This window comes from Epargyreus clarus, unplaced genomic scaffold (assembly GCF_041222505.1).
Source record: "Epargyreus clarus isolate Ecla_fem2 unplaced genomic scaffold, WU_Ecla_fem_2.2 ptg000013l, whole genome shotgun sequence".
NCBI classification, from domain to species: Eukaryota; Metazoa; Arthropoda; class Insecta; order Lepidoptera; family Hesperiidae; genus Epargyreus; species Epargyreus clarus.
Window position 1 is genome coordinate 3,992,770 of NW_027332221.1, and position 65,391 is coordinate 4,058,160.

The window sequence follows — 65,391 nt, forward strand, 5'->3', positions numbered from 1 at the left end:
GCCTTCACATATTCTAATTGTATCTTCGATAGTCGACGCACCGCTTATGTAATCGTCAACATAAAAATCGCGTTGAATTGACCGCTTCACGTCACTATCGGAAGTACTACATGCTAAAGAAACTAAACATTTAGTGGCCAAGTATGGCGCTGAAGCTGTACCGAAGCTCAAAGTATTTAAAGTATAGGTTTTTAAAGGATGTGATGAATCATACCTAAATATTATTTGTTGAAGGGAGCGTTGAGACGGGTTCAGTTCAATCGCTCTGTACATTTTTTCGATGTCCCCGGTGATGACGTATTTGTGCTGTCGAAAACGTAACAAAATGGAATAAAGGTCCTCCTGTACAACTGGTCCGACCATTTGAATGTCGTTAAGTGACACACCTGTATCGGAAGCTGCCGAAGCATCAAAAACGGTTCGAAGCTTCGTAGTAAGACTCGACTCGCGAAGCACGCCATGGTGAGGAAGAAAATAATTAATTTTATATTTAAGACTGCCAGACGAAGACTCTTTATTTTCAGTCATATGACCTAAGCTTTCATACTCGCCCATGAACTCCATGTACCTGTCTTTAAAAACAGGTTCTCGCAAAAACTTATGCTCCAAGGAGAGGAAACGAAATTTAGCTCGTTGAAACGAATCGCCTAAGACCGAAGGGTCCTCCTTCAGCGGCATTGTTACAACGAAACGGCCATCGTCTTTGCGAGTAGTCGTTTCTAAGAAGCTCTGCTCACAGGCACGTTCCTCAGAAGATAAAGAGTGCTTGGCTGCTATGGTGTCCAATTCCCAGAAACGAGTTAAGTCTGGATTGGTTTCCTCGTTTACAAAATTGCAAACTGCAGGAGAAGACGGTGACTTAAGGCGGGGTACATACCCAGACACCAACCAACCCAATTTCGTTTCATATAGTTTAGGTTGATTTTTACCTAAATCGATGGAATTGTTACATAAGACTGACCAAAATACATCGGCCCCTACTAAGATGTCAATTTCTGACGGGACATTAAAAGAAGGGTCAGCTAGACTTATTCCCATTGGAAGAGGAATATGGTCTATGTCAATAAATGAAACCGGCAATGCTTTAGTTATTTGCGGTAAAATAAGACAATCAATAGTCATGCTATAGTCATTATAGAACGACTTTATAGTAAGGCTGCAAGACTGTGTAATAGATGAAGTATTATTGTTGATACCTGTTACTGTGGAGCTCGTAGTACGCCGCGACAAACCCAGCTTACCACAGAGTGATTGAGTAACGAAGTTAGCCGTGCTGCCATTATCGAGTAACAGCCGAGCCGAGCGCACGTCGTTCGCGCCGGCGACCACCTTCACGAGCGCTGTGGACAGCAAAATGTGCGCAGGAGTAGTATACTGTTGCACATTCTTTGAATTTGCAAAATTACTAACGGAAGGCATAGGCGGCTCAGAATGCACTATAGGCTCATGTATGTGTAATAATGTATTGTGCCTTTTTTTGCAATATTTACACGGTACAAGGTTACATTTATTTTCTAAGTGCCCTGGACGTAAACAATTAAGACAGACCTTTGAATCTTTGGCCTTTTGTATACGACTTTCTATAGGTAGGGCTCTGAATGTGTCACAGGCAAAAAGATAATGATTTTGATTACAAATTGGGCACGCTATTGATTTTTTATGAAATTTATTTAATGATTTATTTAAATTGTTATTATTTGTTGCTATTAAGAGATTGGTATTTGATTTATGAGACTCGGATTTATACGTTTTACCTTTACTTTCTTGCAATGTTTCTAATAAGTCCGCCCTGTTATTGAGAAATGTAATAAATGTTGTTAAAGAAGGTGGCATCTCGAGAGTATTTCTGTGTTCCTCCCAAACCCTGTGAGTAACACTGTCAAGTTTTTCTGCCATCATGTGGATAATTAATGTATCCCAATATTGAGTCGGTTGGTCTAAAGTTGAAAGTGCGCGAAGGTTTTTATTAGTAACATCTATAAGGCGACGAATACCAAAACATGACTCACTACGCATATGCTCAACATTAAAAAGTTCCCTGACGTGATTATTAACGAGTAATCTTTTATTGTCATATCGGTCGCATAATAATTTATACGCGGCCTCATAATTATCGGCTTTAAAATCTAAATTGTCGATGACCAACAATGCACTACCTTTAAGAGATGCGCGCAGATAATGTAATTTACTGATATTATCCATGTCTGATCTCGAGTGAATTAAAGAAACAAATGTATCCCTAAACTCTAACCAGTGTTGATAGTGACCGTGAAAAACGGGTAAATCTATTTTAGGCAATCTAACGCAATTGGATTTAAGACCACCTGCACATGCGTCCTCGAAGCCCGACACGGAGCCGTCCCGCGCCGCCTCGGTGGAGCAGCTGGGACGCGCGCCCAGCAGGCTGCGCGCCTCTGCCACGAGTTGGTGATATTGCGTCTCAAATTCCTCTCGCTCATTGTTCTCGTCGTCAGACGATTCGGACATCACATCGATTGCATCCTGTAATTGATCATATTCTGCGTATAAGGCATCGAATTTATTAAAGCGGCTTTCTAAATCTAAGAGTTGTACGGTAGTAGGCCGGGCTATTGTTTTAAATTCATCAAGATATTTATCAAAAATAGTCATCTTGCCCTTCATACAACTACGCTTTCTAATAAGCGATTTCAATTCGGAAGCCATTGCAAAAAAGGGTCAAATTAAATAAAAGGTGCGTATGAAAAAATGGAATGCAGCGCTCGAAGCGATAACAAAGAAAAAGATGCGTTAGCGATAAGTACTTGCAAACACGTGCCACATGTTCCGTTGTTCGGGCGCTAAAAAACAAATTGTGCGCTAATGCAAGCTTTATGGCTATAATATTTTAGGCAATGAAATTAACATTTATGGTTTTAAATGTGAAATAATGGAAAAGAAGTAAGAAATTGAGTAAAAGTGAAGAAATGGTTTGTCTCGCAGAAATAAGCTGGCTGATTATTATTTTTATAATAAATTGTTATAAATAAAATTGGAACGACTCACGAATGACCAATCCACCAAACAGTAAAACGTGGCTTAATCCTTTGTCTTAAGTGGCGATCGCTTGGAATATTCCACGGGTCCAAAGTCCGTTGCACGTGGACGACTTGTTTTCTCGAGCGTAGGTGTGCGGTTGCTAAGCGAAGTATCCTCGATGACACGATGATAATGAAGAGTGCCTCGAAGCTCCTCCACAGCTGAAGACCACAACTAAAGTGCTTCGAGATTTGAAGTTGCACTGACCGTTAAATCCGCGTTAATTAAGACGGCGAATCCTGAAGGACCAATGTTAGGGTCCTGGGACTTAAATGAGAGAGTGGACTGTATTTTGCTGGTTTAATAGGCCTCTTAATTACATTAGGGTTTCCCGGTCAAACAATATTTAAATAGAAATCGTCCGTGGCCGTCGGAGGTCGCAAGCGTGAGTGATGTTCGGCTCGTACCACCACCGCACCGCCCGCGCCGATGACGTTGCCCGCCTCCTCCGCCCGCGCGTCTCTTCCCGTGCGTGTTACGTAGGTATCTTGACATATAGGAAAGAACAATAACATTATATATTAACTCACACACACATGCACGTAAATAAAATATCAATACATTTATACATATTTCCCTACATTTCATTTTAGAACTTTTATTTCATTCATTAATTGAGGATACTACTTGTTATTATCATTTACTTATGTAGGCTATTATTGTACAATACAATGAGACCATATAATTTCTAATATAATTATCACAAAGCGTAGTCTACTTAATTTATATTTTAACTTACCTATAGATTGTGGCTCATAGACAGGGAGGCAGGGTTCCATTGTTCGACGTGGTACTAGTATGAACTGGCAGCTCATCATGTTATCGTCGATACTGTAGGTACGAGTACATCTGGCTCGATTTGTTTCCTGGAAATAATGATAGGTAGTGTTCCATGACGCCTTGTATAATTTTTCGTTACACACAAATTTTAAATTTACCGTTAATAATAAAATGGAGGTACTTACCGTGATACCTGAGTGTCTCACGTGTCAGAAATATACAGTAAATTGTATTAATACGGCACCATTAGCAAGCACGCGGACAGCCGTCCGATCAACATTACGCCACGGGGTTAACTGAAAATCAGAGCCAAGACGCAGTCTACCTGCTCATGGCATTCTCTGAGTTTGTCCCCATTCACGTTTGTTGCAGCACATAGAAGTTTAGTTATGTATTGTATTTTTATTTTTTATTTTTTTTACTCTTACATTTTTATAAGGATTCTGTCTTATTTATATACTTATACATATTGTCTTATTTTTTTAGTAACTAGTCTTATAACCGTGTTTTTTTTTTAATTGTTTTGTCTATTTGCAATTGTACTGTGTGTTGCAATATGCTTGAATAAAGTATTTTCTTTCTTTCTTCTTTCTATGTGCTGCACCAGGATCTGCCGCTCGGGCTGCCATGCTGGGCATTCCTCGAGTGTGTGCTGCGCAGAATCCTGGGCATGTCCACAATGGTGGCACTGTGCTGAGGCCTCCCTACCTATTCTGTGCAGGTACTCACCGAAGCAGCCATGTCCGGTGAGTACCTGTGTCAGCCGGTAGGTGACGCGTGTCTTCCTGTGCAACCATGCTCGGAAGCTGGGCAGAATTGCACTTACCGCGCGCTGGCGCGCACCCCGTGGCTCTTGGAGCCGATCACGCCAGCGCCTTAGGGCGCGCCAGCCGGCTCTCGTGCGAAGCACTTCGACCGTCTCTTCGTTGGGAGGTTGGGCCGTCTGGCGGAGACCGCGGATCTTAAAAAAGATCTCTGCGGTCATATCCGCCAGAATGTCCAGGGGCGGAAACCGCGCTAGGACTGTGGCCGCCTCATACGATATCGTCCGGTATCCTCGTGCGACTCTGATCGCGATCAAACGCTGCGCGGCATTCAATTTGGCCGCGAGGCGCTGGCAGCCCGATAGGCTATTAGACCATACGTACGGGCATACCGTAGAGCGCGGCAGAGCGCATGACGCCTGCGTAGAGGCGGCGGACTTCCTCCCTTGGTCCCCCGAGATTTGGCAGCAGTTTGTGCAAAGCAACCGATACCCTGTGAATCCGGGGGACCAGACGGTCGAAGTGCTCGTCAAAACGCCAGCGACCGTCCAGCACCAACCCAAGGTAATTGAGATGTCTGCCCACTTCGATAACCGCATCACCCACCCGCACTGACATGCAGGGTGGATCCGTGTTCCGCCTTCGACGGTGGAACCATAAGTCCTCAGTCTAATTCGGCGCTATGCAAAGGCCTATCCCGCGTATTTTTGCGACAACTCGCGCCACCCCTAATTGGGCCAGCCTCGCCGTCCGCTCAAAAGAGTCACCCTCAGCCAGCACAAGAGTGTCTTCGGCATAGCATACGACGCTCACACCAGGAGGGAGCTTCGTCCGCAGTACGACATCGTATGCGAGATTCCACAGGAGTGGCCCCAAGACCGACCCCTGCGGAACCCCGCACACGACACGCCTCTCCTTGACACTCCCGTAACGGCCCGGATAGCTAATAATCCGGTTTGACAGATAGGCCGTCAGTACGTCACGCAAATAGGGAGGCACCTGATGATATACGAGGGCTTCCCTTATTGCTTTCCAGGTCAGAGTGTTGAATGCGTTGACTATGTCAAGGCTAATAGCCAAAAAATTAAAAAAAAAAAATACAACCGACTTCTATGTCACTACAAAGTAAAAAATAATTGAAATAAATGTTGGTTTGGTACATATTTCTGAAGTCGGCGCTCATATTAGACACGCTGTTTACATCGTTATCCAACGATGCTGCGCGCTATATATTGAGCGCCGACTAACCTTTTTTTTTTTTTTTTTTTCTCGTGGGGAAACCCATCATGGGTTCCTCTCAGCCGCGGGGGCAGCGGGGAGGATATGCCGGACTCCTACCGGCTAAAACCCCACGGTGTTCCTCTGTACGCCCATTGACGGGACTGCGGGTACGCTAAAAGCATTCGTCCGCGGTCCCGACGGCGCCTGCCCACAACCGGGCCCATCTCTGTGTGGGATGAAGCTGGAGCTACTCCATCCCGTCATCTTTGAGGTGCGTGCGGGAACACCGCGCCCGCCACCTCGAGGCTTAATGTTATTTTGACGTAGGACGCCCCCGTGTCCTACGCCAAAGCCTCCGTTATGGGGGTAGGAGATGGGCGTGGGGAACCCTTCTCTTACGCCCGGTTTTCCGGCTGCGGATAGGGAGGTCTGAGGATTTCTCTCTCTCTCTCTCCGCAGCCTCCTTCTGCGAGATGACTCCCTCGCAGAAGGATTTAACCACTTTCCAAGACCTGTCGCTCCCGACCATTGCTTTTACCACGGCGGAGAACGAGAGGTCTAGCCCCACTGCTGCGATGAGTACACGGCGCTGCCTAGCCCATGCAGGACATTCCTCCAATGTGTGCTGCGCCGTGTCCACGTCGCAGCTACAATGGTGGCATCGGGTGGTTGGCTCTCTTCCGGCTATGCGGCACAGGTACTTCCCGAAACACCCATGACCCGAGAGCACCTGCACCAGCCGGAAGGTCAGTGACCCATGCCGCCTGTCCATCCAATCTTCTAACACTGGACGAACAGCCTCCACAGTCCTGAGGCCAGCCGTGGGTTCGGCCAGCCTTTCCTTCCACTTTTCAGTCATGGACTGCAGAGCGTGGAACTTCCGCTCTTCTTCTTCCTTGGGCGTGGGGCGTTCCTGCCGGAGCCGAAGGTCTGTGCGCCACCGATACATTACGGCACAGACTTCCGCCTCCAGATCCCATGGGGGACACTCCGCCAATAAGCACGCCGCCTCAAAGGAGATGGTGCGGTATCCACGGATGACCCCGACGGCCATCACCCTCTGCGGTCTTTTTAGCAGAGTGATGTTCTGCCTTGTCAGGGCCTCCGCCCATACGGGTGACCCGTATAGGGTCATGGACCGCACCACTCCTAAGTATAGGCGGCGGCTGCTCGCACTCGGCCCCACGAGATTGGGCAGCAGCCGCTTTAGCGCAGCTGCTGCGCCCATTAACCGGGGAGCCAGGCGAGTATAGTGCTCGCGGAAGTTCCAGCGGCTGTCGAGGATGAGTCCCAGGTACCTCATTTTTGACTCAACCTCGACGCGGGTTCCACCAATGAGTATGTGGGACCCCGGCGGCGGCGCTCTCCTCGGCCCGTGAAAACACAGGGCCTAGGTTTTGGCGCTCGCCAGCCGGAGTCCCAACATCTCTATTCTGCCAACCACCAGTGCCACCGCTTCAGTGGCAAGACGGGCAGCCTCCTCGTAGTTATTCCCCCGGGCCGTGACAAGTGTGTCCGCGTAACAGGTCACAGTAGCCCCTGGGGGCTACTGTGACCTGTTACGCGGTGTTGTTTGTGTGCGGTGGTGGTTGTGTTGGGGGTACCCCTGGGGGTAGATCACCCCGCAGCACCCAGTCGTATCCGATGTTCCACAGAAGCGGGCCAAGAACCGACCCCTGTGGAACACCGCACGTCATCTGACGACTGAGCGTGTGTCCTCCGTACCTAACCTAACCTAACCTAACTAAATAGTCAATGATGAACTGGCTTTGCAATTTCGTTAGAACCTACACCAAATATCTTCAAACACAACTCAATTATTCCCATCGGTTGAGGAGTAACATATTTTGTCACCGAGCCACCTTATCAACCCTTTAAATAGTCAATGATGAACTGGCTTTGCAATTTCATTAGAACCTACACCAAATATCTTCAAACACAACTCAATTATTCCCATCGGTTGAGGAGTTACATATTTTGACTCCGAGCCACATTATCAGACCCTTAAATAGTCAATGATAAACTGGTTTTGCAATTTCATTAGAACCTACACTAAATATCTTCAAACAAAATACAATTATACCCATCGGTTGAGGAGTTACATATTTTGTCTCCGAGCCACATTATCAGACCCTTAAATAGTCAATGATGAACTGGCTTTGTAATTTCATTAGAACTTACACCAAATATCTTCAAACACAACTCAATTATTCCCATCGGTTGAGGAGTTATATATTTTGTCTCTGAGCCACATTATCAGACCCTTAAATAGTCAATGATAAACTGGTTTGCAATTTCATTAGAACCTACACCAAATATCTTCAAACAAAACTCAATTATACACATCGGTTGAGGAGTTACATATTTTGTCTCCAGAACCCGCTCTGATTCTTATCATATTTAAATGGGACCAACTTATAGCAATTATACACACACGAAATTAAAGGCATTAAAATAGGTTCATAAACGGCGAAGTTATGGCTGTTATATTTACGTGGGTGGAGGAGTTCCTCTCATTTTCTCCAGAACCCATCGATGGATCCTAACCATATTTAAATGGGACCAACTTCCAGCTCGTCTCTATACAATAAAAAAAGAATTATTGAAATCGGTGCACTAACGGAGGAGTAATTCGTGTACATACATAAAAAAAAAAGATACCGGCCGAATTGATAACCACCTCCTTTTTGAAGTCGGTTAAAAACCACTCCGCCACTGGATATTGCCTGCTCTGTCACTGCGCGAACACGGAGTATAACATCGACAGTCGAGCGTTCCTTTCGGAAGCCGTACTGACTGTCGAATAGATCGGGACCACTGCACGCCAAATGTCTGCTGATACGAGCGGAAATAATCCGCTCGAAAAGCTTTCCCAACTCGTTCAGCAGTACGAAAGCGGCCCTATTTCGCGTTATTTTGATGTGCTCAGTGAAGTTCAACCTACTGTCTAATGTGACACCTAGGTATTTAGCGGATTTTGTTCCTGTAGTCTCGGAAATAGAATAGGGCTACGGTATCCCCTGCCTGTCGTAAGAGGCGACTAAAAGGGGGCTTCCGTGGTTGCGAGTGGCAAGAGTGGGAGCTCGAACCGTCCAGCAAGCAACACCGGGAAGGACGACGGTATGTGTGGTCGCATACCGTCGTAAACACCAGATGGTGTGGGAGGAGCCAAAAGTGCTCCCCCAGGGTAGAGCCCGACTAGAATAGGGCTACGGTATCCCCTGCCTGTCGTAAGAGTTAGCAAACGGCATAGTTTTCCAAATACTAGTTCATACGGTGTGTATTCAGTTTCCGTATGCACTGTAGTATTGTAACCGAAACACCAGTAAGGGTAACCAGGTGCTACAGTTTTGAGGTTCATTACCTGTTTGAATGCGAAGAAATGACATTAAATTTTTGTGACTATTTTCTAAAGACCCAATGGTTTGATGATGATATGCGGTTGAACTTACCTGTTGTATGTCGAGAATTTTACAAACCTCTTTCATGACGGTTGATACGAATTCGGTGCCACGATCTGATATTATTTGGCGAGGAATTCCGTATCGCAAAATAAAATTATTAATAAATGCTGATGCCACTGAAATAGTATCCTTATTCCTAAGTGGATATGCTTCCACATACTTACTTAGATCACACTGTAGTGTGAGTATATATGCATTACTATCACTATCCTTACATAAGGGCCCTACTAAATCTAAATAAATTCTATCAAAAACGGAATATCCCGTATCTGTGATACTCATGGGTTCCTTTATATATTTATTAAAGTGTTTTTGTCTTAAACACTTGTCACATCGACTAACATAGTTAGTGACATCTTTAACTAATCCCGGCCAAAAAAATCTCTTTTGTATATTATTCACCATGCGTATTATGCCGGCATGTCCGCTGGTCGGCAACAGGTGATAGTCATTTAATATAATACGCTTAGCCTCGTGATTAGTTATCCTTTGTACACCATTTAAAATAAGTAAACGTCCGGACCAATTTGGTGTCTCATTTATCGTACGAGTTAACTCTTTTATTAATTCAATATTATTTTTATTTTGAATAACATAGAGACGATTTATATTTCTCTCATTACAAAATAAACCCAACTCCCTCACAAAGGCAGCTCGTGCGCAATATGATCGGACTAAAGGGTTTACACAAATTATTGACTTTGAGAAAATAAAACAAAACAGCGTATGCTTTTCTTTACAACTTTCAATCTTTTTCCACTCGCTTTCATCAACAAATAGTAATTCTACACAATCTTCCGGTTTTTTAAGTGTTCCCACAACTCTCGGGTGATCAGTCCAATCGTTAGGGGTTGCCTTATCAAACGTAGGTTTGTTAGAATTAACTTGCACGTCGTTCAAACGTTTTCTTTGAGCTCTAACGAGTACCGAAACTATATGCTCGTTCATCTCTTTCAATTCTTCACTCGATATCTGGATGCGTGACAATGCATCTGCAGGCTGCAGCATACTCCTCGAGCAATAGCCTAAACTTAGTCAGTCGACTTGACGGATTTGTCATGTTAAATAAATGTACGAGAGGCTTATGGTCAGTTTCTATTATGAAGTCGCGTCCGTACAAATAAGGTCGAAAGTACTTTACGGCCCATACTATAGATAATAATTCTTTTTCTATAGTAGGGTAATTTCTTTCAGCCTTATTCAATGTACGACTAGCGTATGCCACTGGCCGTCTATCTTGGTTACACAGGTCCGAACCGATGGCAAAACCTGAAGCGTCTGTTTTTAAAATAAATTTATGATTTTCGTCAAAATTTGGATACTGAAGTAACGGTGGGGTCGTTAAAGCATTTTTAATAGTAGAAAACGATTTTTTGCAGTTATTATCCCAATTAAATATTACATTTTTACGGCATAAATTGTTTAGGGGTAATGCCCCTAACCTGCCTGCCTGCCTGCCCTGCCTGTCCCTGTAGTACCGGGACCAGAATAGGGCTACGGTATCCCCTACCTGTCGTAAGAGGCGACTAAAAGGGGCTTTCGGGGTTGCGGGCGGCAAGAGTGGGAGCTCAAACCGTCCAGCAAGCGACCCCGGGAAGGACAGCGGTTTGTGTGGTCGCATATCGCTGTAATCACCAGGGGATGTGAGAGGAGCGTAAATTGCTCCCCCAGGGCAGAGCCCGATAGAAGGGCATCGCGTTAGGAGGACTCCGGTTGTGTTCCGTTGGAGATCCCGGAGTTCTCCATCAAACGCTGAGGACGGCCACCGGGGGGGTTTTAGTGTGGTAAAAATCCCACATAACCCGGCGTCGCTTCCATGGCGTCGGGAACCTTTTGAAGGTTTCCCCCTCGTCAACAAAAAAAAAAAAAGGGGTAATGCTATTTCAGAAAAAATCGGTATAAATTTACGATAATAATTCGCAAATGCTACAAGTCTCTTAACATCATTTACATTTTGGGAAACAGGATAGTTTTGTAACACTGAAATTTTATTCGGATCAGGTTTGATACCGTCGGCAGATACGACATGACCGAGATATAGTAGTTCCTTTTGTAGAAAAACACATTTAGACGGGTTCAATTTTAAATTAACCTTTTTTAGTCGAGATAAAATATCTATTAAATTTTTATTGTGACTTTCTAAATTTCGGCCAATACAAACGAGATCATCTAAATATGTGAGTGCTTTTTCATAATTTAATCCAGCCATAGAAATAGTAATTGCTCGAGAGAAGGAACTCGGGCTTGTTTTTAATCCCATGGGCATCCTGGTCATCTGGTATTGTCCAGACGGTGTTGTAAAGGCTGTGTACTTTCTACTAGAGGGACTAAGTTTTAACTGGTAAAAAGCTTGATTGAGATCTAAATGAGAAAAGTACATAGCACCAGACAAAGAATCTAGAATATCTGTTATGTTGGGCAATGGAAATTTATCGTCAACGATACGATTATTTAATTTACGAAAATCGATAACCAGGTGCCAGTTTTTCCCGTTGTTAATACTAGACTTTTTGGGGACCAGAAGTATTGGGCTTGACCATTCGCTACAAGCGGGTTCAATAATTCCGTCTTGTAACATACTTTTCACTTGATTTTCTATTTCATTTCTGTGGGAGTAAGGTAAACGATACTGTTTTGTATACACCGGGTCCGCATTAGGCTTTAATTGAATATTATGTTCATATAAGTTACAAGTTGTTAATTGATCTCCTGGCACAAAAAAAACGTCAGAAAATTTTGCATAAATATTCATGATAGAAGGTTTCTCCTCCTTATTTAAATGATCTAATTGTAATAAAGATAACATTTTACGAACACGTTCGGGGTTAATATCATATTTATCAAAGTTACAAATTGAATAATTACTCAAACAATCTGTTTCCGGCCTAAAGTAGCTAAGATTGACCTGTTCCTCACGTGTATTTAATATCTGTATTGGTATTTTTCCGTCAACTACTTTCACAATTCCGCCAGAAAGAAAAACTCTCTTGGAAAAATCACACAATCTTCTTTCATGACCGAATTTATATAAAAGATTTTTTCACACCTAGGAGAAATCGACAAAAAAATATTATTACCTAACGTACTCATTTGCAAAGGTAATATGACTGTTTTATTAGAACTATGCATAGTTATGTTATTATATTCAAAATTTATGCTACAGTTGAATTTACGTAAAAAATCTACTCCTAAAATTCCAGAAGTCCGAGTTGGTAACTGTTTCATTACATGAAATTTATTATTAAATTCCATTCCATTTATAGACAACGTTAAATAAACAAAGCCCTCGGTTTGTAACCTGCCCCCAATACCATTTATGTAAATCGGTTTCTTATTAATAGGTATGTTTAGATTAGTAAGTTTCTCGTACTTTATTGCGCTTACCGATGCTCCTGTATCCACGAGCCATCTATATTTGGTGTTACCTATCGCTAACTCATTTGAATTGCTAAGTTGGCAACTTAATATATTATTGGTCTCGAATAAACTCTAATAGGTTACTATCCGGGTCATTATCAACGTTTTCGGTATTTTGAGTTACCTGACTCGTCGGATCCATGCAACGTATTCTCTGGTTACGACTACGAAAGGGTCCGCGTTTGTTATACCTACGATGATGACAAGCGCGCGAATTTTTCCCGCGAAATTCGTGATGTTGGTTTCCACGTGACGTTTGTCTGTGGTATGCCGAACTCCGTAACATTTGACGATCTGGCTGCTGTCGCTGCTGATGACTCCGTCCTGGTATACGACTACCTGTATATCTACGAGAATAATTTTTACGCATACTTACACCACCACGATTACCAAAATACATCGACGGTTCCACTGTTTCGTAACTACGGCCACAGGACGCCTCCTCGTCCTTTGCTGCTCTGATAGTATCCTTCAGTGTAGTATAATTACGTGCAGACAAAATCGTATTTAGTTGGCGATTTCGCAATCCGTCCGTGAAACTTCTAATTGCTATTTTCTCATTTATCGGACGTAATATTTTATATGCATTTTGGTCACCATCGGATTGCGATATCGTCAAGTCTACAAACAATTGTTCAATTTTATCTGCATAGTTATCAATTGAGCTGCTATTCTGTCTTATTTGCATCAGTTCTTTATGAATGGCCGTGCTCGACTTTTGAGTGAGAAGATGTTTGTGCATATCACTAATGAGTGATTCACACGTGTCGTATGAATTGGATAGTCTTAATTTTGCACTCTGAGATAATCTTGTCTTTTAAACAAATTTTATAAGCATACCCTTACCTTGGTCAGTGAGCGTGGAGCCATATAATTCTATCCCATCCATCAGGGACTTTGTGACGGCTTCATCGCCTGTCATGACGGGCAGCAACGATACCGCTGTCCTAAAATTGAAGGCCTCCATTGTGACAGATTGATCGCGAACGGTGCTCCCCGACGTAGATTGCGAGCTATAATCTTTGGAACAAAATGTTTCGATCTGTGTAATGTGATCCCTAATTAAATCGCAATATGATTGGATTTCTTTCAACGCTTCGCTTTTTATTTTTTTATCGGCTATCTGATTACCCAAAACAATTAAACATTTGTCAAATTCACAACGTAATTCGTTAGCTTCCTTTAATTTTATATCTAAAACGTCCCGCGTTCTACGGACATAGCTTAATTTAAACAAATTTTCTTTTAAAATTTTAACCTTATCATAGATAGTTTTTAAGTCATGAGACATAATACAATATAATTATTATATATCTTCATTAAAACATGCGTAACAACATTTAAAGAACAAAAATAAACAAAATATACCTTGACCATTATAATTATTTATGTAACTTACAATAAACGTCACACACGCAAAGAGAAAAAAATAATGTCATCTTCCCTATCACATTTTACTGTCAGCCACTGGTGCGGTCGGCTCCTGGTGCAGGTCATGGTCACGGCGACGCTCGTAGAATCTCCAGCCGCCTTGTCTCAGTGTTTTAAACGAGCGCCGTAGACTGCTCATCAAGATTTCGTTTTGTGTCCAGCTTGTATGGCATCTTCTGTAGACTTTATATATGAGGTACAGCCCCGCGATGCCCAGTACAGTGCATATAATGATGAGCCCTATGCTTATGGTAGTCAGGTGCTGTTGAACTACCGTTACTTCATTTTAACCTCCTGAGGAATTTTGGTTAATGAACGCCTCGTCCTTGGCAACAGAAGACCGGCACATGATTTTTTATCTATATATATAAAAGCGAAAAGATACGTTCAAAACGTATTAATCAAGGTTTTGACGAAACTACTGAAGCTATATTCATGAAATTTGAAATATAACTTCATTTTATAATGTAGATGCGCACTAAGAACGGATTTTTTGATATTCCACCGTTAAGGGGGTTAAATGGGGGTTGAAAGTTAACATGAAAGTCCGTCAGTTTTAAAGCAAACTGGATGAAAATTGGTATTTAGCTTTCTGATTTAAAGTAATAAAAATCTAATCTAAGGGTTTTTCTAAAATCAACCCTAAAGGTGGTTAAATAGGGGTTGACATCTTATTTTAAATTTTGCCATTTTGAAAGCCAGCACTATGAAAGTTAGCCATTGCTTTACTGGTTAGATATAATATAACTTTAGTTCTACCGTTTTTGGAAAATCAACCCCTATGTGGGTTAAATAAGGGTTGTAAGTTTGTATGGAATTCCCCCAGTTTTGATGTAAACTCTATGAAAATCGGTATTTGGGTTTTCGATTAAAAATAATTAAATACCTATTTCGCCATTTTTGGAAAATCAACCCTTAAGTTGGCAAAATAAGGGTTGACAGCTTATTTTAAATTTTGCCATTTTGAAAGCCAGCACTATGAAAGTTAGCCATTGCTTTACTGGTTAGATATTATAGAACTTTAGTTCTACCGTTTTTGGAAAATCAACCCCTATGTGGGTTAAATAAGGGTTGTTAGTTTGTATGGAATTCCCCCAGTTTTGATGTAAACTCTATGAAAATCGGTATTTGGGTTTTCGATTAAAAATAATTAAATACATATTTCGCCATTTTTGGAAAATCAACCCTTAAGTTGGTAAAATAAGGGTTGACAGCTTATTTTAAAATTTGCCAATTTGAAAGCCAGCACTATGAAAGTTAGCCATTGCTTTACTGGTTAGATATAATAGAACTTTAATTCTACCGTTTTTTGGAAAATCAACCCTTATTTGGGTTAAATAGGGGTTGTAAGTTTGTATGAAAGTACCCCAGTTTTAATGTAAACTGTACGAAAATCGGTATTTGGGTTTTCGATAGAAAATAATTAAATACATATTTCACCATTTTTGGAAAATCAACCCTTAAGTTGGTAAAATAGGGGTTGACAGCTTATTTTAAAATTTGCCAGTATGAAAGCCATCACTATGAAGGTTAGCCATTGCCTTACCAGTTAGATATAGTAGAACTTTAATTCTACCGTTTTTTGGAAAATCAACTCTTATTTGGGTTAAATAGGGGTTGTAAGTTTGTATGAAAGTCCTCCAGTTTTAATGTAAACTGTACGAAAATCGGTATTTGGGTTTTCGATAGAAAATAATTAAATAACTGTTTCACCATTTTTGTAAAATAAACCCTTAAGTTGGTAAAATAGGGGTTGACAGCTTATTTTAAAATTTGCCAGTATGAAAGCCAGCACTATGAAATTAGCCATTCCCTTACCGGTTAGATATAGTAGAACTTTAATTCTCCCGTTTTTGGAAAATCAACCCTTATTTGGGTTAAATAAAGGTTGTAAGTTTGTATGAAAGTCCCCCAGTTTTGATGTAAACTGCACGAAAATCCGTATTTGGGTTTTCAATAGAATATAATTAATAACCTATTTCATTGTTTTTGGAAAATCATCCCTTAAGGTCGTTAAATGGGGGTTGGAATTTTATTTCAAACTCCGTTAATTCGGAAGCAAGGACTATAAAAATTTGCTTTCCTGTTGGATATAATAGATCTTTTTAACACTATTTATGGAAAATCTACCCTCAAGAGGGTAAAATAGGGGTTGAAAGTTTGTTGGGAAGTCCGCAGATTTTGAAACAAAGCCTATGAAAATTGGTATTCAGCTTTCTGATTGAAAATAATAGAACACATATTTTACAGTTTTTGGAACCCTTAAGTTCGATTAATAGGGAATAGAACTTTATTTTAAAATCCGTTAATTTGGAAACAAGGATTGTAAAAATAGCATTTAGCTTCAAAATAATAGATATTTAGCTTTAAAAAATACAATTCTGGTTCAAAATAATAGAGCTTCTTTAACACCGCTTATGGAAAATCTACCCTTAAGAAGGTAAAATAGGGGTAGAAACTTCGTTTAGAAGTCCGCAGCTTTTTAAGAAAAGTCTATGAAAATTGTTATTTAGCTTTCTGATTCAAAATAATAGGACACCTATTTCACAGTTTTTGGAAAATCAACCCTTAAGGTTGTTTAATAGGGGATGGAACTTTATTTTATAATCCGTTAATTTGGAAGCAACCACTATGAAAAATTATTTATCATTGGACTCAATGAAGCATCTGAGTCACTGTTTTTTTTAGATCAACCCTTAGACGGGTATAAAAGGGTGTATGCATTATGCCTTTCTGTTTACACATCTGTTTCAGCATTTTTAGCAACTCAACAATCAACCCCATTAGGGTACTATAAGTAAAGAAAGCTTCTTTAAAAACCGTTATTGAAGTTACTTCCTTTGGCGTGTCTGGAAAAAGAACATAGTGCAGAGAAGTTTAGTGTAGGGCGAAATTCCACGGGCCGTCGTAACATATATTTTTAACATGGGAATGTATTGCGCGTGCTGAAGTGCAGAACACCGGTTTTTTAGGGTTCCGTACCTAAAGGATAAAAACAGAACCCTATTAAGTACTAAGACTTCGCTGTCTGTCCGTCTGTCCGTGTGTCACAGGGCTCTATCTCTGGAACCGTAATAGATAGACATTTGAAATTTTTACAGAGGATGCATAACTGTGGCCGCTATAACAACAAATACTAAAAATAAAAAAAAGTTGAAAACAAAAAAGGGTCCCGATACAACACAAACTGCTATTCGATATTTTTCCAACAAACTTTTGAACCGTTAAAGGTAGACAGTTCAAATTTTCACAATGTGTGTACTTTAATGGCTGCTCCAATATTAATACTAGAAATTAGAAAAAAAATTGGCAGTACGGAACCCTCCAGGTGCGGGTTTGACTTGCACTTGGCCAATTATTAGTAACGCGCAGACCCGCGGGCCACAAGGGAAAGTCGTGGGCCACACACCACCCACCGTGGGTGTCGGGTTGCCGACCGCTGGTGTTGAATATTAGCTTTTAGAAATTTGCTGATAAAGTATTTATTGATGCATATGTACATAGCAATGTTTTTGAAATTCTACTAAGGAGGTAAAAGAAGTGTTATATGTATGTATACGGGAATCTGTCAGGTTCGAAGTTAGAAACGTGATTTCAGATAACGTCTATTCAGACTAATACACGACAACGTGGACGGGTGCAAATTTCGTATATAATAATGCGTAAGTTTATTCAAATTTGCCTACATTTTGGTATACTGATTAGGTACATCGCAACTACTTTGGACACACTGCTTGCCAACATTTTGTCCTGCCGTGGGGTATGGTTGTGGGGTATGATTGTTAAAATTTTGGGATAGAACAGGGCTACAGTATCCCCTGCCTGTCGTACGAGACTAAAGGGGGACTTCTGGAGTTGCGGGCGGCAAGAATGGGAGCCCTAACCGCCCAGCCAGAGACCCTGGAAAGAACCACTGTATATAAGGCCCCATATAACATGGACGGTTCCTATGGAATAGTGTATATAATAATTATTGTATCCTACATGAATCTTAGATTTTAAATAAAGGTTCATTACAGACCACTAATTAGAGTTTTTGTGTATGTTTCTGAAGAAAACTTGACCAATTTAGGTACACAGTGACGAAAAAAAGCTTTTATTAATTAAATATTAATTCTAATTTATCGTTAAAATTGTTAAAGGTACAAATTTACGATTACAGTTATTTGTATGTCATATCATATTTTTTACGCGGGCGAAGCCGCGGGTTCTGCTAGTATAATATAACTTTTACATATTGTTCTTTAGTCTGATACACGACACGCACGCATCTCGCGCCCGAATCTAGGCAGACCGCCCGTATATGGCAGGGTCGCCATGTAATGTAAGATGCTTAAGGTTCAAGTAAAATGAAACGACCGTAATCTTCGAGTCCTGATTTATTACTAACCAATACTTTCAATACATTCGATCATACCAATCATAGTGCATCGCATAGTACACCACATAATAGAGAGCGGTGTTATCCGCAAACAAGGCTAGTTCCACTTTGGATGGCGCACGAAATCACTTGTATAAAGTGTATATAGGAGTGGGGATAAAGCGGAGCCCTGGGGGACTCCGGCTCGTAAGAAGCGAGGGGATGAACGTGTGCCATCTACTCTGAAGCGGAATCGGAGGTTTGATAAAAAGTCTCGTATGATGGTCACGAGCCTGTCTGGCACTCCCATATGGTAGAGCTTATAAAGCAAGCCTTGGTGCCAGACTTTATCAAACGCCTTTGCTACATCAAAGAAGAGGGCACCTGTGCCTCTGGATCTTTTCCGATTTAACCCTACGAGGATGTGCTCCGTGAGGCGGTGCACCTGCTGTACGCAGGAGTGTTTTGCTCTAAAGCCAAACTGCTCATCCATTAGGAGGTTCTTGGACTGGACGACCGCTCTAAGTCGGTTCAAAAGTAACTTTTCATATATTTTTCCAAACGTGTTCAGAAGGCTTATGGGACGGTAGCTCGAAGACTCAGTCCTCGGTTTACCGGGTTTGGGGGATTCCCATGACATCTGCTTCCTTCCAGCCGTCTGGAAATGTGCAGTTGGATAGGAGGGCATTGAATATTGCCAAAAGAAGTCCTAGCAGGAGTGGGGGAAGGCGTTTAACCACCTTATTTGTAATTCTGTCTGGGCCTGGGGCCTTTTTGACGTGCATGTCGTTTATGACTGCTCGCACTTCGTCTAACGTGACAGTGGGGGATTGATTGGCGGGTGGCCAGACCGAGCCTCGACTTCGGTTTCGACTAGGGCGATGTGCGTTGGGTCTGTCGGTTGAGTACTTGGTGTGCATTGGCTCTCTAGACTGTCGGCCAGATGTTCGGCCTTTTCTATATCATCGAACGCTGGTGGTAGGTTCGGTCTGGTCAATAGGGGCATTGACGCTATAGTCTCTGATCGAAGCGATTTCGCCAGTTACCAGTAGGCCTGGTGAGATGGCGAAATTGCTTCAACCAGAGAACCCCAGTGGTTGTTCCGTATCTCGTTCATGCTTTCCTTTACCTTTCTTTTGTAGAAATTAAGCGTCTTACGGTTCTCGGGAGAAGGGAAATGGTCGTATCTACGTGTGGCAGCGTTTTTAGCTGTGATGAGGCATTTTATCTCGTCCGGGAGTTCAAAGCGCCGATCGTTCGCCACTTTGACTTCCCGTGTCGATTTGTCTGTCGCAGTCCGTATGTGGTTTGTCAGGGAGCTAATAGCTACTTGGACATCCTGCGTAGTGACAACGTTTTCAGGTAGCGTCTGTAAGTCGGTCGAGTCAAGGATTTTGTCGAATTTAGACCAGTCGACGATGAGATTGGTTCTTTGGAGGGGGTTGTGGGCGGTACCTAAGTTGAGTAGGACTCCACGATGGTCTGAGTCCAGCTCGTGTAGGACCTCTATGTTGCGCAATTGCAGGGTGACGTTCTTAAGAAGCGTTATATCGAGGACATCTGGGGTATGATTTGACTGTTCCCCTGGGGGGAATCTGGTTGGTGTGAGGGGCGCTACGATTTCAAACTGTAGTATGTCTGTTAGTTTGTCTAGTCGGGAGCCATTTGTATTTTGGCGTAGTGAGTTCCACCTGGGGTGTTTGCAGTTGAGGTCGCCAGCCAGAATGACCGAGTCTCCCATACTGAGTAACAGCCTAAGGTCGGATTCAAGGAGTGTTTTCCCGGGAGGGAGATACACTGAAGCTATAATGATGGATTGATGTCCAGTCATTGCCATGTGACATACGGATGCCTCTATGTTAGTAAGAGCAGGGGGGTTCTAATGGGGTGCAGTGCAGGGACCGTCTGTGATAGATCAGCGTTGCGTATGATGTTGTAATTTGCGATTTTGGGATCACTTACGCTTGTTTTCAGAAAGGTCTCCTGCACTAGCATTAAATCTATCTGATGGGTTGTTAGGAAGTTACGAACGAGTTTACCCTTCTTGTGTGGTGTTCCCTAATAGGCGTACAATAGGGTGGAGCAACGTTGTATGGGATTTTTTTTTCTTTTTACATTGGAGTTCTAATAGTGCGCGAAAGATGTATCATACTAAGATATAAAACTGTGATTTTTTTCAATTTTTTTGGATGTCATCTTCTGCATCCACCTTGCTGTCAAAAATTGAGAAAAAGTAAAAAATTGCTATTTACTTACAAAGGCTACAAAAATTATGAAGTATTTTTTTTAATAATTGCAAAAAAAGTGCAAAAGTAAGAGAATATGATACAACTTTTTTGACCATTAACATGTAAACAAAGAGCTTTAAAGTAGGTACATAAAATAAAATAATTATACCCTAAAATCTGTTTTTGTCTCGAATTTGGTTATTTTTGATCGAGACTCTAGTTTTCTTTTTATTAAGTCAATTGATTAATTTCGGGCACAATAATGTTGTTGAATCTATTGTAATTATTTACAGCTCTCTCGACAAGTTCACATGATGCTTGGATGCGATATGGCAGCGTAGGACCCCGGTCCAGAAGTACAACCGTTATGGTGGAAAAGCAAATGACGTATAGTCGCTCTTGTAATAATTGGGTAACTCCCACCATATTTACCTGTATTATAAATAGTTACCCCAAAGTCAATAGTTACAATATTCTCTTGAGGAATTATTACATTGCCAAAATAGCCGCCGATGGCACACTCTATTCCTTTGGTTAAACCAGAATCAGAGCTGCGTAACTCGTGTAAACAGATCTGGGTTTTCTTACTAGCAAGATATGTTCTTTAAGGACTGTTTGCCTATATTTTTTCTATATTTTATCCAATATTTTTAAATATTAATATTTTATTTTTATTTTCCTTCTGGCAAAATGCAATGCCGATATCTGAAGCAAAAGCTTTCTTCTCAATTCTCAAGCTCTTTCGTCTATTTATCCTGTCACCACGCAACCTATGACGGTCTATAACAGAAATTTCTGGTATTACATTATACAAAACAAGGTTTTAAAGAACACAGTATATCTGTTTATCTGTACCAAGTTGGCAAGTTGGTTTCTAAGATGTTTTGTAAACTTTTTGTAATAGAGATATCTTCTTTTCCAATGATCATTGGCAGCGACGTTATTTGATCCGACAAAAAGCTTTTATTCCTTTCTGGGTACCTTCCTCTCTTTTGGGCAACCAGATGGATCGAAACATTAGCATTTGTAAGCAAGTATATTAAAGGGAACTTCTCTTGTATTCCGAAAATTCTGTAATAGTTCTTTGGAAAGTATTTTAATATATTTTAACAAGATTTTTCATTTGAGCTATTTTGCATGTAAGCTTTTAACTTTTGCATCACTTTTGTTCGACTTTCAGTAGAAATTGAGTCTACATGTCATATTTATTCTATGCTGGAAACAACTACGCCTCCAATATCCGTAAATGATGATTCGCAAGAATTTCTTGTCGCGATTTAACCCGCGTCTCTTCCATTGATAAAATTTCATAACATCTTCATACTCAGGCATAATATTCCTTCTTTATTTTAACTATTTCAACAAGAAGTGAATATATACATACATAAGATACGTATTTATAAAAAGAGAAAACGATATTATAGGAATTATGTAAACATATTTTAACGAAAAAAGAAGACATGAAAAAAAAAATTAACAAAAAATACAACCAACTTCTATGTACTAAGCCAACATTTATTTGAATTATTTTTTACTTTGTAATGACACTAATAATGATAATGATGATGTTTGTAGTCGGTTGTATTTTTTGTTAAAAAAAAAAATATTTTTGTTTTTAACATATTGCCAAAATGCCGAGGGATTGTCTACAATGTTATTCTCTATTTGAGTTATGTAATGAGTGTATGCCGCTTTCATCAATATTTTACAAAAAGTACTAACTAACCTAACCTAACCTAACCTAACCTAACCTAACTAAATAGTCAATGATGAACTGGCTTTGCAATTTCATTAGAACCTACACCAAATATCTTCAAACACGACTCAATTATTCCCATCGGTTGAGGAGTTACATATTTTGTCTCCGAGCCACATTGTCAGACCCTTAAATAGTCAATGATGAACTGGCTTTGCAATTTCATTAGAACCTACACCAAATATCTTCAAACACAACTCAATTATACCCATCGGTTGAGGAGTTATATATTTTGTCTCCAGAACCCACTCTGATCCTCATTATATTTAAATGGGACCAACTTGTAGCAATTGTCCACACACGAAATTAAAGGCATTAAAATAGGTTCATAAATGGCGAAGTTATGGCTGTTATATATACATGGGTGGAGGAGTTCCCCTGATTTTTTCCAGAACCCATCGATGGATCCTAACCATATTTAAATGGGACCAACTTCTAGCACGTCTCTATACAATAAAAAAAGAATTATTAAAATCGGTCCACTAACGGCGGAGTAATTCGTGTACATACATAAAAAAAAAGATACCGGCCGAATTGATAACCACCTCCTTTTTGAAGTCGGTTAAAAAAGAGTCACTGGCGTAAGTAAACGATTAAAATGACTTACTTTGTAAGTTTTGTTTAACAAATGCTCTCCCTTTGCATTTTTATAATAACACTACTCAAAATTATTATTGTTTTATTTGTTAATGCTCTATAAAATAAAGTGAATAAAATATAATAAATGTTTAAAAAAGTTATATACACCTTCAGCTGTAATCTGGAAAGTACACACCAAAAACGTATATTTTTAAAAGTTCATTGACCTGGCGGAGGCTCTTACCCTAATCTGATCGGAATAATATTTTACACACTTTAATTTTAACCATCAAGACATGTTTTCGTCACTATTACATTTCCAAAAATAAAAAAAAGTAATTTCGCTCCACCCTAGTGTACAATCCATAATTGTGTATTTATATAAAGTTGGATTTGGATCGCCACATAACGTCCAAGAGGGAGTAGTGTTCACAAGCTGCAAACATCATTTCACGAGGCGAGCTCGCAGCCCTGAGTTTGGTGGCTAGGAGCTTGAGTTCTCCAAAGTCGAGAGCCTGCATGAAGGCCCCGATAGTTTTGAAGTCCTCCGCTCCTAACGTTAGTTCTAGCTTTATGACAACACAATGCCCTTTTATACGGAATTACAGTCCGTGAATAGTGGGTATCACAACGAGCACAATTCCCGATACCTCAATTCGGCATCAATTGTAAAAAAATATATTGTACTGAGTTTTATGGTAATGATATCATTGGAAAGCTGGATTTTTTAAGCTTTAAGAAAAAGTCATTTTGTAAAAACAATCCACGTGCGTTTTCAAATGCAGCGGCTTCGAGAGCGCGCTTGGAGAGTGAGTCGATTCGCTTGCACGTAAAAGAATTTTATTAATTATTAATTTAAAAAAAAAGGAAAATAAAAATTCTCATAAGAGAATGTTTATTTTAAATGGCTCAAAATAATAAAAGGCAAAATAAATAACTTTTACTTTATTGTTAAAATATACAAATTGATTTGATTCAAATATCTTAAATTGATTAATGCAGCAAGACTTATTTTATGTTATCTCAAAAGAAAACACCTCAAGCTTAGTGAACATTTATTTTAATTAACAAAAGCAATCTTTTATAAATTATAATTACTTATCCTTTGATTTTCCTCTTATTAGACATATTTAGTTTTGAAAATAGAAATAGTAATGATATATTAGCAATTAGTATATAGTATATATAAGTTATAATTACTTGTCTTATTTTTTTCTCAGTACAGCGTGGTCTTACTGTATTTTTGCTCGGAGCTCCTTTCTCTTCGGCGGTCAATCGAACAGTAACCACTCTCATTGTAGTGTACCACCTTGTGGGTAGTTTGTCTCGAGCACATACGACACGGAATGAGAGCGGACTGTGTGGGGGCAGTCATGCTAGACCGTCGGTGAGGACGGGCGTGTTGGTGCGTGAGCGAGCCAAATGGGGTTTAAGTGATACTACTATCCCGACGTTGAGGCGGGAACACTACATAATGGCGACGAGGATAAAACTGAATCACTTGACTGTAAGTAGAATGTTAATTTTTGATCAATGGGGGAGGATGTAATACATTAAGAACATAATATTTCGTACGTCAGTGCGTGGGGTAGGTGTGTAATGTGTATCAATATATTTACCGCGTAGTTACCCTTTTGTGTCACACATATGACATTCGCCGTGTAAGCTGTTTTGTCACGTTGTATGAACAGGTTAAGTTTAAATAATTATTACTGTGCAGCGGCACATTACTATCGCTGGACTGGAAGAAAATGAAATCCTTTGTTTGTTCCTTGTTCCTTTATTCCTATTTGCTCCATGGATATACTGCCAGTACTGAAACTTTTTGAAACGTGGGAGCGACACAGGGTTATGTGGGATTCTTACCGCACTAAACCCCCCCGGTGGCCGACCTCGGCGTTGCCAAGAGGACTCCGGGATCTCCAACGGAACGCAACCGGAGTCCTCTGAACGCGTTGCCCCTTCGGGCTCCGCCCAGGTGAGCTTCAGGACTCGCCACACCGTCTGGTATTTACGACGGTATGCGACCACACACACCGCCGTCCTTCCCGGAGTTGCTTGCCGGACGGCTCGACCTCCCAATCTGCCGCCCGCAACCCCGGAAGCCCCCTTTTAGTCGCCTCTTACGACAGGCAGGGGATACCGTAGCCCTATTCTAGTCCCGGAACTACAGGGACACCGCGCCGGGAGGGCGCTATCTGCGCCTACGGCGCCTCCTTCTCCGCGCGGGGTCAGTGCGCTCTCTGGCCCGTTCGGCGTCCTCCTTGGCTAGCATAACGCGCTCGTAAAATGCAACCACGCTATCCCACGCCTCGCCAGAACGGACCATTGCCGCGACGACAGCCTCCGGGGAGAGGTCTGGTCCTATTCGTTGCACCAGGATCCGCCGCTAGGACAGTGCTCGAATGTGTGCTGCGCGGAATCCTGGGCATGCCCGCAGTGGTGACACTGCGCTGTCGCTTCCCTGCCTATTCTATGCAGATGCTCACCGAAGCAGCCATGTCCGGTGAGTATCTGTGTCAGCCGGTAGGTGACGCGTTTCCGTCTTTTGAGCCATGCTCGGAAGTTGGGCAGTACTGCACAGACTACGCGTTGGCGTGCGCCCCGTGGCTCCTGCAGCCGTTCACGCCAGCGTCGTAGGGCGCGCCAGCTGGCTCTCGTCCGAAGCATTTTGACCGTTTCAGGATCAGCCCTCTGACGGAGACCGCGGATCTTAAAGAAGATCTCTGCGGTCATATCCGCCAGAATGTCCAGGGGTGGAAACCGCCCCAGGACTGTAGCCGCCTCGTACGATATGGTACGGTACCCTCGCGCGACTCTGATCGCGATCAAACGCTGCGCGGCATTCAGCTTGGCCGCGCGGCGCCGGGAGCCCGACAGTCTATCAGACCATACGGGCGCGCCGTAGAGCGCGACAGAGTGCACGACACCTGCGTAGAGGCGACGGACTTCCTCCTTCGGTCCCCCGAGATTTGGCAGCAGTCTGTGCAAAGCACCTATGAATCCGGGGAACGAGACGGCCAAAATGCTCGTCGAAATTCCAGCGGCTGTCCAACACTAGCCCGAGATACTTCAAGTATCTGCCAACTTCAATGACTGCGTCACCTACCCGCACTGACATGCAGGGTGGTCTCACGTTCGGCCTTTGGCCGTGAAACCATAGCGCCTCTTGTTCGACGCTATGCGAAGACCTAAGGCGTTTATTTTAGCGACAACGCGTGCTACTGCCTGTTCGGCTAACCTCGCCGTCCCTTCGTAAGATCCTCCCTCCACCAGGATCAAGGTGTCGTCTGCGTAGCAAACGATGGTGACTCCTGCAGGAAGCGCTGTCTGCAGCACTATATCGTATGCAAGGTTCCAAAGGAGTGGCCCTAGGACCGACCCCTGTGGAACCCCGCATACGACGCCCCTCTCATGGACTCTCCCGTATCGGCCCGGATAGATGATGTTCCTGTCCGACAGATAAACCGCCAAAACTTTCTGCAGATAGGGAGGCACCTGATGATGAACGAGGGCCTCCCTTATCGCTTTCCAGGGCAGAGGGTTAAAGGCATTAACTATGTGCAGACTTATTGCCAAAACTATTCTGCCTCTGGAAAAAGCCCGCTCTGTGAGCGCTCGGACACGGAGAATAGCGTCTACTGTCGAGCGCCCAACACGGAAACCAAATTGATTGTCGGACAGGTCCGGGCCAATGCACGATAAATGTCTGCTGACGCGAACAGCAATTATACGATCGAAGATTTTTCCTACCTCGTCCAGCAGACATATCGGCCTATAGGACGCTGGTGAGTCCAAGGGGCAACCTGGCTTGTGCAGGAGTACCACCTTCCTTAGCCTCCACTGCACGGGAAACTTCCCGACACGGAGGCAAGTTGTGTAGAGGCGCCGTAATCTCTCCCCAAATACGGTCAATGCGAGCACCCAAGCCCGACCCGGGATTCCGTCAGGGCCTGGGGCGGTATTTTTCGCGGCCAGTCGTTTCACCGCCCACTCCAGCTCAGCCTCAGTAACGGCGTGCTCCTCTGACCACACCGGCTCCGATTGGGTCGACGCTCCGTCCTCGGCATCAGAGTCATCTGAAGGGAAAGGAAACAGGTTGTCCATGACCGCTGTGACAAAGTCGGGATCGAGGGTTTCCGTTAACGGAGGGACCCGTGGGCGCAACTTGCCTAGCACCATTCTATATGGGCGCCCCCACGGATCCCTGTCCAGACCATCCAAGAGTCCCGACATCAGGTCATCAGTGAGCTGCTCATTTTTCTCCCGGCGCAGCTCTTCGGCACTCGGGAGAGAAGCTTTTGCCCTGGTCTTGGCTACTGGAGTAAGGGGATCCAGGAAGCCGTCGTCCTTACTTGCTTGAGGCTTGACGGTCTTCTTCTTGGGCCGCTCGCCTTCACTGTTAGATGCCGGTAGAGCTCTTTTACGGGCGCTGACCGGCGTGGCTGTGGACTGCACTGACACGCCTGACATCAGGGAACAATCTGACAGTTCATCTGCATCAGATGAAACGGCTGGTGTGGGGGGAGCTATTGCCCCTCCCCTTAACTGCCGCGTCTTCCTTCTCGTCGCTTGTACAGCGGGCATTTTGTCCTTCTCGCTAAGCGTTTCGGAATCCGGTATGGGTAAGCTATTGTCGTGTTGACGGAGGTCGGCGGATTGCCGACCTACGAGGCAGTTGTTGCCCCCCCCAGAGTACGAGGGGCTGCCCTCCGCCGTGGCAGAGGGGTGGGATTCTCCCTTTCGGGTACCCACCTGGGGACTACTTTGACAACTAGCCTTTTCCATTTTTGCATCTTTTTTAAGGGGTGAGCTCCCCTGGGCCGCTCTTAGTCTGGTCCTTCACCCTTCGCCTTCCGGAATGAGTATCTCTGCCGTATAGCCTCGGGGATCATTAGGACACACAAGCCCCCCCACCACGACAAGGTGGCAGCCCGTTCGGGGGGGTGCTTCTAGTACCTGCTTCTGCAGGTTTTGGGAGACAACGTTGCTCGCGTCCGTAGGTTTTACCCTCGTTACCCTACACGTGTCTCCTGGGTGGTGCAAAAAGAGCAACGTTACCACCCAATGGATTAAGTCTTAGCGCAAAGTGTTTTTTCACGTTCCGTTATGAAATCCATTGAAGCCGTTCAGGGACTCGGGTCTGAACAGTTGAAGCTTATTATTGGTCCGGTTAGATCGCCTCATTACTTCTATCCTGAACGCCTAGTCTTGGAGGCTAGCTGGATCCGAAGCACGGTGCACCGCTGGCCGACCGCAGGTTGTAGGGGGCCCAAGTAGTTGACTAGCCATCAATGAAAGGCTGCCCCGCCGCCTCGCGAAAAATCCCAGGTTGCGCCATCGTGCCGATTGGCGACCGGGTGAGAGGACCCGATGGACAATCTTGGGGGGGTTCGGGCGTCCCAGCGGGCTCCAGGCTAGCCATTCGTAGGAATGGGATGATGCAGCGCGGTCTTTGCTCCTAAATGCGTTTCCTCGTTCAACTGCCGTTTCTCTGCCTATTCACTCTAAAACACAACATGAATAAAAGTCACAAAAACAAGAGAACGTTTGAACAGCGGTTGCACTTCCTCTCATTCGACGTGCACCTCACAAACATCAGGGGGTTGCACTCAAACCTTACATCTGTCCACTATCACCTTGAGACTGACAAGCCGCAACTCTTGTTTCTCACGGAGACGCAAATCAGAAGGCCTGCTGACATTGCGTACCTGACATATCCCGGTTACACCCTGGAGAACAATTTCTTACAGCGCGCTGGAGTATGCGCTTATGTACGCAATGATGTCAGCTATCGGCGCCTCTGTGATCTTGAGGACTCCAGATATTCCGTATTTTGGCTATTGGTAGAAACAGACACGGTCAAATTTATCTACGCTGGTATATATCGTTCGCACGGTAGTCACCAGGAGACGACAGAACTTTTTAAATACCTCAGTGAAGCAGCCGATGTAGCGCAGCGAAGACATGCTACCGCCCAATTGGTCTTCCTTGGCGATTTTAATGCCCACCACCAACATTGGCTTTTCCCCTATCGGGAAACTGATCACGCTGGTAGAGAGGCGTTTAAGTTCTCCTTGTCTCTTAACCTCTCCCAGTTGGTCAATCAAGCGACTAGGGTTCCTGATGTTGATAGTCATGCAGCAAATTGCCTAGACCTCTTCCTGACCTCAGATCCTGATTGTTATACCATGTCTATATCGTCTCCTCTAGGTACATCCGATCATTGCCTTGTGAAATCACGTTGCCCTCTCTTTCCACCCGATCGAAATGTCAGTGGCACCAGACGTATATGGAAATACAAGTTAGCGGATTGGGATGAGATGCGTCACTTTTTCGCATCCTATCCTTGGCGGACAGTATGCTTCTCCACGTCTGATCCCACGATTATTGCGGAAGCCATAACCGACGTAGTGCGCCAGGCTATGGAATATTACATTCCCTTCTCTGACGTAAGTCTTGACGATACATCTCAACCATGGTTTCGATCTGAATGTCAACGTGCTGAATCTATAAAACAATCAGCGTATCTCGCATGGGTGAATGCTCGCAACATTAAATCTCCTGACACAGCGCTCAAAAAAAGAAACTTCAACCAAGCTGCTAAATCCTGCAAAAAAGTTATCCGTAAGGCTTACTATGATCACGTTGGTCGGTTGAGTACGAAGCTAGCTTCATATCCATCTGGGAGCAAATCATTTTGGTCTCTCACCAAGTCGATCGAGTCAAACTTCGCCAAGCCTTCATTGCCCCCTCTATCTAACCCGGACGGCTCTTTAGCCTACAGTTCAGTCGACAAAGCGAATCTTTTGGCTTCTCTCTTTGCAGAAAATTCACGTCTTGATGACGATAACACTCCTCCACCTTCACTACCTCAAACAAATTGCAGTATGCCCAATGTGAACATACACAACAAGGAAGTACTTCGGGCATTACGTTCTCTTAACGTGAATAAAGCTAGTGGTCCTGACGGTATCCCACCAATAGTTCTTAAAAGTTGCGTTCCTGAGTTGTCTCCCATCCTTACACGATTGTTTCGTATCTCCTTAAATACTGGCCTAGTCCCCAAATCGTGGAAGCTCGCTCATGTACATACTATTCCTAAGAAAGGTAGCCGTACAGATCCTAATAACTACCGGCCCATTGCTGTTACCACCTTACTGTCTAAGGTAATGGAACGTGTGCTTAATACCAAGCTGTTATCGTACTTAGAGACTAACGACCTTCTCAGTGACCAACAGTTCGGTTTTCGAAAGAATCGTTCTACAGGAGACCTCCTCATTTATGCCACAACTATATGGGGACACGCAATCGAGAAGCATGGCGAATCACTAGCTGTGTCTTTGGATATATCCAAGGCTTTCGATAGGGTCTGGCATAACGGGCTCCTTAGTAAGCTTCCCGCATACGGGATTTGCAAAAACCTTTGCAGTTGGATTGCCAACTTTTTAAGTGATCGGTCTATCCGCGTAGTGTTGAACGGATGCTCGTCTGAAGAGCTGTCGATAAATGCCGGTGTTCCTCAAGGGTCTATTCTCTCCGCGACCCTATTTCTTCTGCACATTAATGACCTCTTGAAACCAGGCATTCTAGGTTATGCAGATGACAGCACTGTCGTGGAATGTTACACATCTACTGCCCAAGCAACTTTTTTGTAACTATGAATATCCAACAAACGAGCTCCAACACATATCATAGTACAAATTCCATGGGTACATGTAAAAGCATTTTCCTTGCACCAGTTGACGCTAAAGAATTACACAAAATAGTTGCAAATCTAAAAAATAAAAAGAGCTGTGGATATGATAATATACCGATGCAAATAATTAAAAATTCCTTAAAATTTATAAGTGAGCCACTTCTTTATATTTTAAATCTAATGTTAGAGACAGGAACTTTCCCAGATGATTTAAAATTAGCTAAAAAAAAACCGCTGTTCAAAAAAGGGTGTAAAAGTGATATCAATAATTATAGGCCAATAGCTCTTCTGCCAAACTTTTCAAAGATTTTTGAAAAAATTATATACAATAGGCTTCTTAATTTCTTCAAAAGTAATAATCTTATAAATGTACATCAATTTGGCTTCCAAAAAAACAAGTCTACCACTATGGCAATCTTTAAATTTCTCAAGTCAGTGTGGGATGCTGTTAATGACAGGAGTCCATGTGTGGGTCTATTTTTGGACATGTCAAAGGCTTTTGACTGCGTTATTCACGAAATTCTGGAAAAGCAGCTAAATAAGTTAGGTATTCGTGGCATAGCTCTAGACCTTATCAAATCGTATTTAGAAAATCGAGTACAATTTACTGTTATTGATATGTATAACAAGGATAGCAAAACAATTGAAGAAGTGCAATCAAAAACTGGAAAAATTATGCTAGGTGTGCCCCAAGGTAGCATCCTGGGGCCACTTCTTTTCTTGGTATATATAAATGAGTTACCCAACATAATAGATCACCTGTGTGTTATGTTCGCAGATGATGCAACTGTTTTTATTTCGGATCACTCAAAAAATGACATTAATTTTGAAAAAGAAATTAATAACACGTTAAAGATAATAAAAGAATGGCTGGAAACAATAAATCTTAAAGTTAATTTGTCAAAAACGAAATTAATTCAATTCCTAAATTATAAAACTAAGCCTCTTGCGCTAAATATTGGCGATTCTAATACTACCATAGAACAAGTTAATGAAATAAACTTTCTTGGTGTTTCTATAGATGCCAAAATGAATTGGAAATCACACACAAGCAAAATAAATGCAAAAATTTCAAGTTGGTGTTACGCGTTATCAATTATAGTTGAGAATATATCTGCTAATACAGCTCGAACTGCTTATTTTGGTCATGTATATCCACTTCTTACATACGGAGTTATTTTCTGGGGAAACTCATGTACTGCCAAATCTACGTTTATTCTCCAAAAAAATGTATTCGCATAATTCATAAGATGCACCTGGAAGAATCCTTAAGAAATGTATTTAAAGAGCAAAAATATCTAACTCTAACAAATATCTATATTCTTGAACTATGTACATTTGTAAAACATAATGTGATTTACTTTAAAAATAAATCAGACTCTCGTGATAACTTAAGAGAACAATATAGATATAACCTATGTGTGGAAAGAGCCAAAAATAATATTTGCAAAAAGAGTGCTTTTAATACAGGCATAAAAGTGTTTAACCATTTACCATTTGAAATTAAGTCACTGGATGTCCGTAATTTCAAATCAAGATTAAAAGTTTGGCTTCTTGAAAATGTTTTTTATAATTTAAACGAATATTTTAAACATAATACTGAGACTAAGAAATATTAAGCTATCTGCCTATATAATATATGATCTCATTAATATTTCCTGTTTCAAAATTTACTTTAAAAAATTGCAATGCCCGATATGGGTAAACTGTTATGTCGCTATGTATAACAAATGTCACCATTGTATTATAATTGTAACAGTTATGGCAATAAATATTATTATTATTATTATTATTATAAGCTAGCAAAGGCGAGATTCAATTGCAAAGGGAGGCCATGGTCAAACGTGTAAACGAAACCCTTAAATTCGTTTCCGAATGGGGTGTGGCGAACAGAGCCGTCTTTAACGCCTCTAAGACTCAAGCATGTCTCTTCACCAACAAACGGATCCCCTTTAACTTGGCCCCAAGTTTAAGAAATCAGGCTATACCGATCTCTGATCATCTCGAGATGTTAGGTATGGATTTCTCTCCCACTCTCAATTTCGGTCGCTTCATTGAGTCCCGAGTTAAAACAGCTGCTCGAAAACTTAGCATCTTGAACAAAGTGAAGCACTTCCTTACACCTATGCAAATGCTTACGCTGTACCAGGCGCAAGTCCGTTCGTGTATGGAGTACTGCTGTCACCTATGGGATGGTACAGCTAAGCATCACTTAGAGGCACTGGACTCGGTTGAGGAACGGGCCAAGAGACTCATTGGGGATGAGTCGCTAATTAAAGCCAGGCTTCAAAACCTACAACACCGTCGGCGTGTGGCTCGTCTTGCGGTTTTCTACCGAATTCATTTTGGGGAGTGTGCGCAACAGGTTCACGATCTAGTTCCCCCAGCCCCATTCTATCTTCGGACGTCCAGACGCACGGCAGGCTACCACCCCTATCAAGTCGACCTTCCTTTGGTTCGTACGAAGCGTTTTGCCTCGTCTTTTCTAATACGAACCGCCAAGGAGTGGAATGCCCTGCCGGCTTCTGTGTTTCCCGACACATATAATCTAGGAGTCTTCAAGTCAAGAGTGAATAGGCTACTTCTAGGCAAACGTGGCACATCTTAGGCCTCATCGAAGCTTACCATCAGGCGAGATCGAGGCCAAGCGCATGCCTATCAACTAATAAAAAAATAAAAAAAACAGGGATATAGGCCTTTTGACCAATCACAACTGTTTTCTATGTCTATCCCTGTTGCTCAATTTTCAAACATGTACGGACCTGTATGAACCTGTTTAAACCGTGGCCTTGAATCGAGGATTCACAATAATAATAATAATTAAGTATTTACTTTGTTCAGGAATTTACATATTTCTATTTACTCTTTCTTTCTTTCTTTCTTTTTCCATCCCTGATCCCTTTATTTGGGGTCGGGTCTCCTCACAGTATTGCGCCAAACACTTCTGTTTTGGGTTGTCGTTTCTGGCAGTTGGGCTTGCTTGAGGTCTCTTTTGATAATTGACCACCAGGTTAAAGGCGGGCGGCCTCTACCTCTCTTCTCTTCCGGTAGGTTTAATGCGATATTTACCACATGGTCTTCATTACGTCTTTTAATATGTCCGAACCATCTAAGGCGCTGTTCTGTGATTTTATCAGCGATTGGTGCGACTTTAAAACTACCGCGTATGTATTCATTACGGATTTTGTCAAGTTTGGTCACACCTCCCGCCCACCTGAGCATCTTCATTTCGTTGGCATGTATTCTTTGCTCTTGCGTCTTTTTTATTGTCCAGCACTCGGAGCCATATAGTAACGCCGGTCTGACCGCCGTTTTATAAACTTTGCCCTTAGTTCTTATAGGCATGCGGGGATCACACAATACGCCTGTTAAAGAGCGCCATTTTTGCCATGCGGCGTTGATCCTGTGTGTCACATCAGCGTGATTTTGGCATCTGATGAAAGCATAGAGCCCAGATATTTGAAGTTTTCTACTGCAGGGATAGCCGTGGATCCAATGTATAATGTTTCAGGTGTCACTTTGCCGCTAAATGCGCATTTTAGATATTCGGTTTTACTCCTGCTGACTCTTAGACCGTACTTTTCCAGCGCCTGCGTCCAGGTGTTTAGACGATCCTGCAGTTGTTGCGCACTATCATCAGCTAGGACGATATCATCGGCGTAAAGTATTGTCCACGGTAATGGAGCCGGTATATCCTTTGTGAGAAAGTCCATTACTAAATTAAACAGCAGCGGGCTGAGAGCAGATCCCTGATGTACGCCCACTCTGACCTCGAACGCTTTAGATAGTCCTGCTAGGCTGCGAACCCTTGTGCTAACGTTGTTGTACATGTCTCTGATGAGTTCAATATAATATTCTGGTACTTGTTGAGCACGAAGGGCTGCCCACACTAGTTTACGCGGTACTCGATCAAACGCTTTTTCAAGATCAATGAGTGCAGGTCTCTGTTATTAATTTTATATTTCTCCATCAGGATTCTCATTGTTTGTATAGCATCCGTAGTTGACCTGGATGCCGTGAAGCCAAACTGGTTTGCTGAAATTTTAGTGACGTCGCTTAGGCGCTTATTGATGACCCGTTCCCATATTTTGAGCGTGTGTGAGGTCAGTTTTATACCTCTGTAATTTTCACATTGGGCTACATCATTCTTATTCTTATAGAAAGGGAGTAGATAACTTTGGCGCCATGATTCGGGGATGTATTTAGTAATCAAAATGATGTTAAATAATTTTGTCAGCCAGTCTTCCGCGGTCGGGCCAAGGCTTTTCCAAAGGTCTGCTGGGATATCATCTGGGCCCAGAGCTTTACAGCTTTTCATTTTTGCAATGGCTTGCCTCACTTCCATGGTAGTTATTTCGGGAATTGGGCCAAATGTAGGTTTGCACGGTACAGGATCTTCATTCGGGAATTCTTCGTTAAGGAGTTGTTTATAGTATTCGAACCATCTTTCTTTAATATGTGTGTCATCTGTTAGCAATTTTTGGTCTTTACTTTTTATGTATTTATTTCCCTTCATGTCCATGGTGGCTCTATTTCTACATTTTGCAATTTTTAGTACATCATTGGCAGTTTTAGCGTTTTCCAGATTATGATAGAAGGTCTCATTACTGCGTGCTCTCTCGGACGCCACGCATCTTTTTGCGTGTTTCTTCGCATCTTTATACATGTCTTTGTCTATGTCCAAGTGCGACATTTGCCATTTTTTAAAGAGCTCTTTCTTATTTGCCAAGGATTCTTTTACTGTACCATTCCACCAGCTAGGATCCCTACCATTTTTAAGTGGTCCTTTGGAGATTCCTAGTATTTCGACGGCTTTTGTTCTACCATGCACTTCGAATTTGGACCACATATCATCTGCACAGGTATAGTCTAATTCAATGTCCGCTTTAAGATATTCGTTTATCACATCACATAGCAATTGCCCTTTAGGACCATTTAGGTCCTTCCACTTAGTTCTTGAAGTTTTGTTGGCCATAGTTTTTAAAGGCTTTGGCAGCTTATATATTGCAACAAGTATGCGGTGCTGTGACGTTAAAGCTTCGCCGGGGATCACTTTGCAGTCTTTAAACTTTTGCTTGTGGGCTAGATCTGAGATAATAAAATCTATTTGGGATGTTCGGCCTGCACACTTGTATGTGATTAGATGTTCTAGTTTCTTTTGAAAGTTTGTATTGATCAGTGTTAGTGCGTGTCTTGATGCAAAGTTCAGGATTTCTTCCCCTTGTTTATTGATTTCCCCTACTCCGAACCCACCATGTGCCGATCGATGAACGGTGTTTTCGGTGCTGACGTGACCGTTTAGATCGCCTCCTATAATCTTATACTCATTTGGTGGTATATTGTGAATCATATCATCGAAATCTTCCCAGAATTGCTCTCTCTCCGATTCTGTGCATCCCATCTGTGGAGCATAGGCTGATATTATGTTTGTTATTTGCTTGTTATCCAAGGCTAGTTTGACAGCTATTAGATGATCGCTCTTTCTTGTGATATTGATTATACGGGTTTTAAAATTATTGTCTAGAACGATTGCCACACCGTTTCTTCTGTTATCTATGCCGTAATATATAACCTGGTAGTCGTTTCCAATGTCTTTTGATTTTGAACCTTTCCACTTTGTTTCCTGTAAGCAGCAGATGTTAATGTTCCTTCTTTGAAGGATCTTGCTCAGTTCTTGACTTCTTCCAGTGAGAGACCCCAAGTTCCAAGTTGCCAGTCTTATTTTATTAATGTACAAATGCGAATTTTTATTCTTGTCCAGGTTTTCGTCGCTTCGGGGGGACGCCCTAGTAGTATTAGTTTTGTAAATCGCATTTGCGTCGCTTACGGGGTACGCCCTAGTATTATTGCCCTTATTCATTTTATTGCCTTTCATGTGAGGAGTAATGTGTATTGGCTATGTATTTTACGGCCGGTTGCCACCTGACGCCAAGACAGTAACTCTTCTGAAGAGCTTGGGAGCCGCCGTTGAACCGTAGTTTCTTCCGCCGCCATCCCTACTACACCACCCTGCCTAGTGATGTAGCTCCAGTGTAACCTGTGGCCTAAATACGTAAGGGCAGCTTTCCACTGGGTTCGTGCTTCCTCCGCCTGCTCCGCCGTCGCTATCAAATAACTTCGCCTTCGCAGCCGTTGAAGACTTCGCCCGTAACCCTGGGCACGGGACCGCGATATACCCCGCAGCACTGGGTCCCTATCCGAACTTCGCCACCCATTAAATCGGCCTACTGATGTAATGGGTGCCCACCCCCGCGACTGGGACGCGCCGGACAGGAAGGAACAGGACGTGGGCGACAGAGAAGATGGCTCTGCCTCCCCAAGGGCCGGGTTAAAGGCCGTGTATAATGCCACAACCTAAGGCTATTTATATTCTATATTCACATATTTCTATTTACTATACAATTAAAAACCTGAACTATCACAAAACCTATTACAAATGATGCTTATACCTATACCCTATAAACTATTACATATTATTCTATTACTATTAATAATTAAACACAATTAAACATAATTCAAACAACAATAAAAAACATTAAAAACTGTCAGCTGTTTACGTAACTAAGTCCTACCGCTATGATCAGCTGATCGAGTTGGAGTCAGCTGTTTGCATCGTCCATTCAACTATACAATATTAATCAGCTGATCGTGTGTTACGCATAATGAAGTCTTTATTTATTAGAACTTATAAACTATTCTTAACTATTAAATAAGTAAACAATTTCAAAAACTTATAATTACGAGTCGAGTCCGAGTCAGCTGTTCGCGTCGTCCCGCACAATTACTTTTGAGTTCTTTCCCATTGATTTGAAAAAAAATTGGTCAAAAGTTACCTCCTAAATGGAAATCTTAAAAAGACTATGTACATTGGAATATAATGAATATTATTGCGTTTGTCTGTTTTTATGAAAAATAGTAGTAAAAGACACTTAAGTAATGTGTAATAAATATGTAGTAATATATAATCTTAATCTATATATATAAAAGCAAAAAGATACTCACGTTCAAAACGTATTAATCAAGGTTTTGACTAAACTACTGAAGCTACAATCATGAAATTTGAAATATAGCTTCATTTTATAATGCAGATGCGCACTAAGAACGGATTTTTTGATATTCCATCGTTAAGGGGGTTAAATGGGGGTTGAAAGTTAGTATGAAAGTCCGTCAGTTTTAAAGCAAACTGGATGAAAATTGGTATTTAGCTTTCTGATTTAAAGTAATAAAAATATAATTTAAGGGTTTTCCAAAATAAACCCTAAAGGTGGTTAAATAGGGGGACAGCTTATTTTAAATTTTGCCATTTTCAAAGGCAGCACTATGAAAGTTAGCCATTGCTTTAATGGTTCGATATAATAGAACTTTAGTTCTACCGTTTTTTTTTTTTTTTTTTTGGAAAATCAATCCCTATGTGGGTTAAATAAGGGTTGTAAGTTTTTTCCCCTCCGAAGAGCTGCTACCTTGTCGCGGTGGAGGGGCTTGCGTGGCCCTACGATCCCCAAGGCTATGCCGGTAGGAATACCCATACCGGATAGGCTTGGTGGGGAGGGTCCAGACTAAGAGCAGCTCACCCTCGTTGGGACTCAAAATGGTTCCGCCAAACGAGGAAGGTGCAAGGCGATTAGCCTGCATGAGGAGTTTCTCCCAATTGGGAGAACCCTAGGCGGGCTCGGTGCGCACTTACCCTGCCACCGGGCAGGCTACGGTAATTTGCCTAGCCACCGTCGATATCGTAATCCCACCCAGGAGAGGTGTCGTGGTCATGTCTCGCGGCCTCGGGTGGGACCGAGGGTCTTGCCTTAATTGGCCGGACTGCGAGGAAGAAAACCTCTATAAAAAATCACCCTAATCCCAAGCGGCGGCGCACCGCGAGGGGATGCATGGCTGGCGGGGAGGCCAGTCATTAGTGCGGCTCCCGCTACGGTACCGGCCGACACCGTGGCGGGTTACGCCCAGGCTTACCCGGGTACAGGGGGCACTGCCCGGGTGGACCGCTTTTCCCCCATACTCGTGGGAATCATATGGCGCTGTTAAATAAAAAACCACAAAAACCACAAACTCACACTACACAAATACATACACACACAACACAGGACATTGATGAGGTGGAGTCATCCCTATCAGATGACAGCACGAAGACAGTGGTGGCGGGTACGGGCCGGAACCGCCTGTGGAGGAACCGGAGGAGGCACAACCAGAGCCCCCCTCCAAGGTCCGAGCTGTCGAGCGACGAGGAAGCAAAAGTCGCCCCAGCCAAGATTAGGACCAGAAGAAGAGAATTCCTCAGGGAGAGAAGTAAGGAGGCGTCACGGACACGGACGGAAGACGTCGGACATCCATCAGTGTCAGTAGCATCAGTAGGTGACGATGATAGCCGAACAGCTGTTGCGCTAAAGGAGCAAGTCCTCCAGGATGTGGGCGTCATCTTGAACGTGTCTGCCAAGTCCAAAAACTTAAAAGGGACGTTCCAGAAGGCCTTAAAAGAGGCGGCCACATCGATCAAGGCTGCGGTGGTAGCTCTGCATACCAGGTCCTCCTCGGACGAAACTGCTAAATTGCATGCGGCTAACGTCCGCCTGCAAAGTGAGGTAGCGGAGCTGCGCAAAGAGCTAGCGGAGCTTCGAGAGGACCTGGCACGGGCGTAAATTAGTTCGCCCCAAAACGTAAATGTGCCGGCAGTTGCGCCACAAAAAATCCCGAGTGCAGACGAGATCACTCAGGCGATTATGGCACAAGTGGGGGGATTAATAAACTCGCGGATAGAGGCGCTGGAGAGTAAAATATCCCCTCCGGCTGCTGACCGCAGCTACTTTGCCGTGGTAGCATCCAAGCCCCGCAAAGGCTCAGTAGGGTCGACACAGGTAGTGCCGTCGGTAAGTAAGGAGGTAGGCCAGAAGAGCAGTGGCTCCAGAAAAGAGGACCACCGCCTTCCTACACCGGCCCCAGCAACCAAGAAAGATGAATGGGTACTAGTCACCAAACGTGCCAAGAAAAGGGGGGCAACCAAAGTTACACGGGCCCCACCAGGCAAAAATGGTGACAAGAGGGCCCCACCCGACAAGACAGCAAAACCCAAGCCTAGTCAGGCAGCATTGGTTAAGTTGCGCCCTCCTCGCTCCTCGGCTGTAGTTATAACGCTGCAGCCTGAGGCCGAGAAGCAAGGAATGACCTTCGCAAAGGTGCTGGCGAAAGCAAGGGAGGGCATTGATCTCCCGAGCCTTGACATTACCAGCCTAAAATTTAGGACGGCGGCTACTGGAGCCCGCATCCTAGAGGTACCTGGGGCGTGCAGCGGTGACAAGGCAGACTCTCTGGCTCAAAAGCTCAGAGAGACTCTTGACGAGGGGGTTGCCGTAATCTCGAGACCCGTGAAATGTGTAGAAATGCGGATCACGGGTCTGGATGACTCGGTCACGCCAGAAGATGTTGGTATTGCCGTTGCACGCGACGGAGGCTGCCCTGTGGTCTCAGTGAAAGTAGGGATCATTCGACCTACTCAACGAGGTGTCAGCTCCATTTGGGTGAGGGCTCCAGTGGCTGCCATCAAGAAGATCGGCAATCGCGGCCGGCTGCTGATTGGCTGGGTTTCAGCTAGAGCAGAAGTGCTGCAGCCAAGAACACTGCGGTGCTACCGGTGTCTGCAAGGCGGACACGTCAGGGCACATTGCACCGCAGAGGCTGACCGCAGCGAAGAATGCTATCGCTGCGGTAAGCCCGGCCACAAGGCCAATGCGTGTACCGATGCACCGAAATGCTCGGTATGCGCAGCGGCGAACAGGCCGGCCGAGCATCGGTTGGGGAGCAAAATGTGCTCCCCTCCCAAGAAAAGAAAAGGCGTGAAGGCGACTTCAGTCCCCCCCGCTGCCACATCCACCCCAACAGTCGCTAGCTGTCCTCCTAAAGAAGGGGCGAATGAGGTGGTAACGGCCACAACATCCAAGTAAGTATGGCCCACCGCCTTTTGCAGGCTAATATCAACCACTGCCGCGCTGCTCAAGACCTTCTTGTTCAGAGCATGGCGGAGTGGTTGATAGATGTGGCGGTGGTAGCGGAACCCTACTTCGTCCCCCCAACGGGTAACTGGGTGGGGGACCAAGATGGATTGGTGGCCATTGCCAGCTCCAGGACACTCCGTGTTCCGCCCCTCACCGTAATCAAGAGGGGCAGAGGCTACGTGGCGGTACGGTGGAGGGACTACGTCCTCATTGGGGTCTACTTCTCGCCCAACAAAATTCTTGCCGATTTCGAGGAATTTTTGGGCGGGTTGGAGACCCTAATAGGACAAATCCAGACTCGCCACGTGCTAGTCCTTGGGGACCTCAACGCCAAATCAACGGCATGGGGTTCCCCTAAGACCGATGCCCGCGGTGTGGTCCTGGAGGAGTGGGCGACGACGACCGGCCTCTTGGTGTTAAATCAGGGGTCGGTAAACACATGCGTTCGACAGCGGGGGGGGGTTCTATCGTGGATGTCTCTTTCGCATCCCCCGCTGTGGCAAACATTGTCCGGGGCTGAAATGTTCTGGAGGGGGTGGAAACACTTTCGGATCATCTTTACATCCGGTTCGACGTGTCCCCCTCGCCAGAACACCCGGACCGTCGTCGCCCAAGAAAGTCGGCACCGAGATGGGTGCTGGGGAGCCTTAACAAGGAGGTTCTGGTAGAAGCTGCCATCGTCCAGTCCTGGCTAGCTCCACTTGAACCTGCGGAGGTTGAGGGGGGGGGCGGAATGGTTCCGGGACGCTCTGTCGCAAATTAGCGACGCAAGTATGACCCGGGCCAAGTCGCATCCTCCAAAACGCCGGGTGTACTGGTGGTCCCAAGAAATTGCAGACCTTCGCTCAGACTGTACAATGGCGCGACGCCAGTACGCCAGGCACCGCAGGTTGCGCCGACGTAACACCGATCACGGCGCGGTGGAGCAACAGCTGTATGAGGCTTATCGAGAGCGACGATTGGCCCTACAGCTGTCCATAAGCCAGGCGAAGGAAATGGCAAACATGGAGCTTCTCCAGACCCTCAGTCACGATCCGTGGGGACGCCCTTATAAGATCGTAAGGGAAAAAATGCGCCCTTGGGCGCCCCCTCTTACTGAAACTCTCCAGCCCCAGCTACTGGAGGATGTGGTGTCTACTCTGTTTCCAGCCAGAGTGGCACACTCTCCTCCAGCAATGGCACCTCCTGATCACAACTCAGGATCGAAGGAGCAGGGGGTGCCAAAAGTGTCGGAGGAGGAGCTGGGCCAGCCATTTTAAGGCTCCGGGGGAAAAACAAGGCCCCGGGGCCGGACGGAATACATGGCCGCACCTGGGTCATAGCTCTTGAGGAGCTTGGGGACCGGTTTCGTAGGCTATGTGATACCTGTCTGGAGTCGGGGCTGGTCCCAAGACAGTCGAAGACGGGCGGTCTAATCCTTCTTAAGAAAGAAGGACGCCCCGCGGAGTGTCCTTCGTCGTACAGACCCCTAGTGATGCTTGATGAGGCCGACAAACTTTTTGAGCGCATTCTTGCAGGTCGCCTCATCAAGCATCTAGGAGAGGTAGGTCCGAACCTATCCGGCAACCAGTTTGGTTTCCGAGAGGGTCGATCGACCATCGATGCTATTATGCATGTGAAGGCCCTCTCGGATGAGGCTGTGGCTCGACGGGAGGTGATGTTGGCTGTTTCGCTCGACATAGCAAACGCCTTCAACACCCTGCCGTGGGCCAGCATTAGAGAGGCACTAAAGTACCACAGGGTGCCTCTCTACCTCAGCCGGATCGTTGGAGCCTATCTCTCCGATAGGTTCATAACGTACCCGGGGCACGGAGGACACACGCTCAGTCGTCAGATGACGTGCGGTGTTCCACAGGGGTCGGTTCTTGGCCCGCTTCTGTGGAACATCGGATACGACTGGGTGCTGCGGGGTGATCTACCCCAGGGGGCTACCGTGACCTGTTACGCGGACGACACGCTTGTCACGGCCCGGGGGAATAACTACGAGGAGGCTGCCCGTCTTGCCACTGAAGCGGTGACACTGGTGGTTGGCAGAATAGAGATGTTGGGGCTCCGGCTAGCGAGCGCCAAAACCGAGGCCCTGTGTTTTCACGGGCCGAGGAGAGCGCCGCCGCCGGGGTCCCACATACTCATTGGTGGAACCCACGTCGAGGTTGAGTCAAAAATGAGGTACCTGGGACTCATCCTCGACAGCCGCTGGAACTTCCGCGAGCACTTTACTCGCCTGGCTCCCCGGTTAATGGGCGCAGCAGCTGCGCTAAAGCGGCTGCTGCCCAATCTCGGGGGGCCGAGTGCGAGCAGCCGCCGCCTATACTTAGGAGTGGTGCGGTCCATGGCCCTATACGGGTCACCCGTATGGGCGGAGGCCCTGACAAGGCAGAACATCACTCTCCTAAAAAGACCGCAGAGGGTGATGGCCGTCGGGGTCATCCGTGGATATCGCACCATCTCCTTTGAGGCGGCGTGCTTATTGGCGGGGTGTCCCCCATGGGATCTGGAGGCGGAAGTCTGTGCCGTAATGTATCGGTGGCGCACAGACCTTCGGCTCCGGCAGGAACGCCCCTCGCCCAAGGAAGAAGAAGAGCGGAAGTTCCACGCTCTGCAGTCCATGACTGAAAAGTGGAAAGAAAGGCTGGCCGAACCCACGGCTGGCCTCAGGACTGTGGAGGCTGTCCGTCCGGTGTTAGAAGATTGGATGGATAGGCGGCATGGGTCACTGACCTTCCGGCTGGTGCAGGTGCTCTCGGGACATGGGTGTTTCGGGAAGTACCTGTGCCGCATAGCCGGAAGAGAGCCAACCACCCGATGCCACCATTGTAGCTGCGACGTGGACACGGTGCAGCACACATTAGAGGAATGTCCTGCATGGGCTAGGCAGCGCCGTGTACTCATCGCAGCAGTGGGGCCAGACCTCTCGCTCTCCGCCGTGGTAAAAGCAATGGTCGAGAGCGACAGGTCTTGGAAAGTGGTTAAATCCTTCTGCGAGGGAGTCATCTCGCAGAAGGAGGCTGCGGAGAGGGAGAGAGAGAAATCCTCAGACCTCCCTATCCGCAGCCGGAAAACCGGGCGTAGGAGAAGGGTTCCCCACGCCCATCTCCTACCCCCATAACGGAGGCTTTGGCGTAGGACACGGGGGCGTCCTACGTCAAAATAACATTAAGCCTCGAGGTGGCGCGCGCGGTGTTCCCGCACGCACCTCAAAGATGACGGGATGGAGTAGCTCCAGCTCCATCCCACACAGAGATGGGCCCGGTTGTGGGCAGGCGCCGTCGGGACCGCGGACGAATGCTTTTAGCGTACCCGCAGTCCCGTCACTAGGCGTACAGAGGAACACCGTGGGGTTTTAGCCGGTAGGAGTCCGGCATATCCTCTCCGCTGCCCCCGCGGCTGAGAGGAACCCATGATGGGTTTCTCCACGAAAAAAAAAAAAAAAAAAAAGGGTTGTAAGTTTGTATGAAAATCCCCCAGTTTTGATGTAAACTGTATGAAAATCGGTATTTGGGTTTTCGAAAGAAAATAATTAAACACCTATTTCACCATTTTTGGAAAATCAACCCTTAAGTTGGTAAAATAAAGGTTGACAGCTTATTTTAAAATTTGCCAATTTGAAAGCCAGCACTACGAAAGTTAGTCATTGCCTTACTGATTAGATATAGTGGAACTTTAATTCTACCGTTTTTGGAAAATCAACCCTTATTTGGGTTAAATAAGGGTTCTTAGTTTGTATGAAAGTCCCCCAGTTTTAATGTAATCTCTTTGAAAATCGGTATTTGGCTTTTCGGTAGAAAATAATTAAACACCTATTTCATTGTTTTTAGAAAATCATTCCTTAATGTCGTTAAATGGGTGTTGGAATTTTATTTGAAATAAATAATCCGTTAATTCGGAAGTAAGGACTGTAAAAACTTGCATTTGGCTTTCCTGTTGGAAATAATAGAACTTTTCCAACACCATTTATGGAAAATCTACCCCTAAGTGGGTAATATAGGGATGGAAAGGTTGTTTAGAAGTAAGCCGATTATGAAGCAAAGTCTATGAAAATTAGTATTTTGCTCTATGGTTGTAAATAATATATCCCTTATTTTTCCATTTTTTGAAAATCAATCCTTGAGGTCATTAAATAGGGGTTGGAACTTTATTTTATAATCCGTTAATTTGGAAGCAACCACCATGAGAAATTATCATTAGACTCAATGAAGCATCTGAGTCACTGTTTTTTTTAGATCGACCCTTAAGACGGCTATAAAAGGGTGTATGCATTATGCCCTTCTGTTTACATCTGTTTCAGCATTTTTAGCAACTCAACAATCAACCCCATTAGGGTACTATAAGTAAAGAAAGTTTCTTTAAAAACCGTTATTGAAATACTTCCCATTGGCGTGTCTGGAAAAAGAACACAGTGCAGAGAGATTAAGTTTACTGTCCGTCTGTCTCTGTGTCACAGGGCTCTATCTCTGGAACCGTAATAGATAGACATTTGAAATTCTTACAGAGGATGTATAACGGTGGCCGCTATAACAATATCTACTAAAAATAAAAAAGTTAGAGGTAGACAGTTCAAATTTTCACAATGTGTGTACTTTAATGGCTGCTGCAAATATTAAATACTAGGAATTAAAAAAAAAAAAGGAAAATTTTGGTTGTACGGAACCCTCCAGGTGCGGGTTTGACTTGCACTTGGCCAATTATTAGTAACGCGCAGACTCGCGGGCCACACACCACCCGTGGGTGTAGGGTTGCCGTCCGCTGGTGTTGAATATTAGCTTTCAGAAATTCGCTGATAAAGTATTTATTGATGCATATGTACATAGGAATGATTTTGAAATTCTACTAAGGAGGTAAAAGAAGTGTTATAAGTATGTATACGGGAATCTTTTAGGTTCGAAGTTAGAAACGTGAAATTTCAGATAACGTCTATTCAGACAAATACACGACAACGTGGACGGGTGCAAATTTCATATATGATAATGCGTAATTTTATTCAAATTGACCTACATTTTGGTATACTGATTAGGTACATCGCAACTACTTTGGACACACTGCGTGCCAACATTTTGTCCTGCCGTGGGGTATGGTTGTGGTTATGCGTGGATTAGTGATGGTGATGTGGTAGACATATAGACCTTGGATTAAAATTTTGGGCTAGAACAGGGCTACAGTCCCCTGCCTGTCGTACGAGACTAAAGGGGTATTCTGCGAGTTGCGGGCGGCAAGAATGGGAGCTCTAACCGCCCAGCCAGCGACCCTGGAAAGAACCACTGTATGTAAGGCCGCATATAAAATGGACGGATCCTATGTAATAGTGTAAATAATAATTATTGTAACCTACATGAAACTTATATTTTAAAGAAAGTTTCACTACAGTCCACTAATTAGAGTTTTAGTGTATGTTTCTGAGGAAAGCTTGACCAATTTAGGTACACAGTGACGAAAAAAAATGCTTTTATTAATTAAATATTAATGCTACTTTATCGTTGAAATTGTCAAAGGTACAAATTTACGATTACAGTTATTTGTATGTCATATCATATTTTTTTACGCAGGCGAAGCCGCGGGTTCTGCTAGTATAATATACAGGTCGCGTGTGGTCATTAAATCTAGTAGTGACTGTTACAAAAAAATAATATTTTAACATGCAAATTAGATCTAGAAGTGAATTTAATAAATAAAGTCATAAATCTGTCATAGGTTTTCAAAGTCTGTCCCTGTAGTTCCGGGACCAGAATAGGGCTACGGTATCCTCTGCCTGGTGTAAGAGGCGACTAAAAGGGGGCTTCCGGGGTTGCGGACGGCAAGAGTAGGAGCTCAAACCGCCCGGCCAGCGACCCCGGGAAGGACGGCGGTATGTGTGGTCGCATACCGTCGTGCACACCAGACGGTGTGGTGAGCATCAAGCTCACCTGGGCGGAGCCCGACGGGGCACAGCACTAAGAGGACTCCGGTTGCGTTCCGTTGGAGATCCCGGAGTCCTCTACGCAGTGCCGAGGACGGCCACCGGGGGGGTTTTAGTGCGGTAAGAGTCCCACATTACCCCGTGTCGCTCCCACGCCACCGGGTACCTTTTGAAGGTTTCCCCCTCGTTAACAAAAAAAAAAAAGGTTTACACAGTCACGGCAAAGACAGTATGCAATGCAATATTCTAAGTAGGTACATTCCAATAAATTTAGAACAGTTGATTGATTGCTTACAAAGACATCTAAAAAAGTTTATATAAGGTTATCGGAATAAATTTCAAGACGGTCTTAGAATTACGAGTAGATACCAGAGTAGTTACCTGCAATTTGTACTAACTGCGACTGGGGTGCTTAACTGCATGTAGTTATGGTTGCATTGTAGTTGACTAATTTTGATCGTAACATAACTTAACTATAGTGATCAGACTACATGATGTAGTTATTAATTTGATTGCTGCAATCTAGTGGTTATATCTACTGATTATTTGGATTATATGGACTTATATTTTGCAATGAACTACGAGTAAAACGTGGAATAAGAGTACAGCCTGTACAGCCACCCGAGTAAAAACCCGAAGGTGTGGGTTTGATTCCTGTAGTGTATTAGTAAGTACGCTTATAATTAGACACTAAACATAGATACGAGTACTAGTACGAGTACTGGTATGGCGTGCGGTATTGGTACGCATCTGGCGACATCGAGTAACTGTCAGTTGATCTGGTACATCACTCTTAGTGTGGACGCCGTGCGGGTAGGACGGTAGTGGATCGATTTGCATTATATTTGTACTAACCGAACCAGTACAAGTGGCGACCCTGCCAGTGACGATAAACAAAAAGGAATGTGCTGAGAGAATCATAAAAACTGATTTTAGGGGTAAGTCAGTAAACATCTTCTTGTTATTATTGCTGGATTTTCAAGTCTGACATTGTTTTACTGTATGTGTTTACCCTTTTGCTGGATTTATAAAAAGTATGCTTGTACTTATGTACTCGCGTATGTCGTTAAGATTCTCTAGCATAATTAATAACATGTTTTACATCAAAAATGTTATTGAGTACACGGCCAGTACGTGGGGTTAAACACAACAGATGAAAAACTGTTTAAAATACACGTCCATTTATAATATCATATGATTCTAAAATTGCCGGGTGGAATGTTACCCGCCGAAAAGGTTAAACCTTAAGAAATAGTGCGCTACCTACCTCCACCTTTTGAACACTTGGCAAAATAATAAAAGGTTACATCATAACCTGTTATATTGTATAGATAGTGCGTATTATAATTACCATATTAACATTAATATGAATACCCAAGAAACTAAATATTTAAAAACAATCGTTTACGTACGTAATAAAATTATAATCCTCATTTGGTTGTCAACGTAGAAGTAAGTTCTATTATAAATTAGCTTGAGGTAATATATTACTAATTGATTTATTTAATAGAATGGTTGTTGGATAAATAAGGTTACTTATGATCTTATAAATTAAAAATGAGGTTTATTGGTGCCATTAGACTCATTGGTCAGTCATATTGTGTAGGCCCTTAATGAATATTGTGTACTGTAATATATAAATAAAGGTATTGGGTTAAAGTGCCTGTAGGTAAGCTAAGGAAAGCTTGGTTTACATAACATAAATAGTTACGTTACAGTGCTATCAATATACATTCGTAAATTGCTGTGATAGCCCAATTTAGCTGTCTACCTTATCTTTTGGTATAAAAGAAAAATTAAAAGAAATATGGCGAAATATTGCGTTGACAACAATTGAGTTTTATGATGCTTTTAGTTCAGTTCAGTATTTGTAAGCAAAAGAGCTTTCTTACTTAGCCAACCATCGTAATAATGAAAAAATAAAAATAGTGATAGTGATGACGGAATGTTGACTCTGTTCAGCGTTGTTGAGTCATCCTGACCACTGAGTTATGTGTATGGGTTCGAATCCCAGACAGCAAAAATATTTGTATCCATAGATATGTGTGAGTGCATTGGGGTTTATTTATTTAGAAAGAAAGAAAGAAATAACTTTATTACGTAATGCATTGTACACACACATAACAATGGCAAATTATCTTAATTATTTACAAAATAGTGGGATATAGGTAAATCGAAAACTTAAGATACTCAAAATGGCAACACAAACGTATAAAAAACATAATAGTTAAATAAATACGTTACAGTATATCCCTATGCTTGTACGTATACATTACATATGGAAAAGGCACTCACTCAGCATTAATGCCAGGGAGTATTGCACTACGGCGCTGGTTTTCAGTGAGTAAGGGCTCACGTGAGCTGAGTGAGTGACTCACGGATATGCGTACAGCGAAGAGAAGTAAGGGGTAACAAGTGAGCCACCGACTTCCAAAAAAAATGTTATGACGCGAGTAGACGCATTTTGTATTTACCATTGGGAGTGTTTGGTATTGCTCAATATGAACTGTGCTTGTGAATAAGATAAATTATTATTACTAGCATATTAGGAGTGTATGCCTGTAACAATGTGGTGTTTTATGTAGTTATATGAAATTTCCAAGTTGTGAAGAATTTAGTACTGTTGGGGTACCAAAAAACTTATGTGTTAGTTTTACAATATTTAGAACAGTACCTGTAGAACTAAAAGTGTTAGTCTACAATAATAAGAACAGTATCTATAAAACTTAAGTGTTAGTTCTACAATAATTAGTACAGTATCTTTAAAACTTAAGTGTTAGTTCTACAATAATTAGTACAGTATCTTTAAAACTTAAGTGATAGTTCTACAATAATAAGAACAGTAGATATAAAAACTTAAAGTGGTAGGCTACAATAATAAGAACAGTACCGATAAAACTAAAAGTGGTAGTCTACAATATTTAGAACAGTACCTGTAAAACGAAAAGTGGTAGTTCTACAATATTTAGAACAGTACCTGTAAAATAAAAAGTGGTAGGTCTACAATAATTAGAACGGTACCGATATAACTTAAAGTGGTAGTTCTATAATAATTAGAGCAGTATCAATAGAATTCTAAGTGGCAGTCCTACAATAATTAGGGCGGTGCCGATAAAACTGAAAGTGGTAGTTCTACAATAATTAGAACAGTACCAATAGAATTCTAAGTGGCAGTCCTACAATAATTAGGGCGGTGCCGATAAAACTTAAAGTGGTAGTTCTATAATAATTAGAACGGTACCAATAGAATTCCAAGTGGCAGTCCTACAATAATGAGGGCGGTGCCGATAAAACTTAAAGTGGTAGTTCTATAATAATTAGAACGGTACCAATAGAATTCCAAGTGGCAGTCCTACAATAATTAGAGCGGTGCCGATAACACTTAAATTGGTAGTTCTACAATAGTTAGAACGGTACCAATAGAATTCTAAGTGGCAGTCCTACAATAATTAGGACGGTGCCGATAAAACTGAAAGTGGTAGTTCTACAATAATTATAACGGTACCAATAGAATTCTAAGTGGCAGTCCTACAATAATTAGGGCGGTGCCGATAAAACTTAAAGTGGTAGTTCTACAATAATTAGAACGGTACCAATAGACCTAAAAGTGGCAGTCCTACAATAGTTGGGGCGGTGCCAATGGAATCGAAAGTGAAAGGTCTACAATAATTAGAACAGTACTAATAAAGCCAATAAGCGAAGGAGATATGTAAAAAGTTTTTATTAAACTTAGACGGAAGATTCTAGAGTTCACCTGCTCTTAAGGAGTTTATTTATTAGAAATTTATTAGAAGAGTAATGAAAAAAAAAAAAAACTATTGCTTATGACTTCAATTGCATGTACCTATTGTTGTATTCATGGTCTTCTGGGCTGCGCATTGGCCTGTATTTGGAGTGTTTCAATTTATTTTTAAACATGGAGCTACTTCTTGTAACGTCACAAACTATACAAGAAATACTAAATAAGGACAGACGGGTTTTGAGTGGCTTTTATACTGATGGCTAATGTTGTCATTGACAGTTCTTTCAGGTGATTGTTTCGACTTTATTGATAGTTACAAAGTTTATTTCAGTTGCAGTTTTCTGTGAAAAGAAACACAAACAAACATGATTATGATGCAGATGGCTTCGGGTCCTGTGGAAGGCGCCTTGTTGAGTTTGGTCCAGATCCTTCCCATAAAGAGATGGACACACCTATTTATGGTAACAGACTGGATTTGGTCTTACCGTCCTTTCAGTTTTGCTGTAGTGTGTTATTAAGTATGGTTCACCACAAAACTAAGGTCCTACGGTGTAAGTTTTATTCGTAGTTGGCTCATAACAAATGGTTCGACAGATGTGACCCTGGAATAGGTTATTTTGCGATTATAGAATGACCTAAGAGGCCGACGTGTGATTGAAAATGAATCATACAATCATTTCCCAACACAAATTAGTTTTACAGGTAATAATAATAATATGCTTTATTGTACCCATAAAAGAAATATACACAAGGAAAATTATAATTTTAAAAATACAATAGGCGACCTTATCGCTAATCAGCGATCTCTTCCAGGCAACCTACAGGGTGCGGAGTTAAAGTAACAAGAAATAGAATAAGAGGTAGGGTGCAAATAACAGTTGTAAGGAATAAAATACAAATTTTGGAACAAATTAATGAAAGACATACGTATTTAAAAGAAAGGAGCTAGATTTAACAGAGTTGTAATAGATAACACAAACAAAGAAATAAAATTACACATAGCAAGAGCATATGGGAGAGAAACAAAACAGAGATAGAGTTAGAGCTGACGATAATGACATTTTACTAGATTTTTGAAGGAGCATAGGTATTGAGCATTGCGAATAGATACAGGAAGAGAGTTCCATAGACGGATAGCTGAAACTGTGAAGGATTTCTTGTAGTAGGATGTTGAGTGGAATGGAGTAATTGAATTGAGGTTTTGGTTGGTGGAATTGAGGTAATTTATTATTGAAAGAAAAAATATTCTTTAACATTATTAATTAGCCTTGATTCCTTTTAAATTGGCTAAAAAAAAATAATTGGCCAAGTGTGAGTCGAACTCGCACACGGAGGGTTCCATACCACGTATTTATTTTTATTTTTAGTATTTTTTATCACAGTAGGAAGTAGCTTCATTAGTAGGTATATGCATTTTTAAAATATAAAGTGGTGAATATTAACTACATTTCGCCAATATTATATCCATTTTCCTGCTCTCTCTAAATATACAACAATTACATCATCATCATCATCAACCCATAATTAGCATAATTAGCCAGATGTGCAGGTTTTCCTTCGCCGTTAAAGCAAGTGCAAGCAAGCAATTAATTTCTAATACGCACATAAAAATCATAGATGCGTACGTGGGATTTGAACCTCGGACTTCTCGGTCGAGAGGCCGAGCGTCTAACTACTAGGCTATCACTGCTTTTGTTATCAATTACATAGTTAACTATTAACACTATAATAAATAACAGTCATTGCAATGTTATTATTAAACACAGAACAATCAGAGACTGGGACTTTTGGGCTAGAGATGAAACAAGTACAATTAGGGTTTAAAATTATGACCATAATTTTCTGTTTTTAAATACAAAATATCATATTAATCCGCAATCTACAAAAAGAGGAATTCAATATTAAGTATTTGTGAATTTACGTTTCCAAATTAATCGATATTTAAATTGGTACTGACTTATTATTTTTTACTTAAAAATATGAATCTGAGCATGAATTAAATGACAATGAATAAAAAATATTATAGTCATCGAATTTTTTAAGAAAATTACTTTTACTTAAATACTTTTCATAAATAATTAAAACACCTGCATAACATATACGAATCGATGTTACCTTTAAAACGATACTACCATTCGGCTTATCTAGGTTTATTATCTGTAACGGATTACAGCAACACTTGCAGCTTGTAAAAAAATAAACATTTTAATGTCACGTAAACGTCACTTCACTCGTTTTTTCGCGTTGCGTGCGTCTGAGTACTTTCGTTAGTGTTTCCGTTGTTTTCTTCTTTGTTTTGATCCCCACGACTACTGTTTTTCTGTAAGGACTACTGATCTTGCCTACTTGACCAAACCTGCTATCGTATCGGACCTGAAGATTGATGTTTTTACGACGGACTTGGACTTCCGCCGGTTTGACGATTGGGTATTGTTAGTATGGATCGCTGTGTGAATTGTAATATAGCGACAAATCGCTGTAATACAACAGGGAGAATAGGCTTAGATGATGAATCTACACTCGCATTTATCCGGCAATGGTGTGACCCAAACCTTGTGAGTACTTTATTTGATTTTCCAAATAAACTTTACTATAATTAATTCAGAACTGTTTTCTGTCGTCCACAAATTCTTGTTTATACATGCTTTAAAAGTTTGATGGAAGTAAATCACAGTAATGGATAATGTGAGTCAATAGGATAATAAAAGGATGTAATAATAATGTTATTTTAAAGCCATATTTTATTGATCTTTAGGTGAACAGTGATGACCATGTCTACAGAGCATGTTGGGATTTAGCTCAGCTTGTTATAGAGGAAAGGCATAGTGTTGCAGAGGCTAGACAACTTAGCCAACTCCATGTATGTCTGCGGTGTGGACATTCACTTAACAGTCATCGAGCCACCCACACACTTCACAATCATTCTGCTCATGAAGCAAGAATCTATAATGTTATTAAAGAATGGATATTACCTCAAGCTGTAAGTATTTATTGAATATGAAGTGAAAAGTAGCTAATGGGCATAACAGATGATTCTTATAATTATAATATATAGCATATAAATATGAAATATTTTTGTTTTAGATACAAGAAGGGAATTGCATATGCCATCCATGTAGGATGGCTGCTGACAAAACGTCAGTTCGTATGGAGTCTGGGCCATCTACTTCTTCTGAAGAAAGCCAGCCAATATTTATGCAGCCTCCGCATCCAGAATTACCAGTGAATATAGATAGGGAATTAAGAAGCTCATATTATGAGCCAACTATTGCGTTACCACATTGCGTTAGGGCAAGTGAAACTCAATGCAAATGTTTTATAGAGGGATAGCAAAGGACTGAAAGACACAGAGTTCCAATTTCTGTGAGAAAAATGTTAGTAAAATACAATATTATGTGCCTGAAAATAACAGACTTTGTGATCAGCACTTAGTTACTGATACATGGGATTTCATTAGTGTGTTAGGAAATAATTATACAGCAACACATATTGAAGATATGTTATTTTTAAACGGGGTGCAAACTACAGGACAGCAGCCTACTCAGAGAGATGTCAGCTACAAATAATCAATGGGTTTGAGAGGATGCATATTGTCAAGACTTATTTCTTGAAAAACATATTTTGTATATCTTTTAGTTGACAGCTCTCTCCGAAGCAAGGAAGCTATTCTGAAATATTATTGCAATTGTATTGTAGGTAAACGGACTGTAGGCTGCTGTGCCCATGTAATGACAATAATTTGGTATTTAAGTTGGGCTAGATATCAAACTAATATAGTACCTCCTGCACAATTTTTAGATGATATTTTATTATCGCTGTTAATATTAGGCCTCAAAGAGAAATAGGCTATCGCTCTTGACTATTGCAAGTCGATAAAGCAGATGCAACTTGGGCAATTATGTACATTGTTTCATACGAACATCCAGCAACACATTTGTAGTGTCTTACCCTCTAAAATAGTGTGTTTAGGTTTCAAAATACAAAAAGTAAATGAAACTCAAGCCTACCTATGTAAAATGTACTTAACGAGTTTATTATTTTTTTCATTTGTTTTCTTGACAAACATAACCTCACTTCATATTTAACTTTAAATTATTTTGCTCACAGATTGCCAAAATTCCCGAAATACTTAAGAATACTAATTGATATATAAGCTTTCAAATTAGGATACTTCCAATTTGTTCCATCTCTAGCCCAAAACTGTATGAAGCATGCCCAGTCTCCTTTATGAAATTTGAAATTTAAATTACAGTTTGTAATAAAAATATATTATATATGTTATTGTTTAATTAACTAATAAATTTGAAATCGATCCAGAATATAAAAATATTAGTAAAATCTCTATTTAAACATGTTTCAATTTATGTAGGTCATATAACATGTAAAAGTCTATACCAACTTTACCATGAACCTTTTTTTGGTAGATATCGCCATCTAGCGACTAAGTGTAAAGCTTTATGGATCGATACATTATCACTTGGACAACTAGTTATGATTTAATCCGCTCCACATAGCCGCGGCGCCACCTACCTCAAATCCCGCCCCTAATATCGTCTCAATGGAATAAATTGTTAAAATGTGTGTAATTCTTAAAGTTTTAGCTTGTTGTTAATTTTTGTAGTGAAAGATTGTAGTTGACAACCTGATGTAGTTGAACACAGAAGGCACAGATGGCGTTACAGGTAAAGTGGGAGCGTTGATTTCGTGTTTTGGACCCCCATTTATAATCAACTTTGTTTTATTTTTAGTATTTGTTGTTATAGGTGCCAGCTATATATATACATTGTCAAAATTCCAAGTGTCTATCTATTACGGTTTAAGCGGTAGAGGCCTGTGACAGACGGACAGACGGACAGACGGAGAGACGGACAAACGGACAGACGGATAGACAGCGGAGTCTTAGTAATAGGGTTCCGTTTTTACCCTTTGGGTACGGAACCCTAAAAATGTCACTAAAATGTAGAAGTGATTTATTTATTCACTTATGTGATTTAGTAATGTCAAAATTGTCACAAGAATGTCAAAATTGTCAAATTAAAGAAATGTATTGAATGAAAAGCACAAATAATTAAAAATGTCACAAAATTGTCAATAACACTTCACGAAAATATCACGAAATTGTCACTTCCTGTCACTGCAATCCATAGGTACGCGAGGTTCAAATGCTCGAAGGACCAAAAATATAAATATAAATGTACGGGTTATATCTATATTTACAAGGGCAAAAGGAGTCATCTGTCCTCGCCAAACTCCAACGCTCGGTCAACGAGTTAGGAGATTGGTTTAGGAAATGGCGCATCGAAGTCAATGCGGAGAAAAGCTCCGCAATGCGCTTCGACCACAAACTCAGGCGCTTAAACAACCTGCCCTCCGTCAAATTACTTGGGGCCCCCATTCCATGGAGGCCCACAGTAAAATACCTAGGAGTTACCCTTGACCCGGGCCTCACCTTTAGACCCCACGTCTCTAAGGTCACCCATACCGCCCGCTCTTACATGAGCCGCCTCAACGCCATGATTGGCAGACACAGCAAGTTGTAAGCGAACGCTGTATAAGGTTTGCATTCGACCGGTGTTAACATACGCCTCTCCAGTCTTCGCTCACGCGAATCCCACCATCCTAGATAAACTCCAGGTCATACAAAATCTTTTTTGTCGTCGGGCACTTAATGCCCCCTGGTATGTCAGGAACGCCGACCTCCACCGCGACCTGGAGCTCGCTCCAATTCAACAAGTCCTTAAACAATTCTCTGAAGCGTTCTTCGACCGCTCAGAAAATCATTCCAACCCACTCATCAAGGGTGCAGCGGACTATGCTGCCCCTCTTCCTACCCGTCACAACTGCCGTCGGCCAAGAAATATCTTGACCGACGCTCCTAACAAACTCTCCACGGATGTGGAGAATCTTCTGGCCGCCCACAGGGGCGTTCAACTCTCCATAGAGAATCGTCTTCCCGACGATTCTAGTCTTATTCATGATACGTTGACACCTTCAGTGTCATCTATCCAGCGGTCGCTCTCTAGGGAGCGCCGCTAGCGCCTCTCGTTCCACAACGAGAGGTCGCTATCCGATGTCGGCTGTACGGTCCCCTCGGACGAATGCCTTTAAAGGAGTTTTTAGTGGGATGGTCCTCCCTTCAGGAGGACCTTTCATTCAGCCCCACACGACGCAGGCACCGGCCGTCGCGGCCTGTAAGTGCTTGGATGCATTTTTTACTCCTCCCTCTCCGTAGAGGGTCAGCCCTTTTTCCACCTACATCTGGGCGCCAAAAAAAAAAAAAAAATCTATATTTAGAATAATTTCAAATGCAATTAAAACGCGTGTAATCCGCGGGAAGCCTTTATTCGAACTTTCTTAGTAACATGTCATACACATAAAGATTTCACGGAATATGTAAAATGCAGTGTAATGCAAAAATGTGCGAGCTGGCTCGTACAGCGTCTATTAATTAACACGTGAGCACAATTAAGCACAACTCGGGCGGGTGCAAATTTCATATATGATAATGCGTAATTGTATTCACAGGGACCACATTCACTACATCGCAACCACTTTGGATACACTGCTTGCCGACATTTTGTCCCTGCTGTGGGGTATAGGTGTGGTCATACGTGGATGGTGAATTGGTAGACACATAGACCTTTGGATTAAAATTTTGGGCTAGAACAGGGATACAGTACCCAGGGCCTGTGGTAAGAGATTAAATGGGGACTTCTGGTGTTGCGGGCGGTAACAATGGGAGCTCTAACCGCCCAGCCAGCGGCCCTGGAAAGAACCACTCTATGTGACGCCGCATACCTTAAGCTAAGCACTAAAAGTTGTGATAGGGGGTTTTGGTGCGTAAAAAATTTGCCATACAGTTGGCATCAAACAGTTGCCATACGGTTCCCATGTATACGTTTGTGTTTTGTTTTTCGCATACCAAGGGATCGTTATGATTTTTGTATAGTGGTTAGGTATTTATGGGTCAGACAATAATATGGACGGTTCCTATGGAATAGTGTAAATAATAATAATTGTATCCTACATGAAACATATATTTTAAAGAAGTTTCATTACAGTCCACTAATTAGAGTTTTAGTGTATGTTTCTAAAGAAAGCTTGACCAATTAGGAACACAGCGACGAAAAAAATTTGTAAAAAAACTTTTATTAAATAATAATGTTACTTTATTGATAATATTGTTAAAGGTACAAATTTACAATTACAGTTATTTGTATGTCATATAATTTTTTTTACGCGGCCGAAGCCGCGGGTTCTGCTAGTACGATGTATATCCGTGGCTACACCGACATTCCAGTACCCGTAGTATGAGTGTTTACGTTTTTACTAAAATGATTATTTATGTTTTTGTTTACGTATTTCCCATACTATTCCAATCAGTTCTGATACAATCCGCTAGGGGCGCCGATTGGAAATGTTGGCAAGTACGTAAACAAATACCAAAACAGTCATTTTTGTAAGAACGTTAAAACTCAGACTAAGGGTACAGAACTATCTAATGTAACTTGCAAGCTCAGTGGTATGTGCCTTCGGATGATGCCACCCAGTCTCAATTGAAAGACATTTAAAATATTAATAAACTAGTGTAACTGCAGCTGGGATAGACTTAAATAAAAGTAGTCGTGAAATAATTTAACTATATTCTCGGGCAGAGTTTCCTCTTACAGACCAAATATTAGAATACATCATGTCAATGCAGGGCTTCTACTTAAATATGATTTTATAATTTTGCACTACCTCCTTTATACTTATAATAGAACAAACTTATATTAACACATATTTCCTGTAAAACATTCCATAAATTGAAAAATGATTAGGCATTTATAAAATAACATAAATTAATTAAATAACAATTTTAAAGACATAAATAATTAATAATATAAAACTAAATATGTCATTTACGCAATAACTAATAAACATGACTATGACGTAAATAATTCTTATACAATAATAATCAAACTGATGTGTAGTGTCCTTAGGCAAGCTACTTGTTGGTTGGTAACATTCGGCCATCCTGCAACGGACGTGTCCCACGGCCCTCGGGTAGCATCCTGCTTCCTGTTCCCTTTAGTGTCTGAAAAAGTAAAAAAAAGAACGAGAGAAAAAGTATTTGTAATGAAATATTTAAAGATTTGATTATTAAATAATAATAATAATAACCTTTTTATTTCGAGCGACTGTTGACTCATATTTGTTAGTAATACAGTAAGCTTATTTCCTATGTTAGTACCTAATCTAATCTTATACAAAATATAATGTGCTTCATTGCCGTGCCATTCCACTAGAAACAGCACAGCAATGGCTCACATAGCTGCAGTCTAGCCTATGCGCAATCATGTTTAGGATGCTGTTGGTACTGCCCTCCAACCGGCGCACCAGGGACCCACGTCTTTTGCGCATGGTGGCATAAAAACAATCTACTCGCGCTGCCGCGAACATCCCTGACGCGCTACAGAACCGGGGCAGTCTCATCAGCACCCTGAACGCGTTATTATATTGAACCCGGAGGGCGCTATATGTTTTTTGGGAGAACTTGGCCCATAAGTTGCATGTGTAAAAAGTAGAGCAGAAGGCTCTAAACAACGTAATCTTAACGTTGTTTGAGCAGCGCGCAAACCGGCGGGCCAGCATATTCGCTCTTACTGACAACGCCCTCCGTTCCCTCTCAATGTCTGTGTCGTCTCTGAGGTCTGTGGTCAACATATGTCCAAGGTATTTAAATTTGAACACTCGTTCTAATTGCACACCATTTAAAAAGACGGGTGGTACTTTTGTTGGTATTTTACCCTTGGCCTCAAAAACCATCACCACACTTTTTATTTCATTATAGGTCAGGTCATGACTCCTTACATAAGCCTCACATATGGACATAAGTTTCCTTAGGCCACAAATCGACGCACTCAACAGCACCATGTCATCGGCATAACTTAGATTATTGACGCACACATCATCTATGAAGCAGCCGGCCCTGGTGCTGCTGAGCTCGCCAAGCAACTCGTTCATATACAGATTGAAAAGCGTTGGGGAGCTTATCCCCCCTTGCCTCACCCCGCACTCCAACCCATACGAACGCGATAAGACACCTGCCCATCGAACATTATTGACCTGGTTTCCATACCAATACTTAAAAATATTAATTAGTTCTGGTGGTATATTGACCTCTTTCATCTTCCTCCATAAAATATCATAAGAAACCAAGTCAAATGCCCTCGATACGTCCAGAAAGCAGGCATATACCGGCCGCATTCGCCTGGAATAGTATGTGACAGCATGCTTAAGACTTAATACCGCACTCTCTGTTGATAATCCACTTCGAAAACCGAATTGGTTATCATGCGGTCTAATATATTTATGTAGGCGTGTGTTAAGCATGCTGTCAAACACCTTCGAAATTACAGTGGCTAGTGAGATTGGACGATAGTTGGCCTTATCCGCTAGGTCTCCGGTTTTATTTTTTGCAATAGGCACAACTATCGTACGCATCATTTCACGCGGCATAAAACTATGACTCATACAAACGTTATACAGTGAGGCCAGGACTCTCGGCAAATGTGGTCCCGCATACTGTAGATGTTCAATGCTGAGACCATCATGACCTGGGGATTTACCTCTGGTCATATGCTTAATAGTATGTGCCACTTCGTTAGGCTTAAATTGAATCCCCATTTCTCTGTTGGTCTCAACATTCAACATCTGTATAGAAGCTCCACGCGGTGGTTCAACGACAAAATGTTCCATAAAAAGATTGGAAATCTCGTTAGGGTCACACACGCCATTGACGCTCACAGGAAGAGATGGCCGACTATTTATTCTATTGGTGGCCTTCCAAAATCCCCGGAAATCGTTATTAAAATGGCGCGAAGCTAGTATGTCCATTTTGATTTGTTCTTCATGATTTTGACACCATCTTAATCGTGACTTAAAAGCCCTCCTGGCCTCACACATTTCTGTATAGATATGCCCTGTACAAGGCTCGCCGTGATCTATCCATAACAAAAATTTTCGCCTAGCCTCCCTGTGAGCCTCAGCCACGTGCTTATTCCACCCTATCACGTGCTTTCTTTTCACGCTCTTACTAGTATATCGACCCACCGCGGAGGATTCCTGTAGCGCTTGCACTACGTTATTGTACATATCTGTGATAATGTTTTTGTGCCTCACGTCATTACATGTACGATTGAATCAATCGTGGAACTGATATGGGAAGTGGATTAACCTCAACCTATCGTGGCATTCCCTCTGTTATGCGTTTATCTGTTCATGACTTCTCTCTCCCCAACTAAATTCATTAGAGGATTTATTTACTACTGGTATCTTAGTTAATACTACGTCTAAATTGCATTCCACAACCAGAGGGAAGTGATCAGACCACAACACATCATTCAGAATAGATACATTAAACACGGAGTCTTTAGCTACTTTAGTAACAACACAATGATCAAGCCATCGCTTAGATCCGCTGGCTTCACTCAAAAATATATAACTATCTGACATTAAACCGAGTATTTCTGTATCAATACACGACCATTCCTGTTCTATACAAAACTGAGATAGTTCATGATAAAATCGCTCAGAAGGGTGCGCATTATAGTCCCCAAACATGTACACACAGCTTTCACCATAGGAGTCAATGATAGCACTTACCGAACTAAGCACGTCGGTAAAATCCGTTATGTTAGACACTGCATCCGTTGGCATATATACACTCAACACTAGGAACGATTTACCTTGTAACACCACATTTATACCGCAAATGCGTGGGTTATCGCACTGAATTACTGACACATTTTGAAAAGCATTACGTCTCCAGAGCAGCGCAACACCTCCATATGGTCTACCACGTAGCATTCCGGTAGACGTGTCCACTGCCGATACTCCCGTGGAACTGAAGTCACCACTCAACGTGTCGAGGAAGGTTAATTCATCTGGCATTAGCCATGTTTCTTGAAGCGCTATTATGTCGTAACTTTTACATAGTTCTCGTATATACTGTGCAGAGCGTTTCACGCTCTTGCAGTTAAAGGTAGCAAATTTATATATAATGTTTTTATCCATTATCAACTGTTAGGCATGTTATTCGTCACCTCATGCGGTGTTTCAGTTTGTTTCTTGAGCTTAAAGTTCACAAACTTTCGAAAAATAATCCCCTGTGGCCACAGATTCTCATCAAGGTACAATGAGAGCTTGTTTTGGGATACAAAGAACTTATACGCGTCGTGCTCACATGTTCTTTTAATTAAGATTTTTTCTAAACTCACACAATCCTGCGTTTTATTCTTTATATAATTTATTATATCAGACTCCGCAGTGTCTTTATGAACGTTAGTTATAAGCAGCGGTATTTTCCTATCAACTGCTTTAAACTTTTCTTCCGCTTCTATCACAACATTTCCCATTTTCCCCATGAAACGGTTTTTCGATCTTTGCGTCTTTTTTCGTACAACTTTCCAACCTTCACCTTCATTATGAGTCTTAACGCAGTGCGCGTAAGTATGCTTTTTAACTGGTGCCTTATAACAAACGCTCGGCTCGCTCGTCAGCTGCGATGACTCATTCGCTCCGTCCCTTTTATCTTCACGTTTCGAACCGTTATCGCTGCCGCTGTGTGTGTCGCATAGCTTGGTCGGTTGCTGAGATACGTTGCATTGTAGTTCTTCGTTATTACCCTCAACTTGATTGTTATTAATACTTTCAACATTTAAATTATAATTTCTTGGCGATGATTCGCAAATAGATTGGTTTAATTGCGATGTCACAATATTCTCATCTAATTGTGACAATCCTATCGGTCCACTGTCACGGTATGCGCCTCTTTTCATATTAACTTTCACAGCTGAGAAAGGTGGCGAAGTTATCTTTCCGTTAAGACATTCCCGTCTGATGTCCTCAAGCTGTTCCACAGTCGCATAAGAAGATTTAATATTCTTAATATCTTCCTGTACTAACACCAAGTCCTTTAGCAGCTTTGATACGTCCAGATGGTCGAATGTTATGGGTGGTAGTTTCTCCAGGTCCTTCGCTACAAACACAGGTAGTATAGCAGGATCTGTTACCTTAAACAAACTTATAATATCGTGCAGAAGACGGTTTTCTTTCCCTTTTCCTTTGCGCATTGTTTTACGTACATCCAATGGCAATGATTCCAGAAGCAAGCTATTTGATTTTTCGATTTGCTCGCGCGAGAACGCAGACGCACATATTTTCACCAAACTTATTTCATCCGCAATCGATACTTTATTTTGAATGTACGCTAACAGTTCATCAATCACAATATGACATACGTTGCACTTTCGCGTACTCGTCATTTTCGTAACTGCATACATTATTTGCACCCGACGCGGTCGGCTGCGCGCGCGCGACTCGTGTTAAGTTGACGGCGAAAATTAATTTAGTCTTATACAGTAGGTCATATACATAATATGATTGAGTTGGTCACACAGACAAGTGCGCTGGTCACATAGACGATTGCGCTGGTCACATAGACGATTGCGGTGGTCACACAGACTATTGCGGTGGTCACACAGACTATTGCGGTGGTCACACAGACTATTGCGGTGGTCACACAGACGATTGCGGTGGTCACATAGACGATTAAGTCGGTCACTAAGACAATTGTGTTGGTCACTTAGACAATTTCGTAGATACTAAACAGATATTAACTATTCTATGGCGAATTAAATGATTAAAGGTTTGTTGTAGTATTTGAGAACTTAATAAATGTTATAACTTAGTTTTGTTTTTCATTTTTTTGTTTTGTTAATATTACATTTTATTTATTTTTAATGTTAACACCTAACAGTACGGCAAATAATATTTTTAATCGAAATTAAATACTTATATATACTGTTCGAATCACTTTAATTTATAAGTACAAATATAATAACTATAATAATCGTAAGTAATATCGCTTATATATTTCTCGTATACCAAATAATATTAGTGAAAGTGAAAACAATTCGTTAAATTAATTACAAATTAGTATAATTTACACATAAAGTATTTTTTTTTAAAAACTATATGTATATTTTATGTTTAGCTTTCCAGCAAGTCTATGAGATCATCCCTGTCCATCTCTCTGTCACTAGAAGAACTATCTGTATCGTAAACAATTGGTTTGTAAGGCCTTAACACTTCGCCCCGTACAACTGCATTAAATTTTCTGTATCCTTTCATTCCTTTCACACTACAAATAGTATAACGATCTATATTACTCGACTCGTGGAAGTGGTCAAGCGTGGACGTGTTCTTGTGTTTTTGCACCGGTTTTACTAAAGAGTTAATTCATACGATTAGGACTAAAAAGTGTATTGACAATAAGTGAGTAAAGTACTAAAGTGGTGTGAACTTTAAATAGTGCAATTTACTCCGTGCGATCTCCGCAGTAACTGAGGTAGGCCCCGCCTCACCTCGGGTAAACGAGACGGGCTGCGAAAAACTACATAATTCATCTCCGTCGTGCTACAGTGGAGAGGTTACCGGACTGCGTGAGCGCCGTTTGCATTATCTAAAACGCCGTTTGCATTATCTAAAACGTTTTTATTTTAAAGAATACATCGTATTGCGAGATGCCGAATAATAAGTGCAGCGCTTGTTGTACTGTTATAGTAAGCAATTTTTACATGGAATGCTCGAATTTAAAATGTCACAAGAAATATGATATAAAATGTCTGAATATTGAGACAGATACTTTTAAGTCGTATACGCAAGCTTATAAGAAAAAATGGATATACCCAGAGTGTGTGTCTTCTAATCCTAAAAAAGGTAACACTGGTACTCCTATTAGAGCGAATCCGACTGAGTTTCAAACATACACTTCTCCCGTCGATGCCGTAAACTCTCAACGCGGTGGTCAAATTAATTATTCACCGACAATAATTGATACGAACTCGCTATTACTAGAAGAGTTCAGACAATTACGAGCGGAATTGGTAGATCGTTTAGAGTGCCAGGCAAATGCAATAACTCAATTGCAATATCAATTGTGCGAAACGAAAAGCGATCTTGATAAGCTGCTCAATGTTATGAGAGTTCTAGAGGAAAAAGTAGAAGTCAATCTGCGGATTAGTCGAAACCGGGAGTTAGGCGAAGAAACGTCACCTAATAATTCTTGTGCTAGGTCTGAACCAGTTAGTCTACCACCTATTCCAAGCATAACGAGGCATAAAAATGTAGATCACCAACAATCTTTCGGTAAAAAAGTCAATAAGCCTCCGGCAGAGCTGACAATTAATACCATCAAGTACCCCCCAGAAACGATAGAAAAAACAGTAATAACAACAGCATCACTTAATAACAGGCAAGGGGAGTGTATAAAAGGCAGCGATTCGGTAGCACAGGATAAGGGAAAGAATAAGGGGAGAGCTCATAGGTTGTCCAAGGTGGGGCTAGGTAATAATACACAGTTAAAAGCGATTCAAGGAACGGAACGCAAAAAATATTTACATGTGTGGCGACTACACTCTGAAACTACTATAGAAGCTTTAACTGACCACGTCCAAAATATTTGCGGTCGAGATGTGAGCATAAAAGTAGAGAAAATTAAACATAAGACGGAACGGGATTATTCGTCTTTTATTATTGGGATGCCCGAACGGTTATTTGATAAATTAAACCAACCTGAAATATGGCCTTTAAATGCAGAATTTACTGAGTGGATATGGTTTCGGAGGTCAACAAAAAAACCAGCCTCCCAATAAATCTATAGAACTATTTTATCAAAACGTCCGAGGTCTTCGGACTAAATTAGACCAATTTAGAAACAATATTGAATCACTCAATGCAGACTTATACGCCGTCACGGAATCGGGCTGTAACCAATCTATACAGGATGCTGAAATCGTCCCTCCAGGATATCAAATACTCCGTTGCGACAGGACGGATGGATGGAAACAGGGTGGTGCATTACTGGTGGCCAAGCAAACGTTGGAGTTACGGCGTGTAAGCATATCGGATATATCGGTCGATAGTTGCGTTTTTGAAATTGTCGGTGCGACAGTATATTT

The 65,391-nt window shown here is 42.2% G+C and overlaps 2 protein-coding genes and 1 long non-coding RNA gene across 3 annotated transcripts in view; 1 reads left to right on the forward strand and 2 right to left on the reverse strand.

Annotated features, from left to right (window-relative positions):
• LOC140746673 (uncharacterized) overlaps nt 1-4,149 on the reverse strand; it is a 7,202-nt gene extending 3,053 nt beyond the window's left edge. The window contains exons 1-2 of the long non-coding RNA XR_012102801.1: nt 4,023-4,149; nt 3,797-3,923 (exon numbers count right to left, since the gene is read on the reverse strand). This is a non-coding gene — a long non-coding RNA (uncharacterized LOC140746673). The remainder of the gene's footprint in view (nt 1-3,796; nt 3,924-4,022) is intronic.
• A 28,880-nt stretch (nt 4,150-33,029) lies between these two features.
• LOC140746724 (uncharacterized) lies at nt 33,030-36,616 on the reverse strand. Its single transcript, XM_073078822.1, has 3 exons — nt 35,091-36,616; nt 34,323-34,590; nt 33,030-33,281 (listed from the first exon to the last, which is right to left on the reverse strand). Exons 1-3 carry the CDS (start codon nt 36,614-36,616, stop codon nt 33,030-33,032), a joined length of 2,046 nt encoding a protein of 681 aa, XP_072934923.1.
• Nucleotides 36,617-40,702: 4,086 nt separating this feature from the next.
• LOC140746725 (uncharacterized) lies at nt 40,703-41,419 on the forward strand. Its single transcript, XM_073078823.1, has one exon. The coding sequence runs from the start codon at nt 40,703-40,705 to the stop codon at nt 41,417-41,419; it is 717 nt and encodes a 238-aa protein (XP_072934924.1).
• Nucleotides 41,420-65,391: the final 23,972 nt, after the last annotated feature.

Coding starts and splice junctions, on each gene's coding strand:
- LOC140746724 (XM_073078822.1), bottom strand. CDS start 36,616: ATGAATAAGGGCAATAATACTAGGGCGTACCCCGTAAGCGACGCAAAT. Junction 34,591..35,090: donor ATAACTACCATGGAAGTGAG/GCAAGCCATTGC, acceptor TGAACTCATCAG/AGACATGTACAACAACGTTA. Junction 33,282..34,322: donor TGGAAAAGTACGGTCTAAGA/GTCAGCAGGAGT, acceptor CGGGAAACACAG/AAGCCGGCAGGGCATTCCAC.
- LOC140746725 (XM_073078823.1), top strand. CDS start 40,703: ATGGCCCACCGCCTTTTGCAGGCTAATATCAACCACTGCCGCGCTGCT.